This window comes from Macaca fascicularis, chromosome 9, assembly GCF_037993035.2.
Source record: "Macaca fascicularis isolate 582-1 chromosome 9, T2T-MFA8v1.1".
Lineage (NCBI taxonomy): Eukaryota > Metazoa > Chordata > Mammalia > Primates > Cercopithecidae > Macaca > Macaca fascicularis.
The window spans coordinates 58,471,270-58,534,992 of record NC_088383.1 but is presented as its reverse complement, the minus strand read 5'-3'; the positions used below and the strand labels follow the sequence as shown (position 1 = coordinate 58,534,992).

The 63,723-nt window shown below is 48.9% G+C and overlaps 1 protein-coding gene and 1 long non-coding RNA gene across 9 annotated transcripts; one reads left to right on the top strand and one right to left on the bottom strand.

Annotated features, from left to right (window-relative positions):
- Positions 1-4,831: 4,831 nt before the first annotated feature.
- C9H10orf71 (chromosome 9 C10orf71 homolog) lies at positions 4,832-34,774 on the bottom strand. Of its 5 annotated transcripts, none has more exons than XM_005565147.5 (3): positions 34,652-34,774; positions 15,555-15,657; positions 4,832-12,616 (listed from the first exon to the last, which is right to left on the bottom strand). In XM_005565147.5, the coding sequence occupies exon 3, from the start codon at positions 12,467-12,469 to the stop codon at positions 8,162-8,164; it is 4,308 nt and encodes a 1,435-aa protein (XP_005565204.3). In that variant the 5' UTR covers positions 12,470-12,616; positions 15,555-15,657; positions 34,652-34,774; the 3' UTR covers positions 4,832-8,161. The 5 variants fall into 5 exon arrangements, with proteins under 5 accessions (XP_005565204.3, XP_045255817.2, XP_015311507.3 ...); XM_045399882.3 differs by lacking the exon at positions 34,652-34,774 and adding an exon at positions 32,370-32,654; XM_015456021.4 differs by lacking the exon at positions 34,652-34,774 and adding an exon at positions 32,535-32,654.
- On the top strand, positions 32,746-45,139 carry LOC141407603 (uncharacterized). Of its 4 annotated transcripts, none has more exons than XR_012417250.1 (2): positions 32,746-33,015; positions 43,883-45,139. It is a non-coding gene; the product is annotated as an uncharacterized lncRNA (long non-coding RNA). The 4 variants fall into 4 exon arrangements; XR_012417248.1 differs by having other exon boundaries at positions 32,746-33,134; XR_012417251.1 differs by lacking the exon at positions 43,883-45,139 and adding an exon at positions 34,668-37,482.
- The last annotated feature ends 18,584 nt before the right edge of the window (positions 45,140-63,723 follow it).

The following is a 63,723-nucleotide window of genomic DNA, read 5'->3' as shown; positions in this document are numbered from 1 at the left end:
TTGCTTTCTGCCATGATTGGAAGCTTCCTGAGATCCCCCACCCCGCTGCCCAGAAGTAGATATACTATGCTTCCTGTACAGCCTGCAGAACTGTGAGCCAATTAAACCTCTTTTCTTTATAAATGACCCAGTCCCAGGTATTTCTTTATAGCAATGATCACACCTGTAATCCCAGCATTTTGGGAGGGTGAAGCGGGCGGATCACTTGAGATCAGGAGTTAGAGACCAGCTTGGCCAACATGGTGAAACCCTGTCTCTACTAAAGATACAAAACTTAGCTGGTCATTGTGGCTCCTGCCTGTAGTCCCAGCTACTTGGGAGGCTCAGGCAGGAGAATCACTTGAACCCAGTATGTGGAGGTTGCAATAAGCCGAGATTGTGCCACTGCACTCCAGTCTGGGCAACAGAGTGAGACTCCTTCTCAAAAACAAACAAACAAACAAACAAACAAAAAAATAAACCCCAAAGCAAACACACACACACACAAAACCTGCCTAGTACAGCCTCTCGTACATGTGGTCCCAGGGCACCTCCAGACCATCTTTCCATATGGGCTGATAAGGCTTTCCTTATGGTGGAGTGACCTAGGATATACAGACTGTCTCTGTGGCCACTGGGACTTCAGGAGTGTGTATCCCAGAAGACCAGCGGAAGTGGCATGTTGTTTTCCCACCTTTGAGGGAGGGGGTCAAAGTTTCTCACCTTCTGAGGCAGGGGGGTTTTAACACAGCCACAGAAGAAAGGGCATGCGGAAAGGGCTAGAAATAGTCTGTTTGGTCATCTTGGAGAAGCTCAGGAAAGCTGAGGTGTAAAGAAGCTCTAGGGACAGGCAGGTGATGAGGCTGAAGAAGATGGGACTCCAATGCATGATGACTTTGCATGCGGTGCCCTGGAGCCCGGCTCTATCCTGAGGTGAGCAGGAATATTTTGGTACTTCCTGGATCAGGAAGGTGCATTAATCAGGACCTCAGGCTACCCTGTGGGAGCAGTTGGGAGGGAGGTCATAATAGAAGTGGGAGCAGTGAAGAGATGCCAGTCCTGTGAGGGATGATGGTGGGTGCAGATGGATGATGGACTGATAAATACCTGGAGGCATAATTGACAGGTTTGGGGCCTGACTGAATTGGGGGCAAGAGATTGGGAACAGGGGGGATGGCAACCAGGACTATGGCTTGGACCACCAGGCAGTGTACAATTTCTCTATACCCTTGCCAACACTTGCTATTTTCCATTTTCTTTTTGATAGTAGTCATCCATTGGGTGTGAGGTGGTATCTTATTGTGGTTTTGATTTGCATTTCCCTAATGACTAGTGATGTGGAGCATTGGTCAAAAGGTTTCAATCAAGAGGTATCCACCTTTTGGGAAACTAGCACATTGGACAGTGGAGATGTGGTAACTGTGTGTGGGTCAGAACAGATTGGAGAGCCACTGAGATCACCTTGCCCTGTGCGTAGAGACATAGTAACTCTGTGTGAGTCAGGACAGATGGGGAGACCCACTATCACCTTGCCCTGTGCATGGAGATGTAGTAATTGTGTGTGAGTCAGGACAGATGGGGGGCAGGGGCACTGAGATTACCTTGCCCTGTGCAGGGGTCACTCCTCACACAAATACATGAGGACTACAAGTGCAAGAAAGCAGTAACGAAGTCTCCACTTCTGTCAGCAGTGGCTGGCAGTCTCTGCTAGCAGCCAACCATTCGATTAACTATTGACTTGGCCTGCTGACTCTTTCAGGCTACATCAGTGAGGAGGAACGGGCTGGGAAAGCACAGGAATGCTGAAGGAGACCAACCACATATATGACCTTTCTAAATGGGAAAGAGGACCACACGAGCCAAAGGTTTCCATATTCAGAGGAAAATAGAGGAATGATCATGAATGACAGGAAGGCAGGTGCTGACAATGTTCTCATGAAGGGGCCTAAGGGAGGGCTCTAAAGCTCAGGAAGGATGGACACAAGGGATGGGAGTTGGGGCTGGGACCCAGGAGCAGGACTGATGCCAGGCAAGGACCCAGGGAAACGGCATCCATGTGACAGTGCCTGGAGCGAGCTGAGGCTGGAGAAAAATTCTGAGACAGTGCGAAGACTTAAAAACTAAACCACAGTTTGGCAAATGATGAACACAAGAAGGTTAACTCTCTGCTTGGAGATAGTGGTCAGTGGAGCACCTTCACCCTCGGACATCTACTTGCGTTGATCAGAGCCCCAGGCTTCACCCAGTTGAAGGTGTTACCCTCAAGTGTCGCACCTTGACATGCTGAATACTTTGAACTGAAGAAGCAGCCCCAGAACCAAGGTCCCTCTGACCTTCTCTCGACTCTGTCCCTTGCCTCTTTGCTTTTCCCAAAGGGTAAGGAGGAGCTTTCTTGACTAAGGGAAGTTCCTTCAGAAGGAATGCAATTGTCTTGGACCCCTCTCCCTAGCCTGTCAAACAGAGATGAACTTACAGGAAAGAAGGCTTGGAAAGAAGACTGGAGTGGATACTACATCCAGGACCCAGGGGAACTTTGCTCTAGGGTGTTGTCTGTTTTGGGACCATTTATCTTCTCTAAAAAATCATTTACTCTTCTTCAGAATTGCAAGTCCCAACTCCTTCTCCTCTACGAAGGGGGTATTTAAGTTTCAACCATCTGGTTCTTCTTAGAGTTTCATACTTTGTGCAACTCCCCTGTGCTTGCATGTTAATAAATTTGTAGGCCTTTTCTCTGGTTAATCTGTCTATTGTCAGTTTATATCAGCAGATTCAATTATGGAACCTACAGAGGGAAAGTTTGAGTTTTCCTTCAAAGGAAAGTCTTTATTTCTAACAATGCTCCTCCTCCCTTCTGTGGAAGAGTAGCCCCCGATAGAGCTTTGGGGCACACCTGGAGGAGGAGAGAAAGTTGTGGCAGCAGGAAGCAGATAGGCCAGGTGGCTCTGGGCAGGGCTGGAGGCTGCACTGGGTTGCCCTCGAGGGCTGTCATGCCTTTCCCCATTCACCACTTCCACATGGAGAAAGTAGTGCCTCTGAGTTCTTCTTGCCCCAGGTCCTTCCTCCACATAACCTTCCACAGGAGGGTGTCCCCTGGGCAGAACTCTGGGCCTGGCAGTGCCTGGCCAGTATGTGGGGTCCAGGTGTGGAACTGTGCTCTGGAGTGGCATTTGTGAGACTGGGTGAACCAGAACCTCTCAGGAACTTGCACCTCTACAGTGACTCTTTCCCACACTTGGAGAATCTGATGAGGTGAACTGGAAATAGGGCTGGCATAATAACAAGTGTTAATAAGTGCACAGATGATTCTGAGGCCTAGGTAGGCTGGAGCATTCTGCTGGGAGCCAGCAGCTAAGGGAGGAGCCCACTCTTCCACCTGGTGGAAGGGGAAGAGCCCACTGCTCAGGTGGCTCTGTGAGGTGACACTGAGGAAGCCTAAACAAGACTCTGGTGGTGACAGCTCGGGGATGTGGCTCCGAGTTTGCTCACTCACTTTGGACTTCACATCTGAATGATTTGGAAGACCTGTACAGACAGGCGTATCCAACTTCATGGTGTATCTGGGCCAAATTGTTTCCTACACACACAGAGTTCAGGTTTTGCCACAGAGCTCCCCTTTTGTATGCAAATGTTTTACATCGTGTGCCTATGGCCACTTCCCGTTGAGACCTTGCATCCTTGCCACTGGCATACTGGAGTCCCAAAAGTAGCCTGGGGTCCCAAAAGATAGTTAGGTCCCTTCTGATATCTGAATCCATCCTTGTCTTAGGAAAGGGGTCATCAGCTTCCATTGTACATTTCCATTGGTAGGGAGCTCAGCTATCCCTAGTGGTTGACGTAATATCAAGACGATGCTAGTGGCTGGATGTGGTGGCTCATGCTTGTAATCCCAGTACTTAGGGCAGCCAATGTGGGTGGATCACTTGAGTCAGGAGTTCAAGACCAGCTTGGCAATATGGCAAAACCTCATCACTTCTAAAAATACAAAAATTAGCCAGGTGCGGTAGTGCGCACCTGTAATCTCAACTACTCAGGAAGCTGAGGCAGGATAATTGCTTGAATCCAGGAGGCGGAGGTTGCAGTGAGCTGAAATCATGCCACTGTACTCCAGCCTGGGCAACAGAGCGAGACTCTGTCTTAAAAAAAAAAAAAAAAAAAAAAAAAAAAAAGATGATGCTCGTCCTCAGAGATGCCTTCTTCACATTGAGTGTCAATCAGCTCCCTGCAACTCCCCCACCTAGATGTGCTACTCTCTTTCTTTGCACAAGACATCTGCTGTGGAGACATGAAGACATCCAATGCACCTCCCTAAAATTTATCCAGGCTAAGCAGTGGCTGACAGCATGTAGAATTCAATGCACAAATGGATCAACCACCCAGGGAAGCTTGTGAAGATGGAGATAGGGATTCTGGACTTCTCACAAGCCCCTGGTGATGTGGAGGCTGCTGCTCCAGGGACCACACTTACTGGCTGAGCATTGAAAAGTCCACTTAGAAGTAAGAGGGGCCCAAGTCCCTGGTGTGGCCCCTCACTTAGTGGCTCTGTGACCGTGGGCAGTTAAATCCCATCCTGGCACCTTTGTTTCCTTTACAGTAAAATGTGGCTAATGAGGGCATCTCTCATGGGTTTGCTGGGAGGACCGAGTCCAGGCTCAAGCTCCCCACTCATGGGCCAGTGCATGGTACATGCTTGACGATGTGAGCCCTTGGTCATGTTTAGCTGAATAGCCTGGGACCTTCAACTGTTCCCTGGAGGTGCCCCACCTCCATGTCCTCTCCCCAGGAGACATTTAGAGGGGTCATACTCATAGAAAAGGGCCAGGGCACTACACAGAAGATGCAGACAACATCGGTAATTTTCACAAACAACATGTTCTCATAAATCTCACCACTGTCCTACTAAACACAATGGCAGAAATAGTGGTTTTGCTGGGCAACCCCTGTGAGTGAAATATCAATTCAGAAGCTGAAGGACATATCAACCAAGGTCTATCCTGTGAGGCCACACTGGTTCAGCTTTTGTGCTGATTAGAAATGCTGATGAACAATTAGCTAAATTAATACACTTTGACATGGCAAGACAAATCTATTAGTATTTAATCAATGTCATCTTTGATAGATTAAAGCTGGGGATATTCTGAATTTTTTCATAAATTAATGGACAGCTTTGTGTTTCTTGGCTTGGCTCAGGTGCCAACTCCTGGAGCCAGAGCAAGTTAGGTGTTCCTCAGAGCAATCTATTAAATTACTCAACATGTGGGATTGTAATTGTCTTTCTTCTCTGTTAGATTTTAACTCCTTGAATGCAGAGACCAGATCTTATTGTCATGGTACCATCAGCACCCATCAAAGTGCCTGGCACAGTGCAAATGTTTGTAAAAAGGAGGGAGGAAAGAAGAAAGGAAGAGAGAGAAGGGGAGAGGGAGGGAAACAAAGAAGGGAGAAAGAGAAGGAGGGAGTGAGGAAGGAAGGAGGCATACATGACCTCCCTCAGAAGCAAATGGAAAGAGGAAAACATCACTGGCTAGTGAGTTGGGCTTCACTGGATGGAGACTCTCTGCTTGTGTTCTCTGGAGGCATTATCCGCTTCAGGAACACAGGCCCATTGCTGTAAGGGAGTGAGGTGTCCTTCTAGCTGACTTGCTGGGAGCAAGTCTTTATGTGTTCAGTTCTACCCACAGTCTTGCCAATATCGGTTCTAAGGAAGAAGATTGCTTCCCCAAAATGAGTTCCCCAAAGTAATATTTTCTCCTGTGGGGACATAGTTACTATAAGTGTGGTTCTTATTGAATGGAGGGACTCTTCCTTTGTTAGATAATTCTTTTCCTCGGGTCCTGAGAATTGCAAAATGAGTTATTCCTTCTCATGTTTTAGTGAGATGAAAACAAAGTGGAGAGGATGCTTGAGGTGATTTGGAGCCAGGGTCAAAATGCAACTTTGTTCTTGTCTCTTGCACCCAGTGAGTGACTCATGTGAACCAGATTTTGGGATAGTGGTTTGCCTGCACTCCTGGCTGGTTGCCTGGCTGGCAACAGGTGTGGCCAAATTGAATGGCATTGGCTGGGGGGAAAGGAGGGGGCATTGTGTGGTATTTTCACAATGAAAATCAGGTGTGGCTGCACTTGTTGGGAAAACAAAAAGATATAAAATCTCGAATCCAAATCATGACCTGAACTGTGCTCAAAGCCCCTGTATTTGTGTGAGTCTGGGACTTGGTTTACTGAATGCCTCCTCATCCTTCCAGTGTGGAAACGGTGCCTTTGCCAACAGGACAAGGACGATGCATCTTGCATGGTCCCCTGCGCCCTGGGCAGCACAGTCCTGGCAGCTGCTGAGGTTTCTAAACAAAGAGGGAAGCACGTTTTGCCCCTGTGTTTCCAGTAGAACAAGCATTAAGAGGCTTCTGTAGAAGCCATGGTGTGGAAACCTATCAGGACCCTGGGTGCTGGTTTTGCTTCCTAGCCGGCTGCCTGCCAGAGGGCACCTGCTCTTAAGATCGAGCAAGGACCCCTCCCCAACCACGGAAATACACGAAAATCTTGGCTTCTTTCAAGGGAAATTCCAGGCACCTAGCTAGCCCTGAGAAGCAAAAGAGCAACTTGATAAGCAGGAAGGTAATAGTAACCTAAAACAACAGCCAAGGAAGCCAGAGTCCTGGGGTGTTTGGTTCGCTCTGGAAATTAAAGAGAACATCTGAACTCGTGACTCTGAGATGTTTTTCAGAAACCTAGACCCCCACCAAACGGATCCACTAGCACAGAGACCTCAGAGAAGAGGGAGCTGAGGACTGAACTCTGAGAACGGCTCTTTGTTCTAAATTTCTTCCTGGGGGACCTGGGGGAAGTCCCACCCACAAGCTAGAGCTAACATTCCTTATTGCTAACCCAAATTTTAAAACAAAGCTTCTCTTCCTTAACCAATTGCAATTCAGAAAATGTTTGATTCCATCCTATGACCCATAAGTCCCTGGTTCAAGATATCCTGCCTTTTTACGCCAAACCAAGGTGTACCCTCCATGCGTTGATTTACAATTTCATCTACTTCGGCTTTCCTGAAAATTTCCCTTGCCATTAAAAAATTCATGCTTGCAAGCCACGGGGGAGGTCAGGTTTTAAGCGTGAGCTACCTGATTCTCCTTGCTTGGTGCCCTGCAAATAAACACCTGCCTTTCTCCCACTGCAAACCTCAGTGTGGATTTTGGCTTTACTGTGCTGGGCCAGTGGACCTGTTTCGTTAGGTAAAACTCAAACTCTTGAGTGAATCCCGACACTTCCCTCCAAATCCCCAAAGGTCAGGAACCGACAGGGGGTGAGGGGGTGAACACACTTTCTTTTTAAGTGGAGGGCACAGGTACTGGTCACTAAATTGGGGCAGTCAGGACCTACTGGAGGGCCTGGCCCTGCAAAGGCATGGACAGGTGTTGGAGGGACAAGGTGGGACACCAGACTGTGGTAGACAGGGAGGTGGCTCTGTCAGTCCTGACCCCCACTGCCCACAGAAGGAAGACAGGAGTCCAGGGACACAACCGTATCTGCAAACTTGTTTCACTTTTTAAAAAGTGGGCCTTTTCTTGATCAGAAAATAGCTTTCAGAGGCAAGTTTCTCCCTGTGAAGGAAACCCATTCTATGCAAATGATCATTTCTGCAAAATTGCCCTGCGCTGGTCCTTAGCCAGTTTGCCTGAGGTGACCTGAAATGGCTGCTGAGTCTGAGCTGGGGGCCTCAGGGGTTTGCTCATCAAGGAGCCTACAAGTGAGTGGGCGGGTGCAGGTGCAGAGCGACCCTTGGGACCAGGTGGTGCCCTTGCCACACCCACCTGGTTGGCAGGGCCAGGGAAGAGCAGGGCAGGCCAGGAGAGGGAGGAAGGAAGGGATGGAGAAGGGCTGGAGTAGAGTGCACCTGGGAACTGGCACGGAGGGGACTGGGCCAAGCAAGCAGCGCCCCTCCATCAGAGGAGAGACAGGGAGCCCTTCGGGTGGGATCCCTACTGCCTTCTGGATTTTACGGATCTAAAAAGGCCATGTGTTGACGATCATGTGTGTGTGTGTGTGTGTGTGTGTGTTTGTGTGTATGTGTGTGCGTGTGCATGTGTCTGCATATGTGTGTGTGTGTGCTGCTTGTTTTGGGAGAGGGGGAAGTAAGCTCCTCTGGGTTCATCTGGGGGTGGGGCTCAGCCTGCGGTAACTCAAGAAATGCCTTCTGTGGCAAAGTCCTCTAGGTCGTCGGTGGAGATGATGCCCAGGCCTGGAGCTTCTGCATCCTCCTCTTCTGGGCTCTGGGGAGGCCCATGGGGGCGCTGGCCTGCAGAGTGCGGGGTGCAGTCACCATGAGGCCCTGAGGCCAGCTGTAGTCCAGACTCGTGGACACTCTGGGGCCTGGCACGGGCCGTGGAGGCACGAGGGCCTTGCCTGAGGAAGGTGGGTGCGGAGAGCTGAGAGGAGCAGCGCAGTGGCATCAAGGCCGTCACAGGCACTGGCTGGAAGCCGGGGTACAGCACATAGGGAGCGGCCAGGGCATCTGGTGGGGTCGGCTCTGGGGAGGCCCCCTCGGAGGACGGGATGGAGACTTTGACGTACTTGCCTGTCTCTGGGTCATAGAAGGTCTTGATTTTCACCTGGAGTGGCAAGTCGAAGACAAAGTACTCCCCGGACTGCGGATCCTGGAGGACCTTCTGGGTGGCGGGGTAGGCAGGTAGGGGTGTGAGGGACTGGGGGCCTCCGGGCTGCCTCCCGACAGGCTCCGAGAAGCCGGACACGGAGTGGCGGTGCACGGGAGGGGGCAGGGAACGGACCACAGGGAAACTGTGTCGGAGCCTCTCTCTGGGGCACAGTGGCCTTTGCTGTGTCTGCTCCAAGTCCTCTGGGCAGGGTTTTCCCTCTTGTGACTCGCCGTGCTTCTCCTGAGCCTGGTCGGTCTTCCTCCTCTTACTTGCCAGCTTCTTTGCCCGCCGCAGGGCTTTCTCTGTTTTGGGTGGGACTGCAGGTGGCTTGCTTGCTGCCCTCTCTAGCTGTGCAGGAAGCTCAAGTCTCCCAGGGGTGCCTGCTGGGTTGGTAGCCACATCCAGCAATGAACCTCTTGGAGAGAGGGTTCGGAGGTCTTCTGCCGACAGCTCAAGTAGGGGGTCAGAGCCACCCTCCCACACGAGGGCGTGGGTCAGGTCCTCCCTCCTGGTGACCCTGGCAGGACTGGAGCTGGCCCAGGGGCTGGCTTGAGGAGGCTCCTCGGGCAGCAGCTCTGGTCCTCCAGGGGCCTGGGAAGGCTCCTCCCACATGCTGCTGGCAGCAGGGGAGCAGGCACTGCTCTCCCCCGGGGAGCTGGGGTTAGGGGAATTTGCCATTTCACCGGGGACCAGTCTTCTGCCAGGGGGCCCTGCTCTGGGTGTGGACAAAAAGTGACTCTTGAAACCTGGTGTCTGCTCTTCCCAACAGGTTTCAGGCTGCCATGGGGGTGACTGGTCTTCTGTGTCGCCCTCGGGTAAAGTGATGGTGGGAATGTGCCGTGGGGCCGCTGGCTTCCCTGAGTCTGCAGAGCTGCTCTTGCAATTGCTTGCCATGAGGCCATGTGCAGCATCTGGTGGTGGCTTCACCCTGTCCCCCTCTCCCACCAGAGGCATAGATGGGAAATTCCCCTTTGGGGCTGGCTGAGAGGCCTCCATCCTGGCCATGCTGGACCCCTGCCTGGGGTCCTCCATGACCTCGTTGGCCATGCACTTCACACGTGTGCTCGGCGTGTTAGTGGGTGTCGATGTACCAAGAATGTCCTGGTTTTCGGGGGCACAGAAACCAGGATCCTCACCCCATTCTGGCCTTGGCAATTCCTCCTCTTTGTGGCCACTGCTGAGGGAGTCCTCCAAGGACATGGTCCTCAGGAGAGGCAGCATGATAGGTTTAATTACAGGGGTGGCTCTGAGGGTGTTGTCTTTAATGGTAAACAGTATGTGCCTGTTTGAAGCAGAATATGGTGAGGGAGTAAGGTCTTTGGCCTGTGAAAAGGTCGTACTCTTATTTTCCCCAATCCAAGAGCCTCTGAAATTAGCTTCCTCTGCCGATGCCTTCCTGGTTCTTCCTCCAGGCACACTTTCCCCTTCTCTTTGCAATGCTTCCCCCTGGCTGCCGTCTTCCAGGCGTGCGTGCCCATTGCTTAAGGCACAGTACTGCGGCTCATCCTTCCCCACCACGTTCTCCTTCTCATCCTTCTGACTGTCACCTGCACTCACATCCTTCCTCCTGTCTTCCCGCTGGTTCTCAGTAAACCACGTCTTCTGCTGATCATCAAATGAGGCAAAGGATTGATCTGAAGAGCTGGTGCTGAATTTGGCCTTACCCTTGAGGCTTGGCATAAAATCGGATTGGCTGTCACTGTAAAACACATCTTCCTCCTCAGGAGAGAGGGGCCCTGGGGATAATTTCTGGTTCAAGTGTGTGTTCTGAAGTCCTGCCTCCCTCTCAGGTTCTGTCTCTTGGGACACAGATCTGGAGAGCTCATTCTCTAGCTGGTGAGTCTTCGTTTTCTCTGTAGCCCTTCCAGGCTCAGGATCCCTACTGCAAAGCCTGAGGGATAGGTGCTTCCTGGGGCGGTGTTCCCTGGAGTCTGGACACCAGCCGGATCTGGCAGGACCCATCTCCAACTCGCCTTCCACCTCGTCATTCTCATAACTGCTCCTCTCAGCAGCCTCCCCGTTAACATAGAAGGGAACTTTGGTGATAGTCGAAGCTGCGCTAAGAGTTAGATAGCTGTCTGCAGAGGGCTCACTGGGGTCAGCTGTAGGGACCTTCTGGGGATTGATGTGTGATGCAGTGGGGTCATCAGCGGGTCTCTCCTTAGAAAGCTCGTTTGGAGGGCTTTCCTCAAGCCCATTGGGTAGGATGACACCGTTGCTCACAGGTTCTTGCTTTCCATCAACCTTACCTCTAGTTTTCTCATCAAGCCCTTTCAAGAGAGGTGAGGAACTGTATGTGCTCTTAACACGCTTCCGCACGTCCTTGAGGTTAAACAGCAGGCTAGGGGCTTTGGACTTGTAGCTGTCTCGAGACTGACATTCACTGGGCTCCTTCTCTTGGTATCCGTTTAGCTGTCCCGGGGGTGATGGGGTTTGCTCTGCCGGCTGGCTCTCTGCTGAATCCAGGGTGTGCTTGCTGGGTATGATGGGGGTCAGGAGCTTACTGATGTTAAAGGGGGGATCATAATGTTCATTGGGTTCCACGGGCAGGTCAAGAGCATCATTTTCTGGAAACTGTCCCTGGGGGTTGTGTTTTGTATACAAAGGGGGGCCTCTCCTTTTGGTCTGTGTCTTTTCTTCCGAGGTATCTTGTAGACTTTCTTTCCCTTTTTTGCCAGTCTTTGGCTTCCTCCATGGGGGCTGGGCTGGCTTCTCTTGAGAATCAGGCTGTGAGCTGGGAGCTTTTCCTTCCACAGCAAATACCTGGGATCCTGGATCCCTGCACCCCCAGGGTACGGATGTGGACAGAGCCCCTGCTGTGAGTCTGTTCTCTTCCTGACTGCGGCAGGCCTGAACCTGGCAGGGAGAGACTGTGCACTCAGGAGGACAGGGTTCACTTAGCAAGGTCGTGTCCCCATAGTGCTTGGGAGCTTTGCTTTCTGGGACGGTTCCAGCCACGTCCTTTCTCTCCAGCAGCTTTGGTTGGTGGGCATTCCATGACTCAAAAGCACTATTTTCACTGTGCAGAAAGGTGCCTTTGCCTCTCCCAGGCTCACCCGTGGCTGGCTTGTGGTGTGGAGAGGGGAATTTTGACTCAGATGAGGTGGCCGTGTCGTCGGCTGCCGGGAGGAAGCTGCTGGAGCTGTGACAGGCCATTTCTGGGTTCTTGGAGGACTCCTGTTCTCCGTGCTTCCTGCCTGGCTGGTGGCTGTTCTGATGGGTGTTGGAAACTTCAGCGGGCACCCTCCTGACTGTCAGAAATGCAGAATCAAAGCAGAAATTGACACTGCTTTCTGGAAGAGGAGCGAATTTGGGGGGATTTTTCAGAGCCGGAGGCTTGCTGGTAGTGGGCCTGCTCTCACAACGTTGGCTCTCAGTCCTGTCGAAAGATTTAATTAGTGTTGATACTTTGGAGACTGGCTTGTTGCTGCTCCTTAGGCCGGAAACTGGCACCTCCAGTCTCCTCTGGACTGGCGTTGGTGGGGGGCTGGTTTTGGGGTACTTTTCCTCTCCCTGAACGTACTTGGGTAGCTGTCGGAAGGTGGCTGCCCAGCCTGAATGTTCCGTGCCCTGTGATGGTAACTGGCTCCAAATGCCACTTTTCCTCTGGGTGTGGCTCACTGTTCTCTGGTGAAAAGTCCCAAATACCTGTCGGGTGATATCTGGGGACACGGCCAGATAGGAGTCATGGAAGGATGTATCCTCTGAGATGCACAAGCTCCGGAATGCCCGGTCTGTGAGGCTGCTCACTTCCCTGTCTGCATCATCCAACACGCTGCCGATGCTGGAGGAGTCACTGAACCCGTCTGTGCACTTCTTGTTTCCCTGCATCATCTGTCGGCTCCAAGAAAGCTGTCCTCGTCAGCCGGCAGGTGTCTCTGGTGATGATTCTGGCAAGTTTAGGTGTTTCCCTCTTCCCACAAAACTGGAGCTTCTCATTCACAGATGCAATTGCAAAGTGGGGAATTTTTGTTTTTTTCTCTGCAAAAGAAAAAGATGCAGGGTGTGAACAGGGTATACAGCTCTACGCAAGAATATGTGCTGGTCCAGGTGGAAAATGGTGCCTGTGAGGGTTAATTTTATGTGTCAACTTGGCTAGCTTGCTATACGTCTAGACTGTAGACCAGTCTAGCTGTTTCTGTGAAGGTATTTTTAAGATGTGATTAACACTAAAATCAGTAGACTTTAAGTAAAGCAGTTTATCTTCTATAAGTCAGGTGGTCCTCATTTAATTAGTTGAAGGCTCTAAGAGTAAAAAGGCTGAGTTCACAAGCAACACAAACAAAAATAGACAAGTGGGATTACATCAAGTCAAAAGCTTCTGCAGAGCAAGGGAAACAATTACAAAAATGAAAAAGTATTCTACGGAATGGAAGAAAATGTTTTCAAACTGCATATCTGATAAAGGCTCCAGGAGATTGGGAGTAGCATCCCGGCATAGGCTCAAAGCCGCTGGGCTGTCAGTAATGTTTGTCTTTCATCCTGGAAGCCAGGCTTCATTGGGGTCTGTTGTTTCCATGTCTTGACCACAGCACTCTGGTAAGTTAGCAATGCTGATTCATCGGCTGATTGACTTGTTTCTGTGAAAGACAGAACTAAGCTGGAGAAAGGATGGGGCCTGAGTTCTAGTGGACTGAATGAGCTTATGAGGAGCTAATGACCTGCTCTGGGAAGGCCTCTCTGCACATGCTCTTCAGTCCTACCTTGAAAGGCAGGCTCCTGGCTCCCTGGAAAGTACATGCTCATGACAGCATATGCTTTTTAGAAGGCTGCATACAAGGGGAGAGCATCAGCCCGCGTGATGAGTAGGGGAGACTCTGAGGGCTGGCCAAGCTCACGCCTTCCCCAGTAGAAGACACACGCTCGGTCTTCAGACTCCCATGCAGTTAGCATGGCCAGAGGACATGGCTGTGATCACAGGGATGGAAGCAGCCAGCAGTCTGTGAAAGTTCCTGCCTCTCTAATCAAAGGAGCAATTCCTGTTGTCTCCGCTCTGTCAGTGCTCTTCTTCCTGCCTTGAATGCAGACAAGAAGCCAGAAACTGCTTGATTTCTTTGCTGGGGCTGCTGTAACAAACGATGGCTTAAACATTGAAAATGTATTGCCACACAGTTCTGGAGGCTGGAAGTCCAAAATCGAGGTGTCGCAGGGTTGGTTCCTTTTGAGGGCTGTAAGGAAGAATTGATCCTAGCATTTCTCGTTGGCTTTAGGACACACGTCTTCTCCCTGTGTCTTCACATCATCTTCCCTCTATGCTTGTCTCTCTGTCCACAGTTTTCCTTTTTCAAACTTTTAAAAATTTTCTAATTATTAAAAAAATGTTTTTCATTCTGTCACCCAGGCTGGAGTGTAGTGGTGTAATCATAACTTACTGCAGCCTCGACATTTTGGACTCAAGTGATCTTCCTGCCTCGGCCTACCAAGCAGCTGGGACTACAGGTACACTACACCCTACCTGGCTAATTTTTCTATTTTTTGTTTAAATGGGGTTTCACCATGTTGCTCTGGCTTGTCTTGAACTCCCAGGCTCAAGTAATTGGCCCATCTTGGCCTCCCAAAGTGTTGGGATTACAGTCATAAGCCACTGCGCCCTGCCCAAATTTTCCCTTTTCATAAGGACACCAGTCATACTGGATTAGGGCCCACCTTAATAACCTTGTCTTAACTAAGTACAATACATCTGTAACAGCCTTATTTCCAAAAGGTCATACTCTGAGGTAATGAGAGTTATGATTTTTTTTAGGGGGGCCATGATTCAACCGTAACATTGAATTCACTTTGCAGCCCTGAGAGACAAGCAATGGCCACTGAAGGCCAACCTGCAGAGGATGGCAGGGTGGACAGGTGAGGAGCCCAGGTCCTGGCCAGCACTGCTAAGCTGTGAGCCCATGGCAGCACCATCCCACATGAATTTATGTTATTGAGGCTGGTGTGGGGTTTGATGGAACCTGAGTGGCACTGACCACTATGAGTCAGGTTTTCTGTACCCTGAGATCCTATCAAAACAGTCCGGAGTCTCCTGATGTCCTAAATGCTGGGATTCTGATCTTGGCAATGGCTGAACTCAGTAATATTGGGGGTTTCTACACTTTGAATGAAAATAAGATAGTTTACATTAAGATGAAAATAGGTTAGTTGGAGACCTAAATTTAGAAGCTTAGATAGAGTCAACCAAGCCTCTAACCAATTAAACACACCCTCGTATTAGTAGGTATTTGCTATTTGGTTTTTGAATACTCAGCTTGCATCCTCTGAGAAAAAGCACTTGATACTTTGTGGGAAATTTCCTCACCCCTTGGTTTTCAGTCTTTGTGGGGCTGAAAGTCAAGGTGCCTGCAGAGGCTCCCCAGGGCCAATAGCAGGTGTGAGACCGAGGACAAGCCCATGGATTGTAGCAGTTCTCCTGGAGCCACACAAGGATGGAAGCATGCTCAGGCTTCCTTGCTGGTGGTAGAGCTTTCACTATGCTTAAGGACATACCTGACCCCTGACGTTTCCTAGCCTGGAACTTTAGCTGTCACCTTGAGTCTACAAGACCTCCATTTTTCTTTTAATACATATGCATTTCTACCTCATTTGTTCAGTTTCTGCTTCTGTTGCTTGTGGTTGAAGAACCCTACCTGATCCTGGGTTTACATCCTCATTCCAAACAGTGGTGAAGGATGTTCATGGATTTTTCAGAGCATTCAGAAAATAACTACATTGCTTCTGCCTCAAGGAAAAGAGAGACTCCCTTCCCACCTTGCTAGCTTTATTCAGATAATTTCTTCAATTCTGATTTGATATACCTGGGGTCAGACGGGACAGTCAGAAACTTGACCTCATTCTCCCCCCACCCCCAGCCCCCATTGTACCTTTCAGCATAATGGCCAAAAACAAAAGGTGTTTCTAGATGCCTGCTCTTGGATTAGTTCCATACCTGTTACAGTACTGGAAGCTGCAGGTGCCTGCTGTGCTGAGTTTCAGGATGTGTAGTTTTAAAACATCTTTTTATGCTTATATTTGGTGTCATCACTGCCCATCTAGAAAGAAGAAAAATAATTTCAGTGGAACCCAACTGACCAAAGGGCCAAGCACAAGTTCAGTGGAAAAAGTATCTTTTATTTTATTTTTTTGAGACAAGGTCTTGCTCTATTGCCCAGGCTGGAGTGCAGTGATGTAATTTTGGCCCATTGCAACTTCTACCTCCTGGGTTCAAGCAATTCTTGTGCCTCAGCCACCCAAGTAACTGGGATTACAGGTGTGCAACACCATGCCCAGCTAAGTTTTGTATTTTTAGTAGAGACAGGGTTTCACCATATTGGCCAGGCTGGCCTCGAACTCCTGACCTCAAGTGATCTTCCTGCCTTGGCCTCCCAAAGTTCTGGGATTACAGGAGTGAACCATCACACCTGACCCAAAGTATCTTTAAATGACAGTTATACAACAATGTAATTGGCCTTCAAAAATGAAAAAGAATCCATACTTGAGCTCAACAAAATTCCAAAAATAGGCATATTTGACCATAAGGTCAATTTATATCCCTCCTAATATCCATTAATTTGTCCATGGTCCAAGACATTTTTAGAAACCTGTTTTAAGCTTTTCAGTTTTCTAATATGATTGACCCAGTTGTGAATTATTTTTTGCTAATAAAATCTGACCTAAGGCCCTTTTCCCACTGAACTGATAAGTTGGGTTTTGCAGCAAAGAGAACTGGAGCAGTGAAAGTCAAGTCCACTCAGCAAGTGGCAGCATAGTGTTGGATTCATTGTTGGCAGAAGGCTTGAGACTTCTGACAGCTAAAAGAACCAAAAAGCTGCCCAGGAGGATTTTCAGAATGCTCAGAATGAAGAGTGAACTAATTAAAATAAATCCACTCTGCACATTTTAAATGCGGACCTTTGGGGTTTCCGTAAGACCTTTCCCAGCTTGTAGCTCCTGGTTATTAATCTAGTTCAAGGTAGTTTATTAATAATATTAATAATCATAATAGCTTGAATTTGTGGCATCTATTTCTTTGGAGAATCACAGAGGTGCTCTGTGTCTACCACCATACGGCAAGGCCCTATCCCTGACTTCCCAGGCTGGCTTAGATGGGCCTCCTTCATGTTCCCAAAGCATACTGGGTTTACCTTTTCCAAAGCTCAGCCGTGTTGTCACTTCATACATCATGACCCATATGTTTCAGGAACTGATGATCGCTGCTTTCTCTCCTCAACTAGAAAGGAAGTTCCTTGAACCAAGGAAGGGAGTCTTGTATACCTTTGTATACTGAGCTCAATAAATAGAAGCTAAATCACTGTTTGTGGTAATGCTCTGAATTGGGTTATCTTTATTCTGATTTTTTTTTTTCCTGGAGGGCAAACTGAGGCACAGAAAAGAAGGGAAAAGATAATATGAACTTTGTTGAGAAAGACTCCTGGTCTTGGGTCTTATGGTCTTCCAAAAAATTCAGATCGATCCATTTGCATCTCTAAATAATAAGGCCACTCCCCTGCCTGAAGCTCCACTGAGATCTGACTTAGGGATGAGGATGAAACCCATCTGGTGTCACACACTGGTGAGATGGAGGTGCAGAACGACATAGTGGCATTTATTTTGTGAATGGTTAGGACACCCCTCACCCTGTGCTTAGGCTTTCCCCCTAGGCAGTTGCCTCATGGACTCACTGACATTGCTGCTGGAATGAATTTTCCAGATGCCAGTGGAAAAACTCTCTTGCTCACCACTTTGAACCATTTGAAGGAAGCCACTCTGAACTGGCGAAAATTCTTGCTGGTAGAGCACTTTGCCAGTGAAAGGGTGTGTTCCCTTCAGGCAGCATGATGGAGGATACAGTGCACATGGCAGGGCCATGTTCTAAACAAGGTCTTGGAACCTCGTCATGAATGCATAGAAATAAACATCAATATTTAATCATGACCTGGTCAATTCCTATTTATGTCTGTGGCCTTCAAAGACTGTTCTCTTAAATGCTTCTTATCTCCCCCCTCCATTATTTCCTTACCTGTCTCACTCGGCCTTTAGTGTCTGGCCCCCACTCCTCCCTGATGGATCTTCTGATGGCACTTTTGCTCCTCATCTGACTGAACTTCTAGACTGCAATCTAGCCTAATGGCCACCGTCTACTTGAGATACTCTCTCACTTTGACTCTTTCCTTCTCCCCTCCCTGTCTGGATGTTTAGTCTCTTCCTCTCCTTGACTGCTGGATTTCCTCTGCTCCCAGTCCTGGAGCCTCTTCTCTCCTCACTGTACAGTCTACATGCGGTGATTGTCCCCACACCATGGTCCCTGCAAGCATCCACACACTGAGGCTGCGTCCAGGCCAGGCCATTTGCCCGGCTGCAGTCCACGCCTCTGCCCACCCACCAGGCAGCTGGGTGCCCCTGTATCACAGCCCTTCCAACCCACACTTTTAAAGCAGAGTCCATGAGCCTTCTGCAAGCCCACTTTCTCCCTGGGGACCTCAGAAACCTGATGTCACTTTTGATTTCCTCCTCCTGTGCCTTCACCTATGACATCCATTTCCTAGTCCCATGAGTTTCATTTCCGAAGGTCTCTTCCTTACACACCAGTCTCCATCTCCACAGTCACTGTGTGGACCAAGCTGCTGTCTCAAATCCCCCGGCCACTGCAGCAGCCCATTCCACCAAGAGGCAGCTTTCAACACTCAAACTTGTTGATATCAACCTCTTGCTTAGAATCCCTTGATGGCTTTCCAGTTTTAAGGAATGAAGATCAATCTCCTTAACTCAGATCCTCTCTTTCCATCCACACCTTGTGCCATCTTTCCCCTCATGCTTGGCTTTCCAACCACCCTGGTCTTTTTCCAGTTTTATGCCATCCTACTTCCTGCCTCAGGGCTTCTACACATGGTGTTCCCTCTGCTTGGACTTTTTTACTTCCATCCTTTCATCATTACTGGGTTAACTCCAACATGTGCTTCAGAGCCCAGTTCACATGTCCCTTTGATGATGCAGCTTCCTCAGGCTATTCCAAGTCTGCTCATTACACCCCTTTATCATAGGCTATACCCATTATTTTGCAGCACTTACCATAATTATAACTAAGCATTTAACTGGGTGATTTGTTGTTTAATGTTTGTCCCTCCTGCTAGCCTGAGTGCTTATTGGTGGCGGGGTCCACGTTTGTGTTTCTTTTTCATGTAGCACAGTGTACAGTGCAAGCAATATCTGTTAAATAAATGAGAAAACCCTTCCACTTGTCATGATATTACTCACACTGTTGACAGGCTTAGGAGGACTTACTTTATTGACAGTCAATTATAATCCAATAATCGCAGAATTATCACAAATTTCAAATTAGTGAATTTGAATCCAAGTGGATTTTATTTACTTTTTGATTCCACATCCCTCAAATATGTAAAATTCCCCCATGGAAAGAAATGGAAACAGGTGGACAGGATTGTTCTTGGAGACTACTGACAGGCTGGCTCTGGGGAAGGCATCCCTCAGCAGCGTGGCATGTACTGTTTATGTCCAGATTGCATTTCTATCAGGGGGAGATGAAAAGAGACTTCATCGTGACTTTGCCATTTCCCAGTTGGTCTCTCACACTGCTCTCAGTGCTCTAAGTTGGGGAGTGGTTTTGATGCCTTCTGGAGGGCCAGCGTCCAGCAAACTTCCACGTAATGTTGAGTATATTACCCGGGGCTCTGTTTACAGCCACAGTGTGAATGGTCATTAAGTGATGCGTTATCTAAATTACAGGGTCAGCGGATGAAATGCTGGCTTTGCCCTCTACCTCCAGGCAACTGTGCAGGACTCAACAGCACTTCCTCCACCGACCCAGGCCAAACTTGCATCAGGTGGAGAAGGTTCTGCAAAACACCAGAGCACACTAGGGGAAACAGGATCCCCCGGCAGGAATTTAAAAATGGACTCTCCAGTTGATCCCCTGGAGAAGAGCAAAGGGTCTTCCATGCCCACTGTGAATATGCGCACGGGTGAACTGGTGGTGCCCTGCAGCCTTGGAGCCCCAAGAATTACACTTAAGGATGTGTATTTTCTTCTCCTTATTGTAGGGTCATCTTTTTGAATCAGAATACTTCAAACAAACTCAATTTGAGCATGTATCCTCATGAATCAGCTTTTCCGTGAGATGAGCACTGAAATACCCTTTGCACAGTCATTGCTAAATTCTAACTCTTCCAAAATGTTTTCTCACATGATGCTTTTTTTCCATGCCACGCCTCATGATGCTTTTATTATTGACTGGGATGTGCTGCTTTTTGCGGATACAATTCTCTCTCCCTTCTAATCCTTTACAAATGCCTATGCATGACCTTCAAGTCCCTGTTGGCAGGGGAGCTCTGCCTGCTCCCACACCCTCCTTCCTCCAGGCCTGTGGTGCCCTGTGCCAGGGAGGGGCAGGGCCCATGTGTCCTGGACCGGATTCCTCAAGTAGTAGTCCCTGTGCCTGGAACATCTCTCCCTGTCCTCGGCCGCAACTGCTGACAACTTCCTCCTCTGTTCTGTTCCTCGTAGAATCTTTTCTTCCCTTTTTATCACTTACATTGCTTTATTCTTCCTGCACTGAGGTGAATCTATCTCTCCCACTAGACTTTGAGATCCTTGGTGTGAGGTCCCTGACTTGGTTCATCTTTTACCTACAGCGTGCCTGGTGCACCCTGGTCACTGGGAAATGTTTTCAGCTCTGGTTGCTGAGTGCACATCTTGGACCCTGGGATCTGATGACAGAGGTTTACTGTGGTGTGCAGAGGGACAGAGGTCCATGTTCCCCTTGTCTTCCTCAGGGCTTCTGGCTGGCAGCCAACCCAGTCCTGAGAAGGTCATGCAGTCCACCTTCTGCTGATCTACCCTGGACCCTCATGTGTCCCAGGTTGTAAGGACAGGAAGTGTAAGGAGAGAAGACTCACAACTCCTACATGCCAAGCCCTATTGCAGGTGTCCCCCACATAACTGAGGAGCGTGTCAGGTCCACAGGACCAGAGCCCCATTTGGTGATGCTGGAGGGCCCAGCTTAGGACCACAATCACCCATGAGGTGAGACAAACAGCCCTCAGAGGGAGGACCCGGATATTCCGTGTCTCACAGCTGGTGATGGAGTGGGCTTGGGGCCAGGTCTTGGTGGTCCTGGGGACACTGCACAGAGGGAACAGTTGGTGGTCTGGCATGGCCAGGCTGCTAGATTGAGCAAATTAAAAATACAGGACACCCAGTGAAATGTGAATTTCAAATAAACAATAAATACTTTTTTAGTGTAAGTGTATCCCATGCAATATGTGGGATACATTCATACTAACAAAATTATTCATTATCTGAAATTCAAATTCCACTGGATGACTTCATCATCATCATCATCATCATCATCATCATCATCATCTGGCTACATGAGGGTCTCACCAACTTTTAGCACTCAAAGTGGATCACAAATCAGAGGAAGCCAATGCGGTGAGTCAATACTGGGATGACACAGTGACGGTCATGGCTCAAGTGTATGCATCACCCTGTAGTTCATGACACACTTCAGCATCGTGATCTTGTTTGATTCCCATGACTCCTCTGAGGCAGGTTGAGTGGGCCTTGTTGTCACCATCTTCTAGGTTGAGAAACAAAGGCACAGAGAGGTGCAGGATGTTGCTAAGTGCCACAGAGCATGTAAAGACTCTGTGGATTTAGATGGGAAGAACTGGAGATGAGAGTCAGCCTGGGCTCACCACCTTACCACCTTCTGCTTTCTCCAGGATGAAACCCTGAATCTCTGGCCTGTGGACTCAGGCTCCCATAGGCATGTCCTGGGAGGTGGTGCCAGCCCCACTCTTGGCTCATGGGAGAATTGGTGGCTCTGGGGGAGAAAACGAGGGTTTCATTTCACTTTTATGATATGTCCTAAGGATCTTCTTGGCTGAGTTCTCCCAGACATCCACAGAAGTGAAACTTTTGATTCAGCCCGTAAACATGAGTCCTTCCTGTTTGGGGAGGGCTCTGGTGCTGCGGGAGGCTCAGGCAGCTGGACTCTGCAGAGCTGGGGGCTCCCCTGCAGGCCCAAGGTGCACCCTTGAGCTACTGAAGATATGTTCCATTTTCCTCCTCATCCCTGCCCATCTTTCCACAGGAAGCCATTGGGGTTTGCTTCGTTGCTAGGTTTGACCACTTGCCGGTAGTGTGGTTTCTGAGCCCAAGATCTTCGGGTGAATTTAATTACCTTAATTGAATGGTGCTTTCACTTCTTAGAGAAGGGGAAACAGGAAGACAGTGGAGATGGCAGGGGTTGGCTTTATCACACCCAGAAGGCTCTAACAAATTGGAATTGATTCCTCTTGCTCTTTTTTCTGGGTTGGTTTTCTGAGCCATCAACTCAGGCATGTCTGAGGAGCAGTTCAGTGGAGTGAAGTGTGACAGCTCCTCCCTGTCTATGCACAGCCTGGAGCCCTGCTCACAGATGGTCCTCTACCCGCAGATGCACAGCACACACAGCCTCCGCCACCCCATGCCACAGGGTGCCTTGCTCTGAACCTGCAACTTGCTGGTCAGTTTTGGGCCAAGCTCTTGACCTTTCTGTGCAATTCTAACAGCCCTCTTGCTTTAGAGGGGAATGTCCTTGTCTATGGTCTATGCTTTATGAGGAGAATGTCTTAGCTTGAACTAAAATATCATAGGCTGGAAGGCTTAAAATAGACATTTGCTCCTCACAGTTCTGGAGGCTGGAAAGTCCAAGATCGAGGCACTGGCAGACCTGGTTTCTGGTGAGGGCCCTCTTCTTGGATTGTAAATGGACATTTTCTTGTTGTATTCTCATACGTCAGGGAGAGAGAGTGAGCGTGCACATGTATAAGCAAGCCCTCTTGTGTCTCTTCTTATAAGGGCACTGATCCCATCACAAGGGACCCCACCCTCATGACCTAATTACTTCCCATAGGCCCTACCTCCTAACACCATTCCACTGGGGTAATCTCAGTGAATTTTGAAGTACACACATTCAGCCCATAGCAGCCAACAATGAAATGGCAAAATTTACTTCCTCAGTCGAGGTCCTTCAGGTGAGGGCAGCAGACACGTGTTGAGTGTCTGTGAAGCAGTAGGTTGACCCCTGCACCTGCCTGTGCTCACTTATTCCTTGATAACACTCCGCATGATAGGCTCCCCTCATCATCTTACAGCTGGTGAAACTGAGCTGTAACTGGCTGGTCAATCATTGGTCCCCTGTTTAAAGCCTGGGAGTGCTGGGTGGGGCCTCACCCAGTCCTCAGCCTCAGTGCCCTGCTCTCTGGTTCCAGGATGATGCCTCCTCAGCTCCTCCCATGTGGTACTTGCTGTGTCTTTGTAACCCCTTGTGACTTTTGGAAATCAGAAATTATAAGTTCATTTAGACTCCTAGAAGAAAGCGTAGGATCTCATAAGCATGACTTGAAGCTCATTTTTGTATTGATCCATTCAACAACTACTCATTGAACACCTGCTTCATGTCACCTGTTTTGGTGCTGGAGATATAGCCATGTGCAGGGCTGACCTGGGCCCTCTCCTTGTGGAATTGGATGGATCCTGGGAGGTTATTGCTTTGTAAAAGCGCAATTACCTCTGATTGCCTTAGATTGACTTCCACTGGGCAGTGCCTCTTACGAGTGTAAAGCAGAGATTTGATTTGCATAAGGGTCACTGTACATCTGGCCTGGCCATTTTGGCTCCACTAGCCTGATATTTGGCACATGGGAGAGGGGTGTCAGCCTGCAGCCTGACCTGGCTTGACTGGACCCAAACTCAGGTTGTAGACTGGGAAAGTCAAAGGCTCTCAAACTGACTCTGATGCCACTGTGCCCTGGGAGATAACAAGTTTGGCTTTGTCCAGCCCCAGGAACATGATGTGGTTGGGTGCCATGATGGCAGTGTTGGCCTGGCGGGAATCTGAATCTTCTACAACCACATTACACGTGCAGGGGCCTCTAAATCCTGTAGCAGGTAGAAGTCAAGTATGCCCCAGGGGTTGTGGTTGAAGAAACCAGCTTGCCTGGGCTTGCCAGACCCACAGAACTGGAGGTGAGCATGGGTAGCAGGGGCTGCTGCCCTCTGGGGACAGACTGGAGGAGAGATGCTTTCTCTGTGAGCTCAGCCCAGCCTGAAGTTGACTTCTGGCTTGGGTAGCCAGTCTTCCGTGCCTGGATAGGTCATTCCCCGGAAGCTTCCACATGCTGCTCAGACCCAGGGCTGTGCCTGCAGTTAGAGGCCAGGGAACCAGGCACAGGGAAGGCTGGGTTTGATCTAACCCAGGACGTGAGGGTGCCCAACACCTGGTATCACAGACCCAGGGAAGAACCCTATGGCAGGAGAAACAAGAAGTCACAGGAGAAAAGAAGACAGGAGGAGAATCGGGCTGGGTTCAAGCAGTCTCCCACAACCTGTCCCCTCCTGGTTCCTGTTCCCTGATGACCAGGGCAGGCCAAGCAATTCTTAATAACCAGCTCTCTGGGGCAAAAAGCACTGGATTTGTAGCACTGACTGATTTCTTGCTGCTCCCCTGACATCCCAAGCAGAGTTGGGACGAGGTGTGCTCAGTGGGCCTTGCGGGGTGCAGGGGGCTCTGTTGTGCCTCTGAATCCCAGCAGGCTCTGGAACTTGTGCTGCTTAGACTTAGGTAGAGTCTCACTCCACAAAGGCTAACCTGCGAGCTGTCAGCAGCACCTCTTCGCGAAGTTTCTGACCACTTCTGGAGGTGGAGCATTATGGAGGATCACTCCTTAGAGCTCCTGGTGGCCAGATGGGCTAGACTCAGCCAGACACAGTTGCTGGACAGTCCCTTCCACCAGGAAGGAGCTCAGGCCTGGCACTGCCAGCTGCTCCATGACACTCTCTCATGTGTTCTCTGCAGGCCTCAAGGGGCCCAGCCTCAGCAGCCAGATGCTCCCTGCGCAAAAGACCCTTGGCTTCTCCTGGTGAGCTCAGAGGTGCTTTATAGGAGCAGCCATGCCAGCATCACAGGTAAAAGTAGGAGCAGGAAAGATCTGGAAGGGAGAATGTTTGATCACAAACAACTCTGTTCACCCCGTCTTCCTCTCCCAGGGCTAGGTGAGTGCCAGTCCTGCTCTACTGCTCAGGAGCAGTTGCCTGAGGGGCAGAGATTTTGGGAGAAAGCAGGGTCAGCCTGGCAGCCATGGTTCTGCTGCTCATCCTTCTGACCCTTGCACCTCTTTGTTGTAACCAATCCAAACTGCAGGGCCACCCTGACTGCCAGGCCAGCCAGGGCAGCTGCTGGAGGATGGACACACGGCTCCTTCAGGAGCACAGGGGCCATGCAAATGGTGGGTCCCCCTGGGATCTGGGCACAGGTCCTAGTGCTGCTCTGTGCCCTTTAGCCATGGTTGCTGAGTACAACCATGCTCAAGGGACACGGCATGTGAGAGCCTTTCTCATCTGCAAGTGGACCCCATGCCATGTACCTGGCACAGGGGCTCCCAATAGACTTTCTAAGGCCCCATATCACTGGCGCTGCCTAGGTCTCTGGGCAAAATCACCCCTGGTTGAGAATCGCTGTTAGAGAATCAGGGAGGGAGCACCAGCCCAGCACCAGGCTCTTCCAGCCTTCACTTATTCATGTATTCACTTGCTCTTCCCCTTCACATTTCCTAGGAACATCTTGCCCTGGATTCTGGAAATGGCAGGACCTGACATGAGAGTCATCAAATAGGCAGTACCGGCAGTGGGAAGAGCGGAGATCCAGCTCTAAAGTGCTGTTGTCATGGGTGTCACTTAACTGCTACACCTGGAAAAAAGGGATAATAAAAACCAGCCCAACAGTGCCTGCCCCTGGGACTGACCACTCCCAAGGTTGCTCCCCATGCTGGACACAGGAATTTTCATGAAATCGATCCCTGTGGCAGGTACTGCTTGAGAGTCTCCCCATGTTGGAGTCAGCCAACCCACCAGGTCCTGGGTCCCCACCACAGCAGGGAGGATGCCTGGACTAGAAGGAGGTTCAGAAATCCCTGACCATTGCAGCCCCGCACCTCACCTGCCAGGTCACCGGGGAGCAAGTGAATGGCAGGCACATCCTCCTCTCTGTGTCTCCACAGAGCAGAGGTTTCTCCTCTACATGTAGTAAGAAACATATTTACATCATGGCACAGAACATGCCTGGAGACATATGTATCAAGGAAAACTGGACGAAGCAAAGCTTACCCTTCGTGTATGTACTGCTCCATCCTAATCTAATCTGTTCTATTCTTTCATCAAAAAAACGTCTTCACAACTTAGTAAGTGATTTCAGGACTCATTAATGACTTATGATTTACAGTGATTAAAAAAACTCTCTGAGACCAGAAATTTTAGGCATCCCTAATTAGACCCAACTTATGGGTGCCCTGTTTCTGGTAATGCTAGATTTTCATCTGGTTGGAGAATTGGAGACCTAAGGCCCAAACTCAGTGACTGATCAGATTCACTTGGGTAGAGGAGGATACCCCCACTCCCTGGTGGCAAGTCCATGGGCTGGGCCTTGCCTTTCTGCTCTAGGTTGTGTTTCCAGTCTCCACACAGTGCCTATGCCTAGTATGGGGCCATTTATTTGCTAAACAAGTGAGTGAATGAGTAGATGAGAGAAATTTCTTTTATCCACTGAGTGGGGACTGAGTACCTGGTATAAAGGTACTTTATAACCTAGTATTATTAATTAATATTTATTATTTAATTAGTATTCACAACGGCCTCATTACACAGGAGTTACTCTTGTTCTTTACAGAGGAGAAACGTGTGTAGTGCAGAATTTAATACTGGTGGTGTGGGGCTGGAACCTGGGGCTGCCAGAGAAGTGGTCCCTTTCACCTGTCTTTAGAGAGCCTCCTGTAGCAGCTTCTTGAATGCCAGCTACAGGTTAAGAGTCTCTGGTCAGCACCACACTGTGCCTTTGGGGACCCACCTGCCCCTGGCTACCTTGTAGCCTCCATACTCCTGGTTCTTACCCACAGGTCTCCTTAGAGCTCATCTTGAGACCTGTGACCATAGGATGTCCTTCTATACCCCATCACACCTGGGATTCCATAGCATGGGGTGGAATTATTCCATATGGAAATATTCCATAGCAAAGAACTGGAAACCCTGCCCTGGCCCTTACTTACTGGGGCATACAGCTCTCCCGTTAAAAGCTTCAGAATCAGACAGCTTTTGGACTTGCCACTTAACTTGTGTGAGCCTCAGTCTCGCTTTGGTGACCTTGGGGCAAATGGAAAGGCAGATCCAGCAGCCTGATGCTTGTGGAAACCCATTATGGATCAGGAAGTGGGTGGTGAAGGGACAACTGTAACCTACGACAAGATTCCACCTTGGAGAGCCTTGTCTAGACAGAAGCCCACTTGAGGGCTCCTGGAGGAAGAGGCATTTGTTTTTGTTGGGATTGGGGTATCCCCTCAGGAACCATCCTCTCTCCAGCCCCTGGGAAGGGAGCCAGGCACTATGGGGAAGAGAACCCCCTGAAAGCAGTCCTGGAGAGTGCCAGGCTTGGTAGAGAGATGAGGTTCAGGCAGAACTTCTGAGAACCATGGGAGGGCAGGGTTTCTACAGAGTCCATCGCATCGTCTACAGACCAGGTCCTCCATATGTAAACTGGTGCCATGAGACTGCATGACACAGCCTGAGAAGCAGAGCTGGAAGAGCTGTCACCAAGCGTTAGCACCCTGGCAATCCCAGGCACCCATCCTGTTCATGGAACTCCTGCCACCTGTCCCTCACTCTATCTCCATGGCCTCACTCAATGGGTGCAACAACTGGCAAATTGAGTAGGACTGATGCCAAAGGAATTTTAGGTGGAGAAATTGAAGGTCAGAGAAGTTGAGGAAGGAGCTTAAGGTCACACAGCCAGAGAGCAGCAGAGCCAGGATTCAGGGCCAGGTCTCTGCAGAATGCATCGAGGCAGAGAGTCAAGAGATGAGATGGTCTTCCATCTGCCACAGGTTTGTGCAGGGTGAGGAGTGGGTAGCAACCTCTCTCCTAGCAAATTCTCACCTATCTCTCTCTGAGTCTGGTCCCACCAGGGAGCATTGGCTTTAGTAAAGCTAGAGAAGGCATGTGTAGGACTTGGCTCTCCTGCAGAGGTCATCTTCCCTGCCCTGGAAACCACGAAGCTGTGTGCATCTGGGATAAGGAGAAGGGGGCCTCACACAGAGCACCCCTGGGAATTCCTAAACCTCTCACATAGGTCTGAAGCTGTGCCTGACCTTCTCCTCATGTCTCTGCTGGAGGCTGGGAAGTAGCTGGTAGACGACCACTGTTCTTTCTCCAACCAGCACAGCAGGGTTGAGGCGGCTCGGCCAGGAGAAGGAAAGGGGAGAACAGGCTCCCGCAGTGCAGTGTAAGGAGCTGACCAATACCCAACTGCTTCATGGAATTCCTCACGGCAAGGAAAGCCATTCAGATGTGGCCAGCCTGGTTCTCCTTTTCAAATTTAAAGCTGAAAGATGCTCCTCTAACAATCATGTTTATTTCAACCTATGGCTGTGTTTATGTGAAAAACTTGGCTCCTTGGAGCATCTCCTGTTGTGTCTGAGAACAGTGCCAGCCCCTTGCCCCACTTTCCCTTCTTAAGGAAGCATCCTCACACTTTTCAAAATGCCCTGGGGGCTGGCTTAACAGACAGCTCTTAGTCCTGCTCAGGACTCAGGAGATCTGCTGGTCCTGAGACCACACCTGGAGAAAGCTGATCTGGGTCTTGAGCGATGGGTTTCCCCTGCTTCAGGGAGGTTGTACTAACAAGTCATAGTCTCTTGGGCCACTCGGGTCTGATGCTTGTCAATGGCTGTGGTTTGTGCTGTGTCTGCCCTTGTACTGAGCCTGGCTCAGAGGTGGGAATATTACTGTCCCACTCAGGCTTGATCTTCCACCCACCCCACATGCTGAAGATGCTCAGATCCATGACCTCTTCCGCACAAGAGGGGAGGTGATCACCATGCATGGTCACCGTGGGGCTAGGGTCGGTCCTGGGTGGTGCCAGCTGCTCTCCCACTGAGTTGTGAGCATGAACTAGCTGAACTCTGAGGCATAGGACTTTCTCCTTGGTGACCTCTGGAAAGTATAGGCCCAAGTTAGAGTTTAAGTGGGAGGAAAAAAAATCTCCAAATAGGACAGTGGAGTGAGGAGAGCAGTTCTTGTATTTCTACCACATGCTGAGAACTTTTCATTCATTTGCTCAGTTAATGCTCGCAGGACTGTTTGATGTGGGAGGTGTTATTATTCTTATTTTACACAGGAGAAAGCTGAGGTCTAGGGGCCTTGCTGAGAAGTGTCAGGGCTGACCTGTGAACCCAGATTTGCCTGTCCTGTGGCCCCTTCAGAGCCACAGGCTTCCCAGCACAGTGTGGAATCCCTGCGGCACCCTGGGCAACTTCCTGAAGTCCTGAGGAGCTGGGGTGAAGCCTGTGTGCCTCTCTAGGCATGCTCGACTTTCCTAAGGGAGGTTTTGACTCTTTGGTGATGGGACAGCCCCCTTTCTAGAGAATCTGTTGGGTGGTGATGGGAGCTCTAGGTATCAGGAAGCAATGAGGACAAGACATGGGCATTGCATTCAGATCTCAAGCCCCTCATTCACTGTGCATCCTTAGGCAAGTCACTTAACCTCTCCAAGCCTCGGCGCCTGCCTCCAGGAGGGGGCTCACAAGACCTACTGTGCTGGATGGTTGAGAATGAGACCAGACACTCCAAAGTTGTGCACACAGGAGGTCCACAGCCAATGATTTCCACAGGGGAAATGGTGGGCAAACTGAGGGCAAGAAATGGCTCGCATCTAGTGGGTGCAGCCCAGGGGGCCTGAGCTGTCACCCCTTGACCTCTTCAGTCTTTGGGCTTATCTGCTTCTGAGGGTGGCAGACACGGCCAGGTGAGAGGATGAGCTGGTGGTGCTACTGTGGCCTGGCAGCCCGGGACGGGGCAAGCCGAGGGCAGTTCCAATGTGACCTGGCATGACCTGGCCCTCGCAGGCAGGCTCAGTGCTGCCAGGTCTGGAACCAGCCTTCCAACACAGTGGGGAGTAGGGAGAGAGCCTCAGAAACTGCTTCAGAGGCTTCTCAAGCAAATTGGAGAGGCTCCCCTTCCCCCTGCCCTCCACAAGCTTCAGGTGAAGGCTTTGAGATGGGAGATATCCTAGATTAAATCCTTCCCTCCAGCCAGCCTTGCAGCCGCTCAGCAGCTCAAGCCCACCTGGGAAGGGCGTTTGTAGTGAAAGAAGGGACCAACTGAGGCAAGGGAAGACAGCCCAGAGTGGGGGGGAAGCAAAGGAGCCCCTGGGATTGGTCAAGCAGAGAATGGAGGATGTAAGGAAGCCCTGCCTATCTGCCACGTGTCATGGCCCAGAAGAACGTCCCTTTCCCCTTCATCTAAGACAGGGAGGTGTCTAAGTCTGGGGAGGAAGCTATTCATGGTTGACTGGTTGTTGGGATTTTCTTTCTGTCAGACTCCCTGCAGGCCGTCTGACTTGGGCTTGAAAGGGAATGCACTTTGCACTGAGCTGACTTCAGTCTTTCCCCTGAGAACCCAGGTCTGCTGAGAATCTGCTCTGCCTCCCCTCGACATCAGGAGGCTGTGGATTGATCACACTGTGTTCTTCCCACAGGCAGCCCATTCCAGGTTCCAGAGTGATACCGATGAGTTACACTGAGGGTGACACATTTGAGCATCAGCATGTGCTCTACATGCTCCATGTATAGGTCCTGATAGGCCTCCACTGATCCCTTGTCCTTCCCGCTCTGTCCCATCCGCCAGCTCATGCCATGCAATCCTTGGAAACCAAGTTGAAATGAGGGGGGTGTCAGATTTTTCCAATTAACTAAATGAAGCATATGATTGAGTTAAGGACTATGGACTATGGACTGGCTGGATTTTGTGAAATGACGTTTAAACTTTCAAATGGAAATAAAACCAAAATCCACTCCAGCCTCAGTGGGCCCTGTTGGGGAGCAGCAGCCCTGTGTGCCCCTGTAGCATGGCCTTCTCTCGAAGCCCTTTGCTTCCCTCCAGTAACCCAGGGCATATGGAGTAAAATCCCGAGAGCCAATGAGGAAGTACCGGTGCCACCAGTAGGCTTGGGTTCCTGAGATTTCTGGCAGAGACTGGATGAATAGGGCTATTTCAAGACATGAGGCTTCCCCTCTTCAGTAAGGGTCTCCAGGGCTTCCTTAGGGTCAGGAAAAGACAAAGACACTTACTTCTGCCCTGGCAAAAAGGAATCAAGGTGGGAGGATACAAGGCCATCTTTGGCCTTCCTATCTATTCTCAACAGCTCTCTCTCCCCAGGTTCCAGGAGACCTGAGCCCCTCTGCTCCAGGACACAGCATTCTACCAGCCCCCTTCCTACCCATTGCACACAGCTGTTCCCTTCCCAATGAGCTTCTTCTCCCAAAGAGCAGACAAACTTGTTTCCATCCCAGAGACCCAGGGGCAGATGTGTGTTGGACTTGGGTCACCCGGGGAAGGCTATTTATAAATCACCCCGATAAGCACAATCTGCCCTGCTCAGCCCAGGCCACATGGACACGCTGTGTGTCTGGTGATTCTACTACTAAGCTAACCCTCCCAGCACCAGGACAGCAAACTGGACATTTCCTGTACCAGTCAGGCCTGAAAAGTGGGCCCTGGAAGGTGCAGGAGGCTCAGAAGCCAGCCAGCCACTGGTCCTGAAGGGTCTGGCTTGCAAGCTATTCTAACAGCAAGAACTTTCACTGCTTTTTTTTTTTTGTATTAAATTGACCCATCTCCAGAAGTGTTCTTGTAACACAGTGGTCAGCAAACTTTTTCTGTAAAGGGCCACATTGTAAGCATTTTCAGTTTTGCAGGCCATATGGTCTCTGCTGATATAGTGTAGAAGCAGCCTTAGACAATATGCAAATCAATGAGTGTGGCTGTGTGTCAATAAAACTTTATTTACAAAACCAGGTGCTCAGACCACAGACCAGAGTTACCAGCCACTACTGTAAAGGGAACTCAAATGCTAGAAAATGGGACCTCATTTACTACACACATAGGTTCCTATCTTATTGAGCTACCCAAAAGACCTACACAATGATTCTTCTTAAGGCTATCTAGCTTTCCACACACACTGACCACTGCCGTTCTCAATGATCAATTCTTCTCCACCAGAAAAAAAAAAAGAGGTAATTTTAGACTCAGTCAAGCCTACCCTGTGGGAGTCTGGTGGGGGCCCTCCCAGGGTGTGTAAGAACTGGCAGCCTGTGGCATGCTTTGTTTTGGGGACACACATGCTCACAGAGCCCACAGGCCAGAACGTCTCAGTCACCAGTTTTCCTCTTTGTTACAGCTGGTGTGTCCCTGCCTGGCCCAGCGCTGGGGGAGCCAAGACAGCCAGCCTCCCTCAGCCCTGACTGCCGAAAACCTGGGACCATGGGGAGCCCCCCATTTGACAACGCAGTGGCCTGGGCACATCTGTGCTCTCACTCAGCCATGTGGGAGCAGAGATCCCTGACAGATGACACCTAAGGACAAAGTCACGCATGTACACGGTTCCCTGTACGTGGTCCCCAAGGCCCATCCAGCACACCAAGAACCTCAGCCCCAACACCAATGGGCTCTCGGCACACACATACCACCCTGCACAGCACCGTGCCACCAAACTACTTCCCCAGCACAGCACCCTGGCACCAAACTACTTCCCCAGCACAGCACTTTGGCACCAAACTACTTCCCCAGCACAGCATCGGCTCAGCGGGAACGTCCCTTCCGCCATGAGCTTGAGCCTCCCTGCCCACGCTAAGGAGCCAGACAAGTGTCTGGGCTGTACCTTCCGCTCTCTGCGTGTTCAGCTGCTCAGGCCTCCTCGGGAATGGGAGAGAACCCCGGCTCTGCCCAGCAGCCAAGACTTCTTTCCTCTTTAGCCAGGCTGCCCAAAGGTGATAGGAGAGTAGACTCAGGACCCAAGCCTCCTCTAGCTCACAAACCTACCCACCTGAGGAAGATCAGTGACCAGAAGCTGGCCAGACACGGGAAGTCCCCGAAGCTTACCTAAATAGAGACCCAGCCGGGGGAAACCAAATGGTGTTCTTGGTGGGGAAGAAGCAAACAGTCCGCACTGCAACACCCGCGTGGTGTCAAGTAACAGTCAGATTAAACAAACAGCCTCAGCTGCTATTTTTACATCCAGATCAGCCACGAGTAACAGATCACTTGGGGAGTGAGAAACTGCTTGCCGCTTAGCCGGACCCTAACCACGATTCCAACTTCAACCCAGAACGATTGCTAAAGCTATTCCAGCACCTAGAGTCAAATAAAAATATCCCAAGGTTGGAAGGAAAACATTTGTTTAGGGAAACATTAAAAACAGGAGAGTGTGTGCCTTGGAGCCAGCACCCGGAGCCCTGCTGATGTCCCGGGGCAGAAATAGCCCGTTTCATCATCGGCTCTGGACGACCGCCGCCCGCATTCCTCGAGTAAGGAGCCGTCCTCTGCTGTGCTTTTGGAGCAGAATAATATGCAGCTGGGGGAAGGCCAGGCTGGGTCTCAGGGTGAGAGTTACAGAAGGATATGAAATAATCGGGGAAGAGGCAAGGTAAGTGTCTACTTGGTGAGCTTGGCTACAGCAAGCCCAGTTGTTTGCAAAGTCCAAGCACCAGTGGACAAGTCCCGTTCTGCCAGGCAAGGGATCCCCTCTCCATCTCTGGGAAGGGCTGGCCTCCCCGCAACCTTGAGGTGGGCTCATGCCTGCCTTCCCGATGGCTGCTTTCTGTCTCGGCCTGGGGTCACCTGCTCCCCAAACTTCCCGCAGACTCCCCAACTTTTTCCACTGACTTTTCTTTGGCTTGTGCCATGCCAGCTCCCAGAGTGCCTTTCTTACTCTCCCAAGCTGGCTCCAGGATAGTCTGTTTGCTACTAGGATTTAATGCAAGAGTGTTTTTTTTTCCCCCGTTTCTTTCCAAGATTCTTTTTTATGCTTCCCTGCCTGTGGCCTGAGAAAGCGGAGATGACTGGCGCCCGCTGGGTGTCCAGCTCTGTGTAGCACTCAAAGCCTCTGCAAGTCTGCAGTGCCCTGTGTCTTTGGGTCTATTTGCAGACTGTCCCTTCTGCCCCTGTGGGCTCTTCAAGGGCGGCAACCTGTGTCCCAGCCCCAAGTTGGGGCCTGGCACCACCTCCAGCCTTGAACCGGCTGACAGCCAGGGTCATGGGGACCCAGGTTATGTACTTTTGTCTAAACCAAGTCAGAAAGAACAGCTCCTCCTTGCCCTGCAGACTAAGTTGTGAGATCCCAACCAGCAGGAGCATTCAGACCCGCCTCCTCCTGGGAGCCTCAGGACTTGCCTTTTGCCATGAGCACTTCAGAACCTCGCTGTGGGGATGACTGCTCGCTGCTCCGCACTCAGAGATGCTTTGAGGGAGGCCCAAAGTGAACCCCTCAATTTTACCCACTTACCTCCCTACCTCCCCTGTTTGCCAAAACAAACACATGCCAACAGGGCAGATAAAAACCATCAACTTGAGATGGGAGCCAACATTTAAAAAGTACACAGGATTTTGAGTGCTGGCTCCATTATTTCCTAGCCAGTTGACATGTCACATACTTACCCTTCCTGAAGCTCAGTTTCCCCATCTCTAAAGTGGAGAGAATGCCTGTGCTCTGTGGGCTTCAGGGTCAGAGGAGTTCCTGTACATGAATATGCTCGTCTATTGCAAAGCTTCCCAAAATGTTAGTCATTTATTTGTTATTTTTTCCCATGATTTTTGCTACACCTCAACCATCTGTATCAACATTTACTTACTATTTTCCTTTAAAGAAAATTTAAATTGACTTGCTTTTTGTCTTTAACAGAAGAAGTTTATGGAAAATGACAATACTTAATAGATCATGGATCTGATATATTTGTTAATTTCCCTTCCCCCATTACACATTGAAACAAATTTACAGTCAGTTCATATGTCATCTGATGTTAGAAAATGTTGCATTACTAAATCTCATTTTATGGAGGAGTTCGCTTCGGGGTGTGAGTAACATGAGCTGAAAGCTTCGGCAGGGCCCCTGGTCTTCCTAATTTGCTTTCCTCCCCTCCTCAGCACCTTCCTTCCCCAGCTTACGTTTCATTCTTCACAGGTGGAGAGCATGACCTCATGTCTTGTTTAGGATCCTAGGAACGGCAAGCTTTGCTCTGCAGCAGGAGCGAATGGTGTTTGCTTGAAGTGGCTGATTGAGGAAAGAGCACCGTGGGATGGCTGGGGAATGTTCCAGGGGCTGGGCAGTGGCGGGTAGCTTTGTTAATGACGTCAGCAGGAGGGGTCGGGAGAGAATAATAAAACACAGTTGACCCAGCAAGAGCCTGTCCTGGGAGCAGGCAGCCCTCAGAGCTTGGCTGGAGGCTCCATCCAGCAAGCCTGAGCATAGCTGACACCTGCAGAATCTGATTTCTCCTGGAAGTGCCCCCATCTGCCCCATGTAGTAGACCCCCATGTCTGTGTCGGTTACAGTGGTCATCCTGATGCAGACCATCCCCAGCTGGAAACACAGCTGCAGAACTGAGCCCAAGCTCCAGACCAAGAACGCTCAGGGTCTGCATGGCCGAGAGCTGGCATCTGTCCAGGGGACTGGCCCAGGCAAAGTGACCACTCTTGTCCAGTCCAGGAGCTGTGAGCTGCATGGAAAGAATGTGAATGAAGACACAACTCTAAATGTGGAACCATGGATGCTATGTGAGCCAGTGTGCTCCCTAGCCATCCAGAAAAACAAGGCCACTTGTACATTCTGCAAGAGCATAAATAAAGCTGTCCTCAGGTGGTGTGCTCTGGTGGCCCATCCTTGCAGTGGTGGCCCATCCTTGCAGTGGCTTCACTGGCTGCACCCCTCAGCAAGGCCTCTGGAACACTGTGAGGGCAGCACACCCACCCAACAGAGTGGGTAAAAAACGATCTAGCTATGGCCTTGCCACACGTGGTGATCGCTAACTTAATTTTGCAGCAAATTTAATCTGCTCTGTATTGGTATTAATTAGAAATGTTCAAAAGCTGGTAATAAGGGCAGTGCCGAATGGGTCCTTCAGGCCAATTTCTGGTTCTGGATATTTGAAACTCATATCCCTGCAAATGATAGGAAGCCACTCAACTGATTCTTTTAACTTTGCATCCTGGTTATATGTGACTTCCTGTCGGGGAACGTTTCTTTGTTATCACCCAGCTTTCCTTAGTAGTCATTTCTGTAAAGTTCTTCAGGAAGGTGGTGCATTTCCATGGCTTAATAATAATAATAGCAAAATGAAAATGCTAGCCAGCACATGTAGAATGCTTACTTTGTGCACCACGTGGTTCTAAGTCCTCACATCAATTAACCCACACCGTATACACTCCTGATCACAGGTCCCTGCATGATTTTGTCCCATCCCTATGAATTGCCATCCATCAGGGAGCTAGGGAAGGATGAGATATGGAGAACTGATATTTCCTGAGCACTCATTATGTGCCAGGAAAACACTTTCTGCGCTTTGTTCCACAAAATCCTCAGTCTCCCTGTACGATGGCAGTTAATGTTTCCTTTTTAAGGATGATGAAACTGAGGCTTGCAGAGGTCCCAGGATGCCATAGCTAATAGCAGCACAGAGGATGCAGATGAGGGCTCACCTGCCCACCTATCCAGTTAGTACTCTCCCAGCCCAAGTGCAGGACACAGCCTTCTCTGACCCACCTGTTCTCCTTGCCTCTCCCTGCAGAGAGGGCAATGCCTGCAAGGCACCTCCTTAGCTACTGATTTGTTATGGGGATTCTGTGCCCACTGTGAGCACAGCACGAGTGTGTTTCCAAGGCTGACAGCAAGACGGTGCCTCACTGGAGGAGCCCTCGCTTCGGGGGCTCAGGCCCAGCTGCGCTGGCTGCCTGCCGAGGGACCTGAGCAGGAGGACCTCTCTTGCAGGAGTGCTGGGTTGGTGGGGTGTTGCCTGCTAATGTGTAGCTCAGAGGGGCTAGAATTATGGGGGCAGGGCCCTGTTTGTAGCTCACAGCCTGAAAGAGCCCAGGTTGCTGAGGCCCCTTCTACAGGGCTGCCCTTCTCCCCATCTGACCAGCCTGGTGCTGGGATGGCGACTGTCACAGTCAACTGAAGGTCACCCTGGCTGAGGCCTCTCCTCAAGGCTGTTCCTTTAGGATTCTTTGCTTAGGACTTTACAGTGGAAGGCTTGGACATAAGAAACAGAATCTGAAGGAAATCCAGTTTATTAAAGTGCTACCAAGTCTCACAACAAAGCTGGGAGGTCGGCTTCCTGGTGGATCTGGGTGCAGTTGCTCATTTCTACACACTCAGAGAGATCTGGAAGCCCAGTGTTAAGAGGAGCTACTCCCTAGAGCATGAGTTGACAAACTTTTTCTGCAAAAGGCCAGATGGTAAATATTTTCAGCTTTGCAGGCCATCGGGTCTTTGTCAAAAGAGCTCAGTTAGGCCATGGTAGCATGAAATCAATTAGAGACACTCTAAACAAATAGGAATGACTAACACAGTAAATAAAACTCAGTTTCAGGGTTTAAAAGAAGAAAGTTGATTTTCATATAATTCCATGTATTACAAATATTCTTATTTTGACATTTTCCCTCCAATTATTGAAGTGTGTACAACCATTCTTAGCTCACAGGGCTGTTCGGAACAGACAGCACAGGGATTTGGCTCATGGGCAATTTGCCAACCTCTGCCCTAGAGCCACTTTGTCCACTTGAGTGGCCACCAACCCTATGTGGCTAATGAGCACTTGAAACATGGCTGGTCTGAATCCAGATGTTCTGTGAATGTAAAACGCACACTTAGTGCAAAGTGTGCGTTTTCCTTAGTGCAAAGAAAACCTTGTAAAATATCTCAACAATATTCTGTATTGATTACATGTTGACATGACAATACCTTGGCAATTCTGGATTTAATAAAATATATTGTTAAAATTTACTTTCACACATTTCTACTTTTGGAATGTGGCTCTAGAAGATTTGAAATGACATATGTGGTGTGGGCTATATTTCTACTGGACAGTGCTGGGCTTTGCTCCTGGTCAAGGACCCTCACCCTCATTGCCTGGTATGTCCATTAGGCCAGACTCGACTTGGGATCAGGGCTGAGCTGCTCATGGTGAAAGAGTTTCAATTTCTCCATTGCGATTGCTCTGAGTTCAGTTGTTAAGCAGAAACTTTTGCAAATGTATTCCTGGATCTCAGGTATTGTTGTTCCTATTTGCTTCCACCATTGTCTCTAAAATATTGGGCCTTAAAATGAGACTTTATGCACATGAAGAAAAATATGGTGAGCATTGCCATTTTCCAAGCACCTCCAGAAGCTGCATGCTGGGTTAGCGGTCTCATACACAGTGCGGATTGGATCTTCACAACCATTCTGGGAGGGAGGCATTCTTACCTCCATTTCCAGATGCAGAATGAGGTCAAAGAGGTGAAGTCCCTCACCCCAAATTATGTACTTGGCAGCAGAGCTGGTGTCAAAGTCAGGGTTCCCTTTCTCCTTAGACCATCTTTTCCTTGGTGCCATGTCACTAACATGCTGGTGGAAGCAGGGCCTTCCTGAAAGAGGTGCTTCCCCCTCCAGTGCAGAGGCAGAGGAGGGATTCCCTAGATCAGCCTGGCTGAGGGGAAATAGACTCTCAAGGCAGGGCTGGAATGCAAAGCCCAAGCATGCTGTTGCTACTCTGCACCCCAGGTGCCACCTGTTCTCTTTCCTGTAAAGAGAATAGGGAGCAGGGAGAGGCAGACCACTGTCTACCTGTCCCACACCCACTGTGGCTGCAGGATTTGGTGCAGGATTGTTTTAGTCTCAGAGGTGGACCAAGGTAAGAGTCACCAGCTCCAGCCTCACGGGCTCCTTGCCCCTCTCTGCATGCAGCTCCACCCTGCCCCAGGGCCTTTGCACCTGCCTATCGGATCCTCTGCTTCGAGCGCTCTGCCTCGACCCTGACATGGCTGTTTGCTTCTCACCGTTCAAGCCTCAGCTCAAGTGTCACCTCCTCAGAGAGACTTTTCCTGGCTATCCCATCTAGAGACCCTCACCCCTACCCCAGCTGACCTCTGTCACACTCCTCACTCTATTCTTCATGGTCATGATCACTAACAGAAACCATCCCACTTCTTTGTTCCTGGGCTGTGCTCTGTCTATGCACTCCCTTCTTCCAGAAAGCAATTCCAAGACAACATCTACTTTGCCTGCCTCATGTTCTTCTGTGCACCTCATGTGCAATAAATGAGTGTGAGCATTGGTTCTCAAGTCCCCCAAAGGAGGAAGCACCGATTGCTGGGGCCCTCCCTCAGAGTTCCTGCTTCAGTGGGTCCTCTGTGGGGCCTGGGCGTGTGCATTTCTAATAAGTCCTCAGGTGATGCTGATGCTGCTGGTCCAGGGGCCACCCTTGGAGAAGAAAATGCATCTGTTCCTGGACAGGCTGCACCGACTCTTCCACACTTGCTGTGGATGATTTCCTGGGAGCTGCTGTTTAAGAGTGGCTTTCTACTTAACTTGACTCAACAAATATTTACTGAGCACTTTCTGTGGATCAGGCGTTTCTGGTTGCTTTCTCATTTGTAACCTCCTTTTCTCCTCACTACATCTCTGAAGTGGTTTACAGGCAAGAGAGCTGAGGCTTAAGCGGTTGAATAAATGGTTCAAGGTCAGAGAACTAGTCATAAATGGGGTTTGGGCTGGGTGCAGGGGGTTCTGGCACCCAGCTCAGGTGGGTTCCCATCCTGCCCTGTTGCTCTCTGAGGTCTGGCCTCCCAGGAGCCTTTGGGTATGGCTCACAGGTGCCAGGTATGTCCAGCCATCTATTTTCACTTCTCTGTGTGCTGCTGGGCAGAGCCACACAGAACTCCAGGTGGTACGGCCAGGAGAGTCTGTAGCTGGGCTGCTAAGTTTGTGAATTTTGGCGGCAGGGTCTTAAGCATTGCACTCTCAGATCTACCTCACACCAGCTGTGTGACCTTGGACATATGACTTGATTTCTCTAAACCTGCATTTGGTACCTACGTCATATGACTGTTGCAAATATTAAATGGGATGATGCAAGTGCTTAGTATGGGTAGGTACAATAAGCTAATGAAGTCATTTTGTCATAATTGTGATTGCCTTGGCTCTCTCGTGGTTGGGTTGGAGAGCAATAGCAGGTCTGAAATGATTGAGAACTTGGGAGCTTGGGACTAAGGAGGTGGTGAGTGGAGGACCAAGAAGCTGGATACCTCCCTGTCATGCAGCACTACGCAGCTGTAGAAAGGAATGAAGACCATCTCTCCATCCTTGCAGGAAGTAATTCCCAGGACAAGGGGGAGAAACATGGGTACATTGTGTTTACCATTCACTGAAGGAGAGATTATATATGTATGCCTATTTATATGGATTTTCTGATATTAAAAGAAAACCATAGAATAATTAAAAAATGATTATGGGGAAGAAAGAAAACAGGCTGGTGGGATGTAGAAAAGGAGCTAGGTCTCCCTGAATCTACCATTTTTTTGGGTAGATTTGACTTGGACCCATGACATACCTTCCAGAATTTTAAAACTAAATTAAATAAACAATTTTAGAAAAGAAGCACCTAAAAACTGAGAGTAAAATGAAACAAATGAACTTAATACATAGGTGGCATGATTTCACAAAAGGAAATTATATCAAATGCTTTTCAAATAAGTAATTTGATTTAACCCATAATGGGAATATACCCGAACATAAAATTATTAACTTTTAAATAAAATCTTAAACTGTTCTTAGAAATATTGATAGATAACAGATAGAGCAAATAGGTAAGTATGGTTTTTTTTTTTTCTTAGAAATATTTAATATGGACTTACAAACAGAAGGCATGTCTGTGTCTTGGGTGGTGACAAGACAAGATGATGGATTCCTGTGCCACTACCCCCAGACTCAGGGCTCATATACCACAGGGGAGGGTTGGCTCAGGAGGGATGTGTAAGACAACTGAAGTGTGATAACAACAACGTTATTTGACCTAAGGGCAGGATTTACAGTCAACTCAAGGAATAACAGTTAAATGGGAAATCTTAGAGAACTTCCTGTAACAGGGGTTTGTCAGAAGTCATTGTGGTGGATTAGCTTAAATTGGTAAGTATGTTCATGTCATTCAAAGCAAGATTTTTTAGTGTTAGAGAAAGAAGATGCAAATATAAAACCAAAATATTAAGTAAAACTCTATGCATATATTTGAGTATCAATATGAAGTCTTGATTACTTTCTCTTAAAAAAATATTTCTTAACTGATAAGATCTGGAAGCCATAACCAATACAACAGCAGTGAACATCGTTTATACCTAGATTTTTGTCTCTAAATACCATTTCTCATTAAAAAGAACAGAAAATGTGTAAGAAGAGTCTGGAACTTTGGCCTCCCCAGAAAGGCAAGCAGGCTGTGAAAATCTCCTGGGATCATGTGATGAGAGCCAAAGAGCTGACTTTGGGAGGCTCCCACTAGGAAAGACGATGGAACACTGTGTACAGCACTAGGGATGAAAACCGGAATGAATAGAAAACACATTCAATGTGTTCAACCCATGAGTTTATAACACTACTAAGAAAAATAACAGCTCAGACAGCATTCCATGGTCCCTTAGCAAGACTCAGGGAGCAGCTTCATTCTCCTGAGAAGTGGGCCAGGGTTGGGAACTTAGTCTGACTGCTGTATTAACTGTATCAAACAGTCCAACCCCCCAAGTGATGGATGAACGAGGGTTTCTCTAATAAGTAAAGATAAAGATGGAAGGCAAACTAGAATATTATAATTTTTCAAGTCTCTAATGAAATCACAGTTTAATACAATAATTGCTACTGGGTTACCTATGAAAAAACACAGGAAGTGTTCTTGCCAAAACACCAAGTCTCAATCAGAACAAGCCTCTAAACCTTGATTTAACTCCCAGATGACAGGAAGAACAGGAACAGAGGAAACAGATAAATGACACCATAAGGGAGTAATTGGCAGGATCCAGGAAAATTGGAAAAATCTGTGGAAAATTCTGCAGGACAAGAGCCAATTTGCATAACAAACACGTTGAATATAAGGCAGGTGAGATCTATTGATTAAAAGACGCTAGAGACACATTGACCCCATGCCATATATAGACCCTCTCTGCGTCCTGATTCCAGCAAAAATTTATAAGACAACCAGGGATATGTGAAGGCTGCCTAGGTATTTGATTATATTAAGGAATTGCTGCTAATTGTTTAGAAGTGATAGTAGCATTATGTTGATAAAAGAGGCTTTACTGTACAGAGAGACCTACACTAATACTTATGAATGAAAGTCAACACCTGGGACTTCTTCAAAGTAATGCAGTGTACGGAGAAGTGGTTTGAAGTATAGTTGAAGCAATATTTTTGAAATTGGGCATTTGTAGTACTATCCTCTTTACTTTTGTGTACATTTAAAATGCTCCATAATTTAAAAAATGGAAAATTCCCTGGGGCAGCGAGGACAGAGAGGGTCAGAAGGAGCTGACAAGGAGGCAGGAGCTCCCGGGAAGGAGAGAGATGCAGCCAGGGAATCAGAGAATGTGGGTGGGGCCCTGCGGAAGCCAGGGTGAGATCTGAGACTGTCCCTCAGGCCACATGGCAGAGGAGGTGGCCTGTCCCGCAGACTCCAGTCTGTCTGGTCACCTCACTTAGGGTTATTTGATATAAAGTGGCTTCAGGGAGGCCAACAGCCCTACAAACATTGGCAAGTACACAAAACATCAGAAAAAATTAAACATTCAACTTTAGAGATTGGTTGCCTGGGGCTGACCTTATAAATTAAAAACTTGAGGAGCAAGTATTTATGGTAGATTGTTAAGTAACCAAGTAAAAAATGGAGGTCAAATATTAATGTAAAAACATGGGTATTCATGCAAAAATGTATTTATGCATTAAGATAGTCTCAAATACTGTATCACCAGGCATTAGAGAAAAAAATGCCTAAAACAACAAATAGTGAAGAAAAATATGTGTATGTGTTGATTTCTCCTTTAAAAAAACAATGCATTTTTCATTGAGGTGACTTGCAGCAGAGTGAACACCTGGTCTTTGGACGAAGGACACTTTCCATTTCCCCATCCCATAAGGGTCCCTAGGTTTTTCCTGCTGGACCCACGTGAAGGTGAATGGCTAATTTCACCTGTGATGTTAATGCCCCTAGAATGGATGTATGGGATGGTGGGCATAAAAATACCCCAGTGCAGGTGGAGTTTCTCTAGAAAGCCCAGAGCTATCTACTTTCTCCCAAGGGCTGGTCACTGGACTTTCCCCAGGGGCCAGTGCTGTGGCCTGGTGACCTGTGTCTGGGGCAGGGAGCTGCTTCTTGGAACCTTGCAGATCCCAAGTTTCCTTTATGGCACTGTCTTTGCTTCAAAGGGTCACCTCGGCCCCAGCAGGGAGGCAGAGGTGCTTGTGTCCACAGATGGGCTGCCCAGCTCCTGCACCTTCCACTTTGTCAGAGCTGAGGGGCTTCCTGCTGGGGAAAGGAATATGGCAACACCCCTGCCCTCACACACTAGAGGAGGTTCCTTTGCATTCTTCAGGCCAGTTTTTAGAGTAGGAAACAGATATTCACATAAGGATGGGCCTTGCATGCTGTGCAAGGTCAGGGCAGAGCCAGACTCTGCCCCCTCTGATGAACAGGTTTGCATGCTACAGTCTCCTCCCTGGGGTCGCTGTCTGACATTCAGGTCTCAACTCCTCCAGACTTGCTCTGTTTCTTGAAGCTTCGAGAGGCTTCCATGTAAGTTTCTGGACATTCACTGGTCGTTGTTCCTCGGTGTGGTGCTGTCGGTTTTGCAGAGGGCTTCCTGTCACTGTCTCTCTTGCACTGGTTCTTGGCACAGCCCCAGCAGCCTCATCACCCTCCACTTTCCAGCCTTGGGAGCACAGGCTTGGAGACTTATTGGGAGTCACATGGTGAGTCCAGTGAATAGCAGCTGGTGCCAGAGCCCAGAGCTGGGCACCCAGCCCCTTGGCCAGGGGCTTTTCCCACCGGTTCCCACTCCTGGCCTTCATGGAGGGCCCTGCACGTGCCTTTCTTGCACACCCCTGGTTCTGAGCTCCAGACATGCCTAGTATAGCCCCGGGCCAGAGGAGGCCCAAAATGCCACAGGTGTGTTTTGTCCTAAAATAATTTGGATTGATAAACGGCATTTAAAAATCAAGAGATTTTTGTGTTGATTGCTTCATTTCTGGCTCATTTTAATGGGAGATCAGGTACCACAGGGTGGCATTCTCATATAGGGGTAGGGGCTGAGCTGAGCAGGGCTGTCCTTCAGACAGGGCCTGTGCCTTCCTGCTAACCACCTGCTACCTTCACTCATTTACAGAACCTGCCAGGCCAGAAGACTTCTGCATTTGCGGCTCTATTCTTGGGCTTCTGCTGTGTTGGAGACAATCGCTGGATCACAACAAAGCTAACCTGTCTCCCGGTCTCATCTCGAGCCAACTGCAGTGCCAGATGCCCTGACACTTAGTCCTGTCGTCTTCTCGATGCTGCCTGTGGCTGTCCCCGAACACGGGGAGCACTGGATGCCACATCGACTTTAATTAAGTTCCACGAGGACATAGAACAGGAAACCAGTAACTCTTCTGCTCCCATTAATACTACATAAGGCTTATCTTCAGAAACGTTTACCTGCTGTGAGCAGATATGTCTTCATGAAATATGAAATCCACCCAAATTTATTAAGACTGCCTGTGTAGTAGGTAGTGGGAACTCAAACTGAGCAGCCCTCCGTTAGGGTCTCATTATTATTATGGCATTATTTATTTATATCCTACACTAAGACAGACATGATGTAATCCAGTAATTAAGATTGTTATGATTGAATATTTATTAAGCACCTACAATAAGCCAGCCACTGATTCACATAAAATGAGTCTTTACCCTCAAGAGCTCTCATCTTGCTGCCAAGGGGAGCTCAGCGCCTCGTGGAGAGGACTGAGGGGAAATTTAATGGATTTGTCTTCCCCAAGCAAGCCTGAGAAATGAAGCTGATCAGAAATTGGTCTGAGTTTAGTCTCGCTGTTCAATTTGAATGAAATGAAAACGATCTATCGCTGGCTTAGGAGAGGACTGGGTGTGCGGAGGGGCTGTCCCCAAAGTGCCCCAGCCAAAGATGGAGGCCTCCAAGACACAGGTGGGTGGCAACTGGGTGAAGGTCTGAGCTTTAAATTTATCCTCAGGCTAAGATTGGGCTGCTCTTTTGTACTTCTTATAAACTTAGCCATGTTCTGACATGTTGCGAGCTAACACTTGCTGGGATCATACTGTGTGCCAGGGGCTAGGGCTACAGAGGAGAGCCAGGCACAGCCCAGAGCCTCCTGAAACCAGGTCCCCACAGGACGCTCTGCAGCCTCCTTTCTCCCTCTGCAGGCCTCCGGTGCCCCCACAGCCTGTGGCGGCTTCCTTGGCCTCTCCTCTTTCTGGTCTTTCTCTCTATTTTCTTGCTTCTTCCTCTGCACTGGGCCACTTCTCCTAAAAGGGACCTGTCGGCTACAACCTGCACCCTGCTCCCTCTGTCTTTCCTTGACCCGGCGACACTTTTTTTTTTAACTCTACACTAGAGTGAAGAATAAACAAATGAATGAAGCATGAAGGAGTCAATGAATAGGCACAATCATAAATGTGTACCCAGCATTGATACATGAACTTCTGTGACCAACGTTCTTTGCTCACAATTGTTCCCTAGATTATTTCTGTGTTTGGGAAGAGAGTGGAATGTCCCCTAGGTTCTTGGGTGCCTTTGGAAGGAGATGTTTTGAAAACTGACACAGACATGCCATGCTTCCCTTAGCACCAGCCCTGACTCAAACATTTGGTTCAGATAAAATCTACATTTTTTTTTTAGAGACAGTATCTCACTCTGTTGCTCAGGCCAGAGTGCACTAGCATGATCATAGCTCACTGCAGCCTCAAATGCCTGGACTCAGGGGATCCTCCCATGTCAGCCTCCTGGATAGCTAGGATTCCAGGTGCACATCATTTATTGGTGCACCTGTATCATTAAATGCCTGGCTCATTTATTTTTATTTTTTTTATTTTTTGTAGAGGGAGGGTCTCACTTTGTTGCCCAGGAGGGGCTCAAACTGCTGGCATCAAGCGATCCTCTCGCTTGGACCTCCCTAAATGTTGGAATTACAGGCGTGAGCCATCGCACCAGGCCTGATAAAAGTCTACTTTATCCTGAAAGGTGCCTTAGTCATTTCTACAAAATATCAGTTTTGTAAAAATGTTATGATTTTCTTTTTTAATTGTAGTAAAATACATGTAACATAAAATCTACCATCTTAACCATTTTTATTTATTTTATTTTTATTTGTTGAGATGGAGTCTTGCTCTGTTGCTCAGGCATGTCGCTCAGTGGCATGATCTTGGTTCACTGAAACCTCTGCCTCCCAGGTTCAAGTGATTCTCCTGCCTCAGCCTCCTGAGTAGCTGGGATTACAGGCATCTGCCACCATGCCCAGCTAATTTTTGTATTTTTAGCAGAGATGGGATTTCACCATGTTGGCCAGACTGGTCTCAAATTCCTGACCTCAGGTGATCCACCCTCCTCGGCCTCCCAAAGTGCTCTCCTGTGGAAAGGCAGGTGAATACCCTGCCTGTGGGCAGATTTCTCCTGGTGCTGGTAATGAGGCCACTCTGGGCAGTCCACTTAGGATCCTGCTTCCTGATGCCATCCGAAGCCCTCCACAGAGACCCCAGTTCCAGGCCTCATGAGGTTTCTATTGCCAGGCTGCAGGGTGCCTCTTCCTCACGGAAACTGAGCTATCACCGTTATCCATGTCCCCACTTGAGGGGGGCTGGACATTTGCTTTCCTATACTATTTTTTCGATTGGAGCTAGTTATGAAGCTGCAGCATCTCCCAAATGCCTCTGAAGAAATGACTCGCCTGGAGGCTTGGTACAAAACGGATGACCAGGTCTCTCCCAGGAATGTCGAATTTGGTAAGTCTGTGTTGGGGCCCAACAGTCTGTTGTTTTGTTTTTAAGCAAGCACCCGGCTTATCTGGAGTCAGGAAAGACTGCACTGAAGTGTGTAGAATGGCAGTGTGGTCTCGGCTTCCCTTGGGTGGTGACCCACTGCCCTGCGACCCCATAACAAGTGCCTCTCACCACATGGTACTTCACTCTTCACCAGAAGTTCTCTAAGTTCTACATTCTAAGACGTTCCAAGAGGTTCTCTCAGTGTGGGCCCCAGGCTGACAGCATCAGCACCTTGCATCTTGTTAGAAATGCAGATTCTCAGGCTCCACTGCATCAGAGATTCTAGGGGTGGGTCCAGAAAGCTCTGCTTTTACCAGTCAGAGGGTTCTCTACAACCTTTGGTCTTCACAGAACATTTTCACACATTGCCTCCTGCCACCCTCACACTCCATAGGTGGGGAGACTGGGTCGGGGGGCCACATGGCTTGTCCAGAGTCAAACAGTCAATGGGAGACAGAGCTGGAACCCAGGCTCAAGTCCAGACTCCAGATCAGATGTCCCGTGAGCCCCTTCCATGGAGATCACAGGGGTCTATAAAGACAAGGGCCTGGAGCCGATGGGATCCAGAATGGTCTGATCTCTGGTTCTGACTTCACTGCAAGGGACATGAGGAGCCAAGAATGAAAGCAATGACATATATACCATACAGGTATGCCTTCCACATAAACTAGATTTGTCCAAAAAACATATAAACAACCTGCCACCTAGGACACCCCTCTCCCTCAAACAAAACCTCCATTAACTAGGGTGTAAGAGTCTCGATTACACCAAAGAGGAAGAGCTCTTAAAGGATAGCCTCACTAGGCAGGCCAGACATGGATGTGATGTCACCACCACCAAGGGCATCAGGGAGAATGACATCTGCCAGAAAATGAGACTGCCATTGACCATTGTTTTAATTTAGAGCAAGATAAAGTCACTAAACCCAGGCCACGCCCTTGGGGAACTATTTTAATAGCCATTGCTGTCGAAATGCCGGGCCTGCCCAGAGCGGAGAGGAAACCTCCACAGCGGCTGGGTTTGAAAGAGAGCAAGACTTAAAGCAGAGCTGTGACCTCAGGGAATGTTTTCCACCTCCTCTAAGGAATGCTGGCCACCCCTGCACTCCCTCCCCACCCTCCCGGATGGCGGGACGGAGAGGCAGTCAGAGAAGAGCTGGCATCTGGCTTCAAATTCCAGTTTGGCCTCTTACTAGCTGTGCGGGTGTGGGCAAGTTATTTATCCACCCTGTACCTCAGTTGTCTTGTCTAGGAAGCAGGCATAATATGGCCCTGGCATTTTCGTGTTATATTAAGCATAGACAACGTGTAGGGAACCTTTAGCTCCATACTTGATCTGAGGTTGACAGCTCAGTTAGGAGAGTGATTTGTTGTTTGTGCTCCTTGAAAGAGGCTTTTTTGCACAGACTCTGCCTCTCTGGGTCCAGGCAGATGGTTTAGCAACAGACAGCAGTGCCAGGAGGCTTCTTTGCCTCCAGTGAGTCCACTGGACCCAAAGTCATCACTACTGCCTCTTGATGCGTCTCTCCACAGAAAGGTGAAGATGGCCCCATCTTTGATCTAGTTTAAGTCACAATACAAAGCTTGTTGTCTCCATTTTCCTAGTGTCGTTTCCTCCTAATTCAGACCCGACCATCATCTTTTCCTTTTAAAATTCTGTCGGGTCATCCCATTCTAGAAGTTTTCCATGTGCCCTTACAATTCAGTCATTTAAGCAGTAGTGGTGATAAGGGAAATGCTTACAGGTGTGTGTGAGTGTGTGCATGTATGAAAGTGTGAGTGTGCGAGAGTGAATGCGCATGTGCGTCTGAGAGTGTGTGTGTGTGTGTGTGTGTGTGCACTTGTGTGACATGGGCAGTTTTGTGGGTTAGACTTTTCATTGTCATCTTACCAAAAAGATATGAAGCTGATTTCTACTGTTGGGGCGTACTTTTCTGAGGCCTTTACCCTGAATTCTCTGTGGATGTCATTATGCATGCCATAAAAAATAAATGTGTCCTCTAAAATGTCCCGTATTTTGGAAATGCTTCAACACTGAGAGTTCGTCGTACACACAAGGGTCTCAGATGGAGCCATAGGCAGCTTCATGGATGCCTCTAGGAGGTCATCGCGTCTGGTCACTCCATACGCGGGGAGACCGAGGCCCTGAGGCGAAGGAGTCCCATCCAATGTAACCTGGAGGTGGAGGGCAAGCCAGGCGTCTTTTCTCTGTAGCACAATTGAGTGGGACTGGCCCTTAGAATGACCTACAAAGAGACCAAAGCAGGTGGATATCGGCCACTCTTCCTCTGGGGTGATCTAATGCACGTGAACTCCACCATCACTGCCCAGAAAAACGCACTCCCCAGTTTAAAGCTCCTGAGTGCTGAACATAGCCTGCGGACCCAGCCACTCATCCAGCCTGTGTTCCTGCACCCCCCGGATTCTGGGTACCGGGGACCCTGAGATGCACAGGCACAGGCGGCCCCAACCAGGCTCAGCACTCTGCCCCCTGCTGGCCGCTGGCCGACCCTGCAGGTTGTGTTGTCCCCTGCAGACCTGGGCACTGGGGCCAGGCAGTCTTCTCTGGTTGTGGCTGCAGGTGGGAGGGGTTCGGCATCCAAGGGACAGATTGCCTAAGGTTCAGGGAGCGGGAGAGGGAGCCAGGAGGTTTCCCTAGGATGCGGGCTGGAATTTGGCGGGTTCAGGAGGTCTGGGGAGTTGGGAAAGCATTGTCATGACCTGCCCTCACTGGGGGAATATACTTGGGTCACACACTTAAAATGGTGAGGAATTCCAACAGCTGGTGAAATAAAAATGTGTACTGGCAAGTTAAAAGTCTGTGTCTTTCTCTGAGTTGAAGGAGTCCTCTTCTTCCATTTCCTTTCTCCCTTCTGATAAAATGTATTTTTCTCATGATAGGCAATTTTGGGGGAAAAAACGGGAAAGTGGGGAAAAATCTGCACCCAGGGATGTTGCTAATGGGGAAGGCTATGTGTGTGGGGCAGGGGTATAGATGGGGACATCTCTGAACCTTCTGCTCAACTTTGCTGTGTATCTAAAACTGCTCTAAAAATAAAGTTTATTGATAAAAAAAACAAGCAAAAACTCCACCCATAGTCCTGTATACCATTTCAATGCAATTCATTTATAGTTTTTACTTCCTTTTTTCTTATAGTTATGATCTGGATAATTTCATAATGTTTTTTGTCATGAAACTTTATAATAAAAGCATGATCATGTTACTATGAATTCTTCTGAAACACATTTTTTTTTCTTTTTTGAGATGGAGTCTCACTCTGTTGCCCAGGCTAGAGTACAGTGGTGCGATCTTGGCTCACTGCAACCTCTGCCTCCCTGATTCAAGCGATTCTCCTGCCTCAGCCTCCCAAGTAGCTGGGACTAGAAGGGCACACCAACATACCCAGCTAGTTTTTGTATTTTTAATAGAGATGGGGTTTCACCATATTGATCAGGCTGGTCTTGAACTCCTGACCTCGTGATCCGCCTGTCTCAACCTCCCAAAGTGCTGGGATTACAGGAGTGAGCCACCGCGTCCAGCCAACACTATTTTTTAATGGCTTAGTATTCATGTGATGGGGTTTTGATGTTATGTGGCTCTTTACAAAATGCCACGATGAAGATGTTTATAGGTAAACTTATTTAGACTTATTACCTTCAGATATGTTTGCAGACGTGTAATTACTGGGTCAAAGAGACACGCATTATTAAGCTCTCTATGCATACATATTGCAAAATCGCTTTCCACTACCACCACCAGCAATGAGTAAGCCTTCCTGTTTGAGCACATCTTTGGCAGCATTAGGTGTTTTCCTTTTACCAGTCCTTGCTAGTACGGAGCCTCAGGTCCACAGAGACACCCCTGGTGATGTCAGAGGCCAGATGCAGTGTGCTGAGTAGGGTTTCCGGTGAGCACATGGCACATAGATTGGGGGAAGTGGTCTTTTAGTCACCACCAGGGCACGGCACCCTTCCTGGGTTCCTGATTACTGACAGGGAGACCAAATGGAACAAGCCTGGGTGGACACAGACCCTGAGCTTCTCTTAGAAGGCAGCACAGGGTGCCCTGTGGCATTGATGTGTAATGCAGCGTGCTGCTTAGGGCGTAGTCCTAGGTTTGAATCCCTTCTCTGCTATGCTCCTGGCCATATGATTGTGGGAAGAGATCATCTCCTGAGTCTCTGTTTTTTTAATATACTGTGAGGCTAAAAAGCTCCCAAGCAGAGCTATTTGGGGAAATGAATGGGTGACATTCCCACAGGAGCACTGCAAGTCAGGCTAGCTCTTTTCTTGGCTTTGTTTCCAAGTCCCCCAGAAGCCAGGTCACAGCCTACACCCAGATGCTGGACCTAAGAAGTACTGGGTGGCCTGGCCTCACCTGCTTGTGCCAGGTTCTGAAGTCTCTATGTGCTGGGAGCTCTGTAGCAAGTAGGAGTTGCCATGGTGGGGGGTGGGGGACAGCTGTGTCTTCCTTTCCAACTCTGACAGCGCCTCGAATCTGGGAGAGTGTCAGGTAGTAAACCTGCCGTCATTCTTCCTCTTCATCTTTGGGATGAGATCGTGAGATGCAGTCTGGTAATTGCTCAGGAAAATAAAGCCTCCTTTTTAATCAGGTGCCAAAAGTGCTTTCAGCAGCCTCGTGCAGGGCTGCTGACAGGAGTAGTCTCAGGCCAATTTTGTAACACTTCAAACAGCAGAGGTAAGATCGCTTCTGGAAAATTAGTGCCCCCTGCCTTGATTTGCTTGAACCACTTAGCACAAGTCAACCCCAGAGATGGGAAACACTGATGCATCTGTAACTCAAATATTGCTAGAGTCCTGACTGAGAACTTAGGCAAACCACCTTCTTGGAGTGTTGCTTTCAGTTTCTTCATCTGTAGAATGGGGATAAATCGACAAAAAAAGGATGGAGGGAAGAGGAGAAAAAGTCATGGCGTTTATTGTGCTGCATGTTTCTCCTGTTCTATTTCATTTGATTTTTCCAAAAACTCTAAGAGGCGGGAGGCATCATTATCTAGGATTTGAGTCCATCCTGCTGAATAGCCCAAGTTCGCTTCCCAAAAAACAACTCTGTGAATGCCAATGCACACAAACTACCTGGTAATGCTGTAATTACTCAGGGATGCTGAAGGAAAACTGGCTTTGCCATCCACAGCCGATGTGTTTATTAATCCCCTTGTGCTCAAATTCCTCTGGCTGCAAGCAAAGCTGATTGATTTTAGCTTCTGCCTCTTAACAAGGTTGCTGTGCTGCCTATTTCTCTCAGGTCAAAAGCACTAAGCAAATTACAAAACTTCCCTAACATTGGAAGCAAAAATGTGTTCAGAAAATGGAAACTTGCCCGGAGCAGCCAACTGAGGCTGCACAGCTGGGGCGGCATGGAGGTGAGGGCGGTGACTCTCTACCACCTCCCTCCTGCTCCCTAGTGCTATGGTTCTGCTGCTCATAGATAGCATCTTAGGTCAAGCAAATGGCTAAATATAGCCAGGCTCCCAGCTAGGCTGTCGTCAAGCCTGTCAGCAGCACTGTCCCAGGTTTTCAGACTTAGTTTCAGGCTTCAGCTTGACAGCCAAGCTCAGTTATGGGGTGGGGCTTTTGTTTTCAAGAGGAATCCCACCTCCCCTCCACTCCAATTTTAGGCTAAGCGACAGATCCAGAAAGCGCCTGGAAGGCAGATGGGGAGTGGAGAGAGGATGGAGAGAGTGTTGGTCCCCAAGATCCACGTGTGACTGAGTCTTGAAGATCAAAGTCTCTGACTCCCATGCCCCATGGGCCTCAGGGCAACACTGCTGCCCACTGGGAGCTGTTGGGCACATCAGCAGAGCCCCATTGTCATTGTCTTACCACCAGCAGCTTGGGATCTTGGGCAGCCGCTGAAACTCTTTGGGCCACCAGTGACCTCATCTGCAGGAAGGAGTAGCGGTAGCTTCACACTGGCTGTTATAGTGCATAAAGGGAAGTGAGGCCAAGTCCACTATGGCTGAACCGAAGAGCCTCACACTGGTGGAATTCATGTATACTGAGTCTGCCACAAGGTATGTGCTTTATGATCAGCCCTGCCACACAGAGATCCATTTCAGTGTAGTCAAAATGTTCTGAGATCTCTATGTGCTCAGAGCTCAAAGCTCAGAAAAATGGTGAGCTCGCGGTGCACAGCCCATGTAAATGGGACTGAAAGCACGTTTGATAGTATCACAGTCTCCCCTCTCCCCAATCTGCCTCCTCTCCAAAGCGATGATCAGTTGTGGTGTTCCCTGGTTTATTGGTTGAGAATTCTCAAGGAAGAAACCAGTTGAGGCAGAGACGCACAGCTGGGTCTGGGCAGGGCTGAGGGGGTGGGTCTTAGTGGGGGCATTCCCTGGTAGAGAGGTTGGGAGATCCAGGGCTACTGTACTTTACTGCTCCATCTAAAACTCCAGGAGTATTCTTCTGGGCCAACGGCACACCCCGGATTTGTGCAGCCCACAGTCTGTGCAGCTGATGCAGTGGACCCTCTCGGGCCACCTTGTTCCTTGGAGATACAACCTGGCTGTATGCAAACTTCTTCATCTGGGCCCACTGGCTCCTGGGTTAGCGGGAGGGACTGAAAGGAGCTGAGATGAAGTGATTTATTTTTATTAGCATTCATTCCCTGTATCCAGTGGTGCAGTGCAGTACAGTTTGTTCACATGGATTTGAATCATCCATTTATTCTAGAAGAATTTGTTTTGTAATCACCATGAACCAGACAATAGGGGATACAGGAGTGCACAAGACAGACAGAGTCCTTGCTTTCTGGCATTTGCATTTGGGGGCTGGAGCAAGGGATTCCAGAGGAGAGCAGAGAGCAGACAGGGCCAGGCCACATAAAACCTCAAAGGCGAGGGCATGGGATATGCATTTCATTCGATTACAGGATGCCAATGGTGGCTCCAATCAGGGGCCGATATGACCTACTACACATTTTAAAAAGACTGCCCTGAATAGAAAGCAGGCTGTTGTAGGATGAGACTGAGCAGGAAAGTCAGTCAGAAAGCCACTGCAGGGGTCTGGTGGGAGGAAAGGTGGCCCTGAGGCTCATGGAGGGCAGGGAAGGGGTCATTTGGGACAGAATTTTTTATTTTTTCATTTATTTATTTATTTATATTATATTTTAAGTTCTAGGGTACATGTTCACAATGTGCAGGTTTGTTACATATTTTCCAGTTCTTCTCAATGAGTATGTATTACTGGCCGAAGGCTTACCTGGGAGAGATGAGGAAGATGAGCTTGAGTGAGACTCCTAGTGCTGAACCCTTACTTTCTCTGTGAATGTGGGGATTTCACTTATGGTCTGGTGAAATTTTGGGAAGCTGGCACATTCCACAGCTAGCACATGGTGACTGGGCCCATGTGCCAGGTACAGCCCTGAGTGATTGTCACATATTGACCCTTTTTAATCATTATAGTAATCCTAAGAGTGAGGTACTATTATTGTCTAATAATTTGCTTAAGGTCGCCTGGCCAGGAGCCCGGGCATCCTGGCTCCTTTGGAAAATTAGTCTTATCAGTCGCCATTGTCTTCGCCTCAGGTCACCAGCTTGAGGGTCTTCACTCACTTCCATTGCTGCAGGATCAGGTCTGTAATTGAGAATTCGATATGTGCTTTCCCCCCTCAAACATAGGTTTGTAATTCCCCTATGAGTTGCTAAAAGCTAAATTAACTACCCCAAATCCTGTCCCTTAAACAGGAGGTGAGCTTTGCCCTGGAGAACGCATGGGGTGGCTGGACTGCTTTGCACGGGCCCCTCTGCTGAGGAGAGGGTCTGACCCTGGAGACCCTAGTGGTATCTTTGAGCCCATTTGGAAGTTTCTGCAGGACAGAGGGCTGCCACTCACAGTGTCCCCATCCAGATGTCTCCAAGCAGTGGCTCTTTCAACTGCTAAGGAGCAGGGAGGGCTTGTGGGATCTGCTGACCATCGGCTGTGGTGGCTACTCTGGTCAGCATCACCTGAGGGCAGAAGAAGAGAGAGTACTCAGGGGCTAGAATCTACCAAGCCCCTATCCTTTACCGTACACTGAAACTTTGTCCCTGTATGTTTTTCCATGGACCATTGGGCCAACTCTCTGTTCACAAAGGCCTATTCTTCAAAAAACAGTGAAAGTGCCAGCTCAGAGCCTTGGGATGGGCAGTTCCACATATATGTGTGCATTTGCAGTCCTCCCGTGGGCTGTCAAACAGTCTGAAGAAGGAAGATAGCATTTGAATCAGTGTTGGAGGAGAATGAGAATGAGCTAGCTGGTGCAACCTGGTGCGCAGGTAAGGGAGGAAAAGGGTGAGATCCAGGCAACCTCACGCTTGTGAGTTAAGAACCATAGTCTTTGCCTTACAGAAGAAGAAATGGAGGCTCCAGCTCACCCCAGCACTCGGTGGCAGAGTGAGCCATGCACCCAGCTCCCAGGATGGTGCCTCCTGCCATTTGCCCCCCTTGGCTCCCACACAGCCGTCCATTGCATTAATTGAGTGCTTCAACAGTCTTTGAAGGCTGGATTTTGTGCTTGAATATATTGCCACATTAATAACTTCAGAACATTTCAGGCTGTGTCGAAATAGTAAATTAGGACAGGATGGGCCATATATTCAGCGCAGAGAGCTGAAGTACCATTTTATTACATGTGCCATGGAATTAAAGGCTTAATTTTCTTTTAAAAGATGGCGATGCATCATTTCCCACAGCCAGGTAAAAACAGTTAGCAGAAATGATTTATCCTTCATTCTATTTAAACATCAGAAACCAGAATCCCTGGATCTTGCTCTCCATTATTTATCTCTGCCTGGAGGGCACTTGAGACTTTTACTTGCTGTCCGACTTGATGGACACAGCCAGGTCCTGGGCGTGGTTGGGAAAGAGGGAGGCCGATGGTGGCAGCCAGTGCCTGGCTGGGGCAGAAGCCCTTGTCTTTGGGATGAGGGATGTGGCTTCCCTCACATGGGCTCCAGGAGCTGACAAGGCTGCGTTTGACCCTCAGACTGGGCCACAGGCTGTCTCCGTGTTTGGACAAGTTCCTCACAGAGCCTGGCCTTCTCACCTACAGAATGGAATAATGGCAGAATAGGATAATGGAATAATGACCTTCTTTTGGGGCTGTTATAAGGCTCTCATGAGATTGCAGGTGGAAAGAAAGTGGGCTTGCAGTGACTCTTGCACAATTATGTGATATTTGCAGGAAGAAATCATTTTAGAACAGTTCCATTTTTTTTTCAAAATAAAAGTAACACATTCATTGAGAAGCATTTGAGAAAAAATAACAACAAAGAAAGTAAAGAACATGGTATCATATTGCCCAGCGGTGGTCAGTGTTATTTTTTTCCTTTTTCAGCATACTTTTTCTTTTTTTTTGAGACAGTGTCTCACTCTGCCACCCAGGCTGGCATGCAATGGCATGATCTCATGATCTCTTTCAGGTCATACATCCCAGTCCCAGTAACCTCTGCCTCCTAGGTTGAACCAATTCTCCTGCCTCAGTCTCCCAAGCAACTGGGATTACAGGTGCCCACCACCACGCCCAGCTAATTTTTTGTATTTTTAGTAGAGACGGGATTTTGCCACATTGGGCAGGCAGGTCTCGAACTCCTGACCTCAGGTGATCCACCCACCTCAGGCTGCCAAAGTGTCAGCATATTTTTAAAAAACAAAATTAGATTCAGAGACATTTGCAATTTTATATTCTGATGTTCTGTTTTCCCATGTGATACCAGAATGTGAACATTTGCCTGGTTACTAACTACAAACTTCTTCCTTGTATGACTGCATGCTATTCCTTTGTGTCAATGTGCAGATAATCTATACCTATCTCTGATGATTGGATCTTTAGGTTTTTTCTTTTATGAACACTTAAAAAATCCTCCCACAAAAGTAAGAGGTACGTATTACTAGCCCATTTTGCAGGTTGTTGTATTAGTTTCCTGTGGCTTCCATAACAAATTACTACAAATTAGGTGGCTCAGAACAACAGAAGTTTATTCCTCATGGTTCTGGAGGCCAGAAGTCTGAACTCAAGGTTTTGGCATGACCGTGCTCCCTCTGAAGGTCCCAGGGGAGGATCCTTTCCTGACTCTTGCAGCTTCTGGTGGCTTCCTTGGCTGTGGCTGCATTGCCCCAATCTCCGTCCCCATCTTCACCTGGCTTCTCCTGTCCAGGCATTTCTCTCCTTTTTGTGTGTCTCTTCTTATAACGGCACGTTGCCACTCAATTTAGGGCCCTCCTGGATAATTATAATCTCCTCATTTCAAGATTCTTAGTGTAATTACATCTGCATTAGATTAGAACTTTGGTCACATTTACTGTCTCATTTAACCTCCCTAGCAGCTCAACGAAGTAGGCCTGTTATCTGCATTTCACAGATGAGAAACGAGACTGAGTAAGGTTGAGTGACTTGTCCAATGTCACACAGCTAAGGAGGGCATGGAGCTGGGATTCGAGGCTTACTAAAGCTGTCCCTTCTAGGCCTGAGCAGGTAAAAGGCTGCAACCATTCTTCTTCCTGCTAAAGCTCCTCAGTCAGAGATGGACTCCTTCAGGTAGAGGTGCTTGAAGGCCTGTAAGACTCAGGCATACACATGATATGGTCACTGATGTGAAGGAATCCAGGGCTCCTCACTGGTAGCTGGGCCAGAGGCCACTCCTGCCCTGGAGAAAGCCTTCTGCAGCTCCCAGGCCCCTGGTGCACAGGCGCCTCCCGGCACAGAGCTGTGGGAGGGGATGAGTAAACCAGCCAGTGTGCCCGGATTTCCTCTCGCCCAGCTGTGCCCCTGGTCCAACTCAGTCACTCATCAGTAGGGTCCCTGTCCCCCTGCATCCCTGGCACTGTGCTTCCTGCCTGCCCTCTGTGTGATGGCCCGAGGCTGAGACATTGCCCACTAAGTCCCTCCAACCTGGCCTTGCCAAGAGAGCAGGAAACTTAGAGATGCACAGAGGCCCACTCACCGTGACAGCATCCCCCCGAGACGGCAGGCTCAACTGCCCACAGACAGGCTGCGGGTTTTGTGCAGGGCGCCCGCCCTGGGCACTCACACTTCCTTTCTCACAGTTGCAATGAGGCAGCAGGAAAGAATCTGCTCCCACCCACTGGGGCCTGCCCTTTGCCCAAGACACCAGATATGACTTGGAAGCCAGCTGGACATTCCTATGTTAGGCCTTTCAGAAAGAGACCACAGCCCCGCTACTCAGAGAGGCCCCGAGTGCCCTGGCACCCCCGCCTTCCTCTCAGGGCATGGCTCTTCTCTGTAATGCTCCTGTCCCCCTGGGACTGGGCCTCTGACCTTGGTGAAGCCCTCGGCCGACCCCACGCCTGCCCTCTGGCTCTGTTCGTTTATAAATAGGCCCATTTCTCATCTTGCTCCGGCCCAGAGCTCCACACCCAAGCAGCAGATGCAACCTCGGGATTCCCTTTCCAGCCAAGGGCAGAACAGGACCCGACCAGCTCGTGGGCCTGAGGGATGAGATCACAAATTCTCCTGCAAATAGCAACTCACGCTCCAGTCAGAAACCCAAGTCAGCTTGTGTGAGAGTTACTTCCCTGTGGCTGCTGTCACCAGTTACCCACATGCTGCACAGCTGAAAACAACAGAACTTCATTCTCTCATGGTTCTGGAGACCAGAAGTCCGAGCGAGGTGGAAGCAGGCACCCTCTGAAGGCACTAGATGCACATCCTTTCTGGCCTCTTCCAGCTTCTGGTGGCTGCATTTGTTCCTTAGTTTGGGGCTGTATCACTCCAATATTTGCCTCTGTGGTCGCATTGCCTCCGCCTCTTCTGTCTGTCTCAAACACCCTCTTTCTCTTAGGCAAGGACACCTGTCATTGCATGTAGAACTCACTGGATGACCTCCTCATCTCAAGATCCTTAATCGCACCTACTAGGACCCTTTTTCCCAGTAAAGTCACCTCCACATATTTTTGGGGATCTGGACCTGAACATATCTTTTTGGGGGCCACTTTTCAGGCCACTGAAGCTTGTTGTCAGGAATAAAGTTTACTGAGACGGCCATGGACAGATGGGTTAAACCAGGATGCTCGAGGGAAGAGATATGCCACAGAGGAAAGCAGACATTCGGGGTGCCTGCTGCTGCGCTGTCCAGGGCACCCTGGGCAAGGTAAATCATGCTGAAGGCGACTCTTTAATGATGAACTAACACCCACTAATCTGAGGGCTTGGGAGTAGGCTTGGTGGCGCCTTGGAACAGGCAGCGTAAGTCTGTGGGTCAGCTGCCCAGCTATCGGCTGGATTAGTGAATCGTCAATAGATCCGGTTGAGCTGAGACAGCTGGAGCAAGCAGACCACACATAGATTCGTGGCAACGTGGCATGATTTGTAGCTTGGCTCTTGGCCACCACGCCACTCACAAAGCCTGGTCAACTGTCCCCGTGTCATGCTCTTTGCTGAGTGAAGATGATCTGAGTGTGGCCTCCTGGGGCATGGTGCCCTGGAGTCACACAGACCCCCCGCCCCATCCTCCACATCGTGAGTTGCCCATGGGACCTTCCAGAAGCTCAGGCAGTTTTCTCCTCCATAAAATGAGAAGGAAAAAACCCACTTGTAGCACTGTTGCCATTGCAAAACTAGATGCTATGTCAGGGCCTGCCCCAGGGCCTGGCACATAGTAGGCACTCAGGAAATGGTAGTTTTGATTTTGGGGGTTGGGGGCACCATCACACACTCATTCACACAAGCTTGGACATTTCCACTGCCTCCCTTCCCCTCCCCTCTCCCCAGGTGCCACCCAACTCTGGCCTGCTCCCGCAGCCTCACCCAGGTCCCTGCAACCGCATCCTGACCACTCTGCCTGCCCTGGGCTCCCTGCTGCTGGCTTATGTCACACAGCCCTGCCACTGATGCTCTGATTTTGTCACATTCCCTGCCCAAGTGTGTGAATGATTTCTCACCCCTGCTGGATAGGAGCCCCTCAGAATCAACCCTGCTCACGTGGCATCTCATATCACTGTCACTGATCCTCTTTCAAGTCATACATCCCAGTCCCAGGAGCCCTGCTCAAGGCTGCTACCTTCCCTCCCACCTCCCCTCTCTCTCCCCCGTCCTCTCTCCCTTCCCTCTTCTCCCTTCTGGTACCCAGCAGGCAGCCACACCCCTTCCCTGTGCTGCTGTGCACCTTGTACTTACTGCTCTGCTGAGCCTTTCGAGGGGCCAAGCACTGCACAAGGTTCTGGGATTTTGCAGTGAACACAGCATCCCAGCCAGCTTTCCTACCAGACATTAAAGGTCATGCACCAGGGCACAGGCTCTGGAGCCAGAGTGTCTGGATTGAACTACCTCTGTGACTTTGGGCCAATCACTCCACCCCTCTGGGCTTCACTTTCCTCAGCTGTGAAGTTCTTGCTTCTTTGGGTTGCTAAGAATTATCTATGCAGAGCACTGAGGATGGTGCTATGGGTGTTCGTCTGTATGAGTGTGAGCTTCTTCTATCACACAGCTCACAGCCCAGGGGGAAGTCATACAAACAATTGTGGCATTCTTTGATGAGGGAAGCGTGGGATGCAATGAGAGGGAAAGAAGGGGTATCTCGTTAGCCAAGGGCACTGGATGTGGCATCCACCTCCCTGGAGAGGCCATGAACTGCTCAAGGGCAAGGACTGTGTCATAGTCATTGATATCTTCCAGGGCCTGGCATCATGTGGGCTCCCAGAATGTAGCAAAGGTCTGCTGAATGAAGGAATGGATGGAAAGGTGGATGGATACATGAATGGATGAATGGATGGATGGATGAATAGATGAATGAAATAAAGAATAGATAGATGGACAGATGAGTGGTTGGATGAACAGATGGATGAATGAGTGCATGAGGGGATGGAGGGACAGATGAATGAATGAATGGATGGACAGATGGACAGATGGATGAATGAATGGATAGATGAATGAAAGGATGGACAGGTAGATTGACAGACAGATGGATAAATGAATGAATGGATGAATGAATGGACAGATGGATGGATGGATGGATGTACAGATGGGTGGGTGAGTGAATGGATAGATATATGGATGGATAAATGGGTTGATGGACAGGTGGATGGGTGGATGAATGAATGAATAGATAGATGGATAAATGGGTGGATGGACAGATGGATGGGTGGATGGATGAATGAATAGATAGATGGATAAATGGGTGCATGGACAGATGGGCGGGTTGATGGATGGATAGGTGGATGGACATATGGATGAATGGATGGATAAGTGGGTAGGTGGATAGATGGATGAATGAGTGCATGAACAGGCAGGTGAATGAATGAATGGATGGACAAATGGATGGGTGGATGGACGGATGAATGGTAGGATGGATGAATGGACAGATGGATAGTATTGTGATCTTGGACTTTACTCACACTCTCACTGTTGCAAGCAGGCATACAAGGCTGTGTGATGTGGGTTCCTGACCCCATTCTTTCCTTGGGTCATTGTTTTTAAAAATCGGCTAGCACATTGTCAAGTCTCTTTCTTCACTTGATATGACAGGTTGTTCTTCAAGATATCTGGGGTTTCTGGACAAGTTTCTCCTTCATCCAATATCAGTTTTCAGCCTTTTGGATCAGGAGGACCACACCCTACCAAACTCCCTGCCCTTGTGAGGAGCCCCATTGGTTCTGGAGTGACCATCTGGTAACTCAGAATCTTCAGGCCAGTTCACAACCTCACCTATAGGCCAGCTGGTCACCTCCCAGAGGGTATTCATTCTTTCAAAGCCAGGTCTTTCAGCAAGACAAAAATGCCACCGGCACTCTCAAGGCTGCGTCTTTTTACCTGTGCCATGGGAGCCCCTGGATGCCAGATGCTGGATTCTGTCTGATACTCGTCCTTTAAAACCAGTGGAAGCTCTTGGGTGGAGTCAGGTGGGTCAGAAGACCTTTGAGAGGGGACTGACTACACCTAGATTATTTCTTGTGCAATGTTCTCTGTGAGTCCCCTGATTCTGTTGCCTTGCCTGTCACTCATCTGCTGGCTCTGACCTTGAACTTGCCCCTTGGAGGTGGTGTCCACCCTCCTCCATCTAGGCTTGATGTCTCTTGTCACCGACCTGGTTTCTGGCCTCAACTAGCTCCACCTGGGCTGGACTCAGTACCCAGTCTCTCTCTCCCTGTCTGACCTGCTCCATTGTTACTTCTTAACCTTGGCACCAGTGGCTTTAAGGGGACCGACACTACTCAGAGGCAGTGAGGGACAGGGTAGGCTTCTTTGGCTGTGGTACTCAGCAGCCATTGTTAAATCTTTGCTAGGCATCTTATTTTGGGTCATCCCAGCAGACAAAAACAGGCAGTGCATTTCGGAAGTGTTCCAGGGGTGCCAAGTCTAGGACTTGGGGACTGGGCAGATAAAAAGTCAGAGACATTTCCAGGATTCATAACAGGGTTGCTCACAGCTAAGGGAGAGAACTGGTACTCCACTGGCTGGAATCTTCTGAAGAGCCTTTTGAAATGCCTTTCAGAACTGTCTTCTTGGGGCTCAGGTAGGGAGTCTTTCATCTTTTGGTTCCTCTCCTCCCATAGGCCAAGGGTGGTCCTGGGTATTAACACCCCTGCACTTTGGGACTGTACCTGTGTGAATGCACAGTGGATCCCCACAGGAGTCCCCACATGCTCTGGCATTAGGAAGGGTCTGAGGCAGAAAGCGAGAGAGGCCTAAGGTATGGGGTCCAGGAGAGGAAGATGCTGTTCCCGAAGTAGGTTGAAAACTGCTAGTTTGTCACAGGCTGAGGCAGCAGTGACTAAACCAAGAGGTCTGGACATACAGATAGGCAGTGGGGCACAGAAAGTGTTGAACAGCATGAAATGAGGGGTGTTCCTGAAAACAAATGCCATGAATGTCACACCCACACATTCCTTCTAAACAGGGTTCTCCGTCGGTCATCCATCGTCACTTTCCTTTGGAACTGGTCAGTTTCCACATTACCCAACCACTTCCTAAGCCTTGGACTTGGGCTGTCACAGGCACAGGATTTTGTGTGAAGATAAATTTCCATTCCTTTGGGCTAAATGGCCAAGAGTGCAATGACAGATCATATGATAATTGCATATTTACTTGGTTAAGAAATTGCCAAACTGTTTTCCAGAGTGGCTGTACTATTTTATATTTCTGTCAGCAATATGTGAGTGATCCATTTCTCTGCATCACTTTTTAAAGATTGTAAAAGGCCAATCTGATAGGTATGTAGTGATGGCTCTCCTTAGTTTTAATTTGCACTTTCCTAGTGATTACTGATACTGAACATCTTTTTGTGTGTTTTCTTTTTTATCTGTGTATCCTCTTTGGTAAAATTCGTGTCTTTTGTCCATTTTAAAATTTGATTATTTGCTTTGTTCCCCTTGAGTTTTAAAGCTCTTTGTACTTAGCTATAAGTCCTTTGTGAGATCCGTGATTTGCAAATATCTTCTCCAGGTCTTTTTATCCTCCCAAGGTCTTTTGTAGAGTAAGTTTTACATTTTGACATGGCTCATTGTATCATTGTATCATTTTTCTTTTTATAGCTGGTGCTTTTGGGGTCAAATCTAAGAATTCTTTGTCCAGCTCTAGATCCCAGTGATTCACTCCTGTCTTTCTCTAAGAGGTTTAGGGTTTTTTGTTTAACATTGAAGTCTGCAGTCCACTGTTTTGTGTTAATCTTTGTATAAGATGTGAGACTTAGGTAGACATTTATTTGGATGTCTCATTGCTCCAGTCGTAAAGACTCTGTTTCTTCCATTGAGTGGCTTTTGTACCTTTGTCAAAAATCAGCTGGACTTATTATGGGCTAAATTCTGTCCCCTCTGAAATTCAGGTATCGAAGTCCCAACCTCTAGTATCTCAGAATGTGACTGTATTTAGTGGTAGGGTCTTTAAAGTGGCGATTAAGGTTAAATGAGGTCATTAGAGTGGGTCCTCATCCGGTAAGACTGGTGTCCTCATAAGAAGAGTTGAGGACACAGACATGAGGAGAAGACAGCCACCTATAGGCCAAGAAGAGTTCACCAAAAGAAATCAACTCTGTGGATACCTTGATGTTGAATATCCAGACTCCAGAATTATGAGAAAACAAATTTCTGTTGTTTAAGCCATCTCATCATGGTGTTTTATTATGGCACTTCTAGAAGATGGACACAAACATTTTATGTGGGTCCACTTCTGTGTTCTCTATTCCATTCCATTGTTTTATGTATTTATCCCACACCAATACCA

Excerpts from the sequence above, each read along its gene's own strand:
- C9H10orf71 (XM_005565147.5), bottom strand. The coding sequence starts at position 12,469 with ATGATGCAGGGAAACAAGAAGTGCACAGACGGGTTCAGTGACTCCTCC.